Source organism: Rattus norvegicus, chromosome X, assembly GCF_036323735.1.
Source record: "Rattus norvegicus strain BN/NHsdMcwi chromosome X, GRCr8, whole genome shotgun sequence".
NCBI lineage: Eukaryota > Metazoa > Chordata > Mammalia > Rodentia > Muridae > Rattus > Rattus norvegicus.
This window is the reverse complement of record NC_086039.1, coordinates 119448532-119520620: the sequence shown is the minus strand read 5'-3', so window position 1 is coordinate 119520620 and position 72089 is coordinate 119448532. Positions and strand designations below refer to the sequence as shown.

Below are 72089 nucleotides of genomic sequence, written 5' to 3'. Positions count from 1 at the left end.
ATCCAGCTACACCTCTCTTGGGCATATACCCAAAAGATGCCCCAACATATAACAAAGACACATGTTCCACTATGTTCATAGCAGCCTTATTTATAATATCCAGAAGCTGGAAAGAACCCAGATGCCCTTCAACAGAGGAATGGATACAGAAAATTTGGTACATCTACACAATGGATTATTACTCAGCTATCAAAAACAATGCGTTTATGAAATTCGTAGGCAAATGGTTGGAACTGGAAAATATCATCCTGAGTGAGGTAACCCAATCACAGTAAAACACACCTGGTATGCACTCATTGATAAGTGGCTATTAGCCCAAGTGCTTGAATTACCCTAGATGCATAGTACACATGGAACTCAAGACAGATGATCAAAATGTGAATGCCTCACACCTTCTTTAAAAGGGGGAACAAGAATAAACTTGGCAGGGAATAGAGAGGCAAAGATTGAAACAGAGACAGAAGGAACACCCATTCAGAGCCTGCCCCACATGTGGCCCATACGTATAGAGCCACCCAATTAGAGAAGATGGATGAAGTAAATTAGTGCAGGCCGACAGGACCTGGATGTAGATCTCTCCTGAGAGACACAGACAGAATACAGCAAATGCAGAGGCGAATGCCAGAAGCAAAGCAGTGAACTGAGAACAGGACCCCCGTTGAAGGAATCAGAGAAAGAACTGGAAGAGCTTGAAGGTGCTCGAGACCCCATATGTACAACAATGCCAAGCAACCAGAGCTTCCAGGGACTAAGCCACTACCTAAAGACTATACATGGACGGACCCTGGACTCTGACCTCATAGGTAGCAATGAATATCCTAGTAAGATCACCAGTGGTAGGGGAAGCCCTTGGTGCTGCTAAGACTGAACCCCCAGTGAACGTGATGGTTGGTAGGAGGGCAGCAATGGGGGGAGGGTGGGGAGGAGAACACCCTAAAGAAGCGGAGGGGGAGGGATTATGGGGATGTTTGCCCGGAAACCGGGAAAGGGAATAACATTCGAAATGTAAATAAGAAATACTCACGATATTAAAAAAATAAAATAATATAATATATCGAATAAAAAATTTAAAAAGAATTTTAAAAAGATGGAGAAAAAAAAAGAAGCCTACAAAACACCAAATAGATTCGATCAGAAAAGAAACACCCCAGACACATAATAGTCAAAACACCAAATGCACTAAATAAAGAAAGAATATTAAAAGCAGTAAGGGAAAAAGCTCAAGTAACATATAAAGGCAGACCTATCAGAATCACACCAGACTTTTCGACATAGCCTATGAAAGCCAGATGATCCTGGACAGATGTCATACAGACCCTAAGAGAACACAAATGCCAGCGCAGGTTACTGTATCCGGCAAAACTCTCAATTAACATAGATGGAGAAACAAAGAGATTCCATGACAAAACCAAATTTACACAATGTCCTTCTACAAATCCAGCAATACAAAGGATAATAAATGGTAAAGCCCAACACAAGGAGGCCAGCTACACCCTAGAAAGAGCAAGAAACTAATTGTCTTGGCAACAAAACATAGAGAAGAAAAGCATACAAACATAACCTCACATCCAAATATGAATATAACAGGAAGAAATAATCACTATTCCTTAATATCTCTCAACATCAATCGTCTCAACTCCCCAAGAAAAAGACATAGATTAACAATCAAGATATGCAATCAGGACCCTGGATTCTGCTGCCTACAGGAAACACACCTCAGAGACAAAGACAGACACTACCTCGGAGTGAAAGGCTGGAAATCAACTTTCCAAGCAAGGTCGGAAGAAGCAAGCTGAAGTAGCCATTCTAATATCAAATAAAATCAATTTTCAACTAAAAGCCAACAAAAAAGATAAGGAAGGAAACTTCATATTCATCAAGGGAAAAATCCACCAAGATGAACTCTAAAATCCTAAATATCTATGCCCCAATCACAAGGGCACCTACATATGTAAAAGTCACCTTACTAATGCTCAAAACACACATTGCATCTCACACAGTAGTAGTAGGACATTTCAACACCCCACTCTCGTCAATGGACAGATCATGGAAAGAGAAATTAAAGAGAGACGTAGACAGACTAAGAGAAGTCATGAACCAAATTGACTTAACAGATATTTATAGAACATTCTATCCTAAAGCACAATGATATACATTCTTCTCAGCTCTTCATGGTACTTTCTCCAAAATTGACCATCTAATTGGTCAAAAAACGGGCCTCAACAGGTACAGAAAGATAGAAATAATCCCATGCATGCTATCAGACCAACCACGGCCGAAATCTGATCTTCAATAACAATAAGGGAAGAACACCCACATATACATGGAAGTTGAACAATGCTCTGCTCAACGATAACCTGGTTAAGGAATAAAGAAAGAAAGAAATTAAAGACTTCTTAGAATTTAATAAAAATGAAGGTACAACATACCCAAACTTATGGGACACAATGAAAGCTGTGCTAAGTGGAAAACTCATAGCTCTGAGTGCCTGCAGAAAGATACAGGAGAGAGCATATGTCAGCACCTTGACAGCACACCTAAAGTTCTAGAACAAAAAGAAGCAAATACACCCAGTAAGAGTAGAAGACAGGAAATAATCAAACTCAGAGCTGAAATCATCCAAGTAGATACAAAAAGGACCACAGAAAGAATCAACAGAACCAAAAGTTGGTTCTTTGAGAAAATCAACAAGATAGATAAACCCTTAGGCAGACTAACGAGAAGACACAGAGAGTGTGTCCTAATTAACAAAATCAGAAATGAAAAGGGAGACATAACTACAGAATCAGAGGAAATTCAAAAAATCATCAGATCTTACTATAAAAACCTATATTCAACAAAACTTGAAAATCTTCCGGAAATGGACAATTTCCTAGACAGATACCAGGTACCAAAGTTAAATCAGGAACAGATAAACAAGCTAAACCACCCCATAACTCCTAAGGTAATAGAAGCAGCCATTAATGGTCTCCCAACCAAAAAGAGCCCAGGTCCAGATGGGTTTACTGCAGAATTCTATCAGACCTTCATAGAAGACCTCATACCAATACTATCCAAACTATTCCACAAAATTGAAACAGATGGAGCACTACCAAATCCCTTCTATGAAGCCACAATTACTCTTATACCTAAACCAGACAAAGACCCAACAAAGAAAGAGAACTTCAGACCAATTTCCCTTATGAATATCGATGCAAAAATACTCAATAAAATTCTGGCAAACCGAATCCAAGAGCACATCAAAACAATCATCCACCATGATCACGTAGGCTTCATCCCATGCATGCAGGGATGGTTTTATATACGGAAAACCATCAACGTGATTCATTATATAAACAAACTGAAAGAACAAAACCACATGATCATTTCATTAGACGCTGAGAAAGCATTTGACAAAATTCAACACCCCTTCATGATAAAAGTCCTGGAAAAAATAGGAATTCAAGGCCCATACCTAAACATAGTAAAAGCCATATACAGCAAACCAGTTGCTAACATTAAACTAAATGGAGAGAAACTTGAAGCAATCCCACTAAAATCATGGACTAAACAATGCTGCCCACTCTCTCCCTACTTATTCAATATAGTTCTTGAAGTTCTAGCCAGAGCAATCAGACAACAAAAGGAAATCAAGGGGATTCAGATTGGTAAAGAAGAAGTCAAAATATCACCATTTGCAAATGATATGATAGTATATTTATGTGATCCAAAAGTTCCACCAGAGAACTACTAAAGCGGATAAACAACTTCAGCAAAGTGGCTGGGTATAAAATTAACTCAAATAAATCAGTAGCCTTCCTCTACACAAAAGAAATACAAGCCGAGAAAGAAATTAGGGAAACGACACCCTTCATAATAGACCCAAACAATATAAAGTACCTCGGTGAGACTTTAACGAAATGACACCCTTCATAATAGACCCAAAAAATATAAAGTACCTCGGTGTGACTTTAACCAAGCAAGTAAAAGATCTGTACAATAAGAACTTCAAGACTCTGAAGAAAGAAATTGAAGAAGTCCTCAGAAGATGGAAAGATCTCCCATGCTCATGGGTTGGCAGATTTAATATAGTAAAAATGGCCATTTTACCAAAAGCAATCTACAAAATCAGTGCAATCCCCATCAAAATACCAATCCAATTCTTCAAAGAGTTAGACAGAAAAATTTGCAAATTCATCCGGAATAACAAAAAACCCAGGATAGCTAAAACTATTCTCAACAATAAAAGGACTTCAGGGGGAATCACAATCCCAGAACTCAAGCAGTATTACAGAGCAATATTGATAAAAACTGCATGGTATTGGTACAGAGACAGACAGATAGACCAATGGAACAGAATTGAAGACCCAGAAATGAACCCACACACTATGGGCACCTGATTTTTGACAAAGGAGCCAAAACCATTCAATGGAAAAAAGATAGCATTTTCAGCATATGGTGCTCGTTCAACTGGAGGTCAACATGTAGAAGAATGCAAATCGATCCATGTTTATCACCCTGTACAAAGCTTAAGTCCAAGTGGATCAAGGACCTCCACATCAAACCAGATACACTTAAACTAATAGAAGAAAAACTAGGGCAGCACCTCGAACACATGGGCACTGGAAAAAATTTCCTGAACAAAACACCAATGGCTTATGCTCTAAGATCAAGAATCGACAAATGGGATCTGATAATACTGTAAAGTTTCTGTAAAGCAAAGGACACTGTGGTTAGGACAAAACAGCAACCAACAGATTGGGAAAAGATCTTTACCAATCCTACAACAGATAGAGGCCTTATATCCAAAATATACAAAGAACACAAGAAGTTTATACCGCAGGGAGACAAATAACCCTATTAAAAAATGGGGTTCAGAGTTAAACAAAGAATTCACAGCTGAGGAATGCCGAATGGCTGAGAAACACCTAAAGAAATGTTCACCATCTTTAGTCATAAGGGAAATGCAAATCAAAACAACCCTGAGATTTCACCTCACACCACTGAGAGTGGCTAAGATCAAAAACTCAGGTGACAACAAATGCTGGCAAGGATGTGGAGAAAGAGGAACACTCCTCCATTGTTGGTGGGATTGCAGACATGTACAACCATTCTGGAAATCAGTCTGGAGGTTCCTCAGAAAATTGGATATTGAACTACCTGAGGATCCAACTATACCTCTCTTGGGCATATACCCACAAGATGCCCCAACATATAAAAAAGACACATGCTGCACTATGTTCATAGCAGCCTTATTTATAATAGCCTGAAGCTGGAAAGAACCCAGATGCCCTTCAACAGAGGATTGGATACAGAAAATGTGGTACATCTGCACAATTGAATATTACTCAGATATCAAAAACAATGCCTTTATGAAATTCCTAGACAAATGGTTGGAACTGGAAAATATCATCCTGAGTGAGGTAACAAAATCCCAGAAAAACATACCTGGTATGCACTCATTGATTCGTGGCTATTAGCCCAAATGCTTGAATTACCCTAGATGCATAGATCACATGTATCTCAAGATGGATGATCAAAATGTGAATGCTTCACTGCTTCTTTAAAAGGGGGAACAAGAATACACTTGGCCCGGAATAGAGAGGCAAAGATTAAAACAGACACACAAGGAACACCCATTCAGAGCCTGCACCACATGTGGCCCATACATATACAGCCACCCAATTAGAGAAGATGGATGAAGCAAAGAAGTGCAGGCCGACAGGACTTGTATGTAGATCTCTCCTGAGAGACACAGCCAGAATACAGGAAATGCAGAGGCGAATTCCAGCAGCAAACCACTGAACTGAGAATAGGACCCCCGTTGAAGGAATCAGAGAAAGAACTGGAAGAGTTTGAAGGGGCTTGAGACCCCTTATGAACAACAATACCAAGCAACCAGAACTTCCAGGGACTAAGCCACTACCTAAAGACTATACATGGACTGACCCTTGACTCTGACCTCATAAGTAGCATTGAATATCCTAGTGAGATCACCAGTGTTAGGGGAAGCCCTTGGTCCTGCTATGACTGAACCCCCAGTGAATGTGATTGTTGGTGGGAGGGCGGCAATGGGGGGAGGGTGGGGAGGGGAACACCCATAAAGAATAGGAGGGGGAGGAATTAGGGGGATGTGTTCCCCGGAAACCGGGAAAGGGAATAACATTCGAAATGTAAATAAGAAATACTCAAGTTAATAAAAAATAAATAAATAGATAGATAAATAAATAAATAAATAAGAAATGTTCTACAATGCAGTTATATACCATTGCAACATAATTTATAAAAGTTCATTCTATTAATTGGAAAAATATTAAGAACCCAGGAGTAAATTAGTCTAGTAGGGTAAAAGATTAAATATAATTCTTACCAAAGGAAACAGTCAATGCATGTTTAAAGTCAGTTCTATTTTATTTAACATTAAATAAAGTAAATGGAAACTAAAAAAAAAATCAAAGAGAAATTATGACTCTTCTCTTTCCTTTAATGTGGCAATCAATCATAGACTGGTCAATCCGATATTGGAAATAACAGTTTTTATTTGGAAGATTCGTTCTGGACATTTTCAGAGACATTTAAAAGTTCACAATTGTCTTATATGAAGTTACATTTGATGCAGGAGCTAAATTTTTAACAAATGTTAATACAAGTGTTAAAACTCCTAATCTTTTATTTATTGGTCATGTTAAAATTACTTTTGTTCCTTCTACAATATTTAATGTTAGTTATATTGATTTGCACTTTCAATTTTGTTACTGTATTGAAATCTGGCATATACTAACTTTGTTTTATTGTTTGTGAGTATTATAGGACCTTGATGTTCTGAAAAAGGCTTGCAAATATTGGAAGAAGTGAGTCAGGTTTTAACCAGAAGATATAGGATAGTGGATTTGATTATTGCTGGTATAGTGTTATAGCAATAACACTATTGCTTTGATCCAAGAAGTTAAGACAGTTACTTTTGGTATTCATTTATCAAAAATGTTAATGTTTTGAGTATTCAAGAAGATTTATATGTTTGGAACAATGGATTGATGATTGTTGTGTTACCCAAATTGTGCTAATGCTGGAGATAGTGTTTACCATTCTTCACAGGAATGTCATCTACCTGAAGCTTCTGGAGACCATGAAACTCTGCCCTGGTTGTACAGATCTCAGGCATGGTTACCTGTTGGTCATTCTGGAGAGAAAATCAGCTGATCCTGAACCATCATAGGAAAGACCTTGGCATCTTCACTGCAATTGTAGCAGCCATTACCACTGCAGCCACTGCCACTGCAGTGTCTGGGATTGCACTCTCCCAATCTGATGTTAAGGCAAGCACAGTGGATAAACTTTCAGGAAAAGTTGCTGACAAATGGGAATTCTAAATTTAAATCAACAGTCAGTGCTTTTACAGAAAAATCTTGATCTCTTATCTTCACACATGTTTGTGTGAAACCTTACAGTGACCCTTGGTGTTATGGCACTCAGTGCTGCAGTAGTTCTTCACATGCACAGACAGCACTCCCAGTCCTTGACAGCAACTAAACAGGTGTTTCTCTCCTTGGTAGGAGACAATCCCTCTGTCCAAATCTGGCTCAGCTTTTAGAAGTAGTTAGCCAAAGATGGGCAACTCTTTGGGAACAATGGCCATGTAAGACAGAGGCTCTGAAACTGGCAGAGATTTCCAAAGATGGGCAAGGGGCTTGGTTTTCCCAAAGTGTCCTAAAACAGGCGCTATTTAAAAATAAAAATATGGGGACTTGCCAGACCCTCCCAGGGTCCCTCAAGTGGTTGCCCCCTGCTGAGCCTTACTAATTCATCTAGAAACTTTTTGTTCTTAAGAACAAAGGAGCTCTGCCCCCAGACCCTGTGAGAGAGAGACCCAACCGCCTAGTCAGGTGGGCACTCCTGAGGCTGCAGAGCAGAAGAGACCACCAACACTGCTCACCCCTGCCCACATCCCTGGCCCAAGAGGAAACTGTATAAGGCCTCTGGGCTCCCGTGGGGGAGGGCCCAGGAGCGGCAGGACCCCTGCCTGAGACACCACCAGAACCTGAAGGAAACAGACCGGATAAACAGTTCTCTGCACCCAAATCCCGTGGGAGGGAGAGCTAAACCTTCAGAGAGGCAGACAAGCCTGGGAAACCAGAAGAGACTGCTCTCTGCACACACATCTCGGACGCCAGAGGAAAAAGCCAAAGACCATCTGGAACCCTGGTGCACTGAAGCTCCCGGAAACGGCGGCACAAGTCTTCCTGGTTGCTGCCGCTGCAGAGAGCCCGTGAGCAGCACCCCACAAGCGAACTTGAGCCTCGGGACCACAGGTAAGACCAACTTTTCTGCTGCAAGAAAGCTGCCTGGTGAACTCAAGACACAGGCCCACAGGAACAGCTGAAGACCTGTAGAGAGGAAAAACTACACGCCGGAAAGCAGAACACTCTGTCCCCATAACTGACTGAAAGAGAGGAAAACAGGTCTACGGCACTCCTGACACACAGGCTTATAGGACAGTCTAGCCACTGTCAGAAATAGCAGAACAAAGTAACACTAGAGATAATCTGATGGCGAGAGGCAAGCACAGGAACACAAGCAACAGAAACCAAGACTATATGGCACCATCGGAGCCCAATTCTCCCATCAAAACAAACATGGAATATCCAAACACACCAGAAAAGCAAGATCTAGTTTCAAAATCATTTTTGATCATGATGCTGGAGGACTTCAAGAAAGACGTGAAGAACTCCCTTAGAGAACAAGTAGAAGCCTACAGAGAGGAATCGCAAAAATGCCTGAAAGAATTCCAGGAAAACATAAATAAACAAGTAGAAGCCCATAGAGAGGAGACACAAAAATCCCTGAAAGAATTCCAGGAAAACATAAATAAACAAGTAGAAGCCCATAGAGAGGAGACACAAAAATCCCTGAAAGAATTCCAGGAAAACATAAATAAACAAGTAGAAGCCCATAAAAGAGACACAAAAATCCCTGAAAGAATTCCAGGAAAACACAATCAAACAGTTGAAGGAATTAAAAATGGAAATAGAAGCAATCAAGAAAGAACACATGGAAACAACCCTGGATATAGAAAACCAAAAGAAGAGACAAGGAGCTGTAGATACAAGCTTCACCAACAGAATACAAGAGATGGAAGAGAGAATCTCAGGAGCAGAAGATTCCATAGAAATCATTGACTCAACTGTCAAAGATGATGTAAAGCGGAAAAAGCTACTGGTCCAAAACATACAGGAAATCCAGGACTCAATGAGAAGATCAAACCTAAGGATAATAGGTATAGAAGAGAGTGAAGACATCCAGCTCAAAGGACCAGTAAATATCTTCAACAAAATCATAGAAGAAAACTTAACTAACCTAAAAAAAGAGATACCCATAGACATACAAGAAGCCTACAGAACTCCAAATAGATTGGACCAGAAAAGAAACACCTCCCATCACATAATTGTCAAAACACCAAACGCTCAAAATAAAGAAAGAATATTAAAAGCAGTAAGGGAAAAAGGTCAAGTAACATATAAAGGGAGACCTATCAGAATCACACCAGACTTCTTGCCAGAAACTATGAAGGCCAGAAGATACTGGACTGATGTCATACAGACCCTAAGAGAACACAAATGCCAGCCCAGGTACTGTATCCAGCAAAACTCTCAATTAACATTGATGGAGAAACCAAGATATTCCATGACAAAACCAAATTTACACAATATATTTCTACAAATCCAGCACTCCAAAGGATAATAAATGGTAAAGCCCAACATAAGGAGGCAAGCTATACCCTAGAAGAAGCAAGAAACTAATCATCTTGGCAACAAAACAAAGAGAATGAAAGCACACAAACATAACCTCACATCCAAATATGAATATAATGGGAAGCAATAATCACTATTCCTTAATATCTCTCAATATCAATGGCCTCAACTCCACAATAAAAAGACATAGATTAACAAACTGGATACGCAACGAGGACCCTGCATTCTGCTGCCTGCAGGAAACACACCTCAGAGACAAAGACAGACACTACCTCAGAGTGAAAGGCTGGAAAACAACTTTCCAAGCAAATGGTCAGAAGAAGCAAGCTGGAGTAGCCATTCTAATATCAAATGAAATCAATTTTCTATTAAAAGTCATCAAAAAAGATAAGGAAGGACACTTCATATTCATCAAAGGAAAAATCCACCAAGATGAACTCTCAATCCTAAATATCTATGCCCCAAATACAAGGGCACCTACACACGTAAAAGAAACCTTACTAAAGCTCAAAACACACATTGCACCTCACACAATAATAGTGGGAGATTTCAACACCCCACTCTCATCAATGGACAGATCATGGAAACAGAAATTAAACAGAGACGTAGACAGACTAAGAGAAGTCATGAGCCAAATGGACTTAATGAATATTTATAGAACATTCTATCCTAAAGCAAAAGGACATATCTTCTTCTCAGCTCCTCATGGTACTTTCTCCAAAATTGACCATACATTTGGTCAAAAAACGGGCCTCAACAGGTACAGAAAGATAGAAATAATCCCATGCCTGCTATCAGACCACCACGGCCTAAAACGGGTCTTCAATAACAATAAGGGAAGAATGCCCACATATACGTGGAAATTGAACAATGCTCTACTCAGTGATATCCTAGTCAAGGAAGAAATAAAGAAAGAAATTAAAAACTTTTTAGAATTTGATGAAAATGAAGGTAAAACATACCCAAACTTATGGGACACAATGAAAGCTGTGCCAAGAGGAAAACTCATAGCGCTCTGTGCCTGCACAAAGAAACAGGAAAGAGCATATGTCAACATCTTGACAGCACACCTAAAAGCTCTAGAGCAAAAAGAAGCAAATACACCCAGGAGGAGTAGAAGGCAGGAAATAATCAAACTCAGAGCTGAAATCGACCAAGTAGAAACAAAAAAGACCATAGAAAGAATCAACAGAACCAAAAGTTGGTTCTTTGAGAAAATCAACAAGATAGATAAACCCTTAGCCAGACTAACGAGAGGACACAGAGAGTGCGTCCAAACTAACGAAATCAGAAATGAAAAGGGAGACATAACTACAGATTCAGAGGAAATTCAAAAAATCATCAGATCTTACTATAAAAGCCTATATTGAACAAAACTTGAAAATCTACAGGAAATGGAAAATTTCCTAGACAAATACCAAGTACCGAAGTTAAATCAGGAACAGATAAACCAGGTAAACAACCCCATAACTCCTAAGGAAATAGAAGCAGTCATTAAAGGTCTCCCAACCAAAAAGAGCCCAGGTCCAGACGGGTATACTGCAGAATTCTATCAAACCTTTATAGAAGACCTCATACCAATATTATCCAAACTATTCCACAAAATTGAAACAGATGGATCACTCCCGAATTCCTTCTATGAAGCCACAATTACTCTTATACCTAAACCACACAAAGACCCAACAAAGTAAGAGAACTTCAGACCAATTTCCCTTATGAATATCGACGCAAAAATACTCAATAAAATTCTGGCAAACCGAATCCAAGAGCACATCAAAACAATCATCCACCATGATCAAGTAGGCTTCATCCCAGGCATGCAGGGATGGTTTAATATACGGAAAACCATCAATGTGATCCATTATATAAACAAACTGAAAGAACAAAACCACATGATCATTTCATTACATGCTGATAAAGCATTTGACAAAATTCAACACCCCTTCATGATAAAAGTCCTGGAAAGAATAGGAATTCAAGGCCCATACCTAAACATAGTAAAAGCCATATACAGCAAACCAGTTGCTAACATTAAACTAAATGGAGAGAAACTTGAAGCAATCCCACTAAAATCAGGGACTAGACAAGGCTGCCCACTCTCTCCCTACTTATTCAATATAGTTCTTGAAGTTCTAGCCAGAGCAGTCAGACAACAAAAGGAGGTCAAGGGGATACAGATCGGAAAAGAAGAAGTCAAAATATCACTATTTGCAGATGATATGATAGTTTATTTAAGTGATCCCAAAAGTTCCACCAGAGAACTACTAAAGCTGATAAACAACTTCAGCATAGTGGCTGGGTATAAAATTAACTCAAATAAATCAGTAGCCTTCCTCTACACAAAAGAGAAACAAGCCGAGAAAGAAATTAGGGAAACGACACCCTTCATAATAGACCCAAATAATATAAAATACCTTGGTGTGAATTTAACCAAGCGAGTAAAAGATCTGTACAATAAGAACTTCAAGACACTGAAGAAAGAAATTGAAGAAGACCTCAGAAGATGGAAAGATCTCCCATGCTCATGGATTGGCAGGATTAATATAGTAAAAATGGCCATTTTACCAAAAGCGATCTACAGATTCAATGCAATCCCCATCAAAATACCAATCCAATTCTTCAAAGAGTTAGACAGAACAATTTGCAAATTCATCTGGAATAACAAAAAACCCAGGATAGCTAAAACTATCCTCAACAATAAAAGGACTTCAGGGGGAATCACTATCCCTGAACTCAAGCAGTATTACAGAGCAATAGTGACAAAAACTGCATGGTATTGGTACAGAGACAAACAGATAGACCAATGGAATAGAATTGAAGACCCAGAAATGAACCCACACACCTATGGTCACTTGATTTTTGACAAAGGAGCCAAAACCATCCAATGGAAAAAAGATAGCATTTTCAGCAAATGGTGCTGGTTCAACTGGAGGTCAACATGTAGAAGAATGCAGATTGATCCATGCTTATCACCCTGTACAAAGCTTAAGTCCAAGTGGATCAAGGACCTCCACATCAAACCTGATACACTCAAACTAATAGAAGAAAAACTGGGGAAGCATCTGGAACACATGGGCACTGGAAAAAATTTCCTGAACAAAACACCAATGGCTTATGCTCTAAGATCAGGAATCGGCAAATGGGATCTCATAAAACTGCAAAGCTTCTGTTAGGCAAAGGACACTGTGGTTCGGATAAATCGGCAACCAACAGATTGGGAAAAGATCTTTACCAATCCTACAACAGATAGAGGTCTTTTATCCAAAATATACAAAGAACTCAAGAAGTTAGACCGAAGGGAGACAAATAACCCCATTAAAAAATGGGGTTCAGAGCTAAACAAAAAATTCACAGCTGAGGAATACCGAATGGCTGAGAAACACCTAAAGAAATGTTCAACATCTTTAGTCATAAGGGAAATGCAAATCAAAATAACCCTGAGATTTCACCTCACACCAGTGATAATGGCTAAGATCAAAAACTCAGGTTACAGCAGATTCTGGCGAGGATGCAGAGAAAGAGGAACACTCCTCCATTGGTGGCGGGATTGCAGACTGGTACAACCATTCTGGAAATCAGTCTGGAGGTTCCTCAGAAAATTGGACATTGAACTGCCTGAGGATCCAGCTATACCTCTCTTGGGCATATACCCAAAAGATGCCCCAACATATAAAAAAGACACGTGCTCCACTATGTTCATCGCAGCCTTATTTATAATAGCCAGAAGCTGGAAAGAACCCAGATGCCCTTCAACAGAGGAATGGATACAGAAAATGTGGTACATCTACACAACGGAATATTAGTCAGCTATCAAAAACAATGGCTTTATGAAATTCGTAGGCAAATGGTTGGAACTGGAAAATAGTATCCTGAGTGAGCTAACCCAATCACAGAAAGACATGCATGGTATGCACTCACTGATAAGTGGCTATTAGCCCAAATGCTTGAATTACCCTAGATGCCTAGAACAAATGAAACTCAAGATAGATGATCAAAATCTGAATGCTTCACTCCTTCTCTAAAAGGGGTCAAGAATACCCTTGGCAGGGAATAGAGAGGCAAAGATTAAAACAGAGACTGAAGGAATACCCATTCAGAGCCTCCCCCACATGTGGCCCATACATATACAGCCACCCAATTAGACAAGATGGATGAAGCAAAGAAGTGCAGACAGACAGGGGCCGGATATAGATCGCTCCTGAGAGACACAGCCAGAATACAGCAAATACAGAGGCGAATGCCAGCAGCAAACCACTGAACTGAGAACAGGACCCCGGTTGAAGGAATCAGAGAAAGAACTGGAAGAGCCTGAAGGGGCTCGAGACCCCATAGGTACCACAATGCCAAGCAACCAGAGCTTCCAGGGACCAAGCCACTACCTAAAGACTATACATGGACTGACCCTGGACTCTGACATCATAGGTAGCAATGAATATCCTAGTAAGAGCACCAGTGGAAGGGGAAGCCCTGGGTCCTGCTAAGACTGAACCCCCAGTGACCTAGACTGTTGGGGGGAGGGCAGCAATGGGGGGAGGGTTGGGAGGGGAACACCCATAAGGAAGGGGAGGGGGGAGGGGATTGTTTGCCCGGAAACCAAAGAATTATTATTAATTATTAAATAAATTTTTTAAAAAAAGTAAGAAAAAAAAGAAAAAAGTGTTGTACTTATACAATGGAAAATTATTCAGTCATTAAAGACAATGAAATCTTAAAGTTGTAGGCAAGTGGATGGAACTAGAGAAGATTATACTGAGTGAGGAGACCCAGACATATCAAGACAAACATAGTATGTATTCATTTATAAATCGACATTAGGTGTTAAGTAAAGGATAGTCACACCACAATTCTCAGACTGAAGGAGCGTAAGCAAAACAAGGAGGGCATAATGGGGAGAGGGCTTATGGATCTCCTTGGGAAGGGGACATAGAGTAGATTTTATAGGTGGATTTGAGGCAGGTAGGGATAAAAACAGGAGGAATAAGGCAGTAGGTGGGAAATCTGGAGGGATAGAGTACAGAATAGATGACCTGAGTTTATGGGGATTTGGGAGATGAAAGGATGGTCAAAACTCCCTGAAATCAACCTGTGTGATCCTAGGAAAATTGCCTACTAATGGCAGATATGGAACCTTGTTGAGAGCCGCACAGTTTGGAGCAGTTTGAAATACACAAATTAGGACACTGGTGTGAATTTAAAGACTGATGGTCTCCAGATATTCTAACTCTTTAACTATAGAATGTTGATAATAACTTCTAAGAAGTCCTAAAAACTTTCTTGCTCATTCCAAGGGTTAACAGTTGCTGGCTTAGGCTATTAACATTTGTAGACTAACAAGAGGGAGGGGGCAGCAGTTAACTTTCAGCCTGCTAGTTGAGGTAGCAGGAAGAATAAGGGACATGATGTTGAGAAGTGATTTTTATCATTTATTTCTAGGTTGTAAATTTTACTATGAAAGCTCTCTAAGAAAAAGTGGGAAAGCAGAATAATCCCGATGATCCTAAGCAGAAAAAGGGAAGTTTGAGCACATCTCTTTGTCCTCAGCATATATACATCTTTCAGAATACATGATCACATGAGAAAAAGTTTCCACATAAATTCAAATCATAAATCAAATAGGAAGTTTAAAACACAGTATGTTTACATGCATATCCATTGGGAGTAATTATCTGGCTAAACATTCATCATTTGTCACAGCTCTACAGGTTCATGGAGAGCTAAAAACCATAACAAAGTTGTTAGTGAAGTTTTGTATCTATAAACCCAGTCAACATATTACCTTCTGCCCTGGCACCTATAATAAATCATTAGTTCCTTTTATAAGACCTTTGGTTCATAGTTTTCCAACCTCTTGGAATGTATTCTGAGGGGTAGAATATCTAAGATACTAAGAGGATACTAAGAGGCAATCAACTGGTGACACATGGGAGACTGGCAGACTTCTCATTGCAGTTTTGACTATCAGAAAGAACCTAATAGCAGCCATACTATAAAAGAGATTAATAAATGCTGTTTTATGAATTTTAGGAATTCTTATATGATCCTTATTAAGAATTAAGAAGTTACTTACTCATCCATAAGGCATCATTACAAGACAGTGCATCTTTGTTGTTCTGCAGAGATCTGCTCAAAACAATGGGCTAGTACCTAGCGATTGTCATATATGTTTAACAATAACAGGAAAAATATTAATAGCAGGAATTTTTCCTAAACTGATTGTCTCCTGGGCCTTGCAAATCTGTCATGGATTATTTATTAATTCCAAACAGTCTCATCTCAGCAAGATCACCTGCTAGTTATTAGCTTGTCCTATGGTTGCTCCTAACAGTTGTTTAATTTCATTCATTTTGATGGCCCTCAGGGATACTCTCCTGTTTCCCCCTCCTATATTTGATCAAGCTTCCCTTTTCTTCTCCTCCTCCCTTCTCCATCCCAGGTCCCTCCCTCCCTCTACCTCTCTTGATTGCTTTCTTCTCCCTCCTAAGTGGGCTTGAAGCATCCTTACTTAGGCCTTTCTGATTGCTAACCTTCTTAAGTTCTGTGGATTGTATGGTAGGTATTCTGTATTTTTGGCTAATATCCATTTATTAGTGAGCATATATCATGCATGCCGTTTTGGTTCTGAGTTACCTCACTCAGGATGATATTTCTAGTTCCATTAATTTGCCTGCAAAACTTTATAATGTTCACATTATTAATGGCTGAAAGTTGTCCCAGAGAACTCATACAGTCCACCGCTAGTAGAAAGAAAGGCCATCAAGTTGAAGACTAGGGTTGGCATCCCACAGTCAAAAACCCTGATCCAGAATTGTCCCTGTCTAAAAGAACTGCAGGGACAAAAATGGAGATGAAACTGCGGGGAAGTCCAGTGACCAGCCCAAATTTGGACCCATCTCAATGGGGGCTCCAAAACCTGACACTAGTACTGATGCTATAGTGTGCTTACAGAGAGGAGCCTTACATTGCTGTCCTCTGAGAGGCTCAACAAGCATCTGACTGTAACAGAGGCAAATACTTACACCCAATCATTGGGCTGAATCCCAGGACCCCTGTGGTTTAATTAAGGAAAGGCTAGAAGAAAAGGAGGAATAGGGTTCAATTACCCTGAATCCACAAGATCCCTTAGATAATGAGCTGCCAATCAGGCAGCATGCACTAGCTGGCCTGAGGCCCCAGATTTTATATATATGTCAATCACAGGACTGCCTGGTCTGGCATCAGTGAGAGAAGAAGCAGGTAACCCTCAAGGGACTTGAGGCCACATGGAATGTCAAGGTCTGGCAGGAGGATGGGTAGTGGAGATATCCTCTTGGAGATGGAAGAAGAAGGTAGGGATATGAAGAATGGTGGGAGGGTAAAGCAGGAGGGGAGTAATGACTAGACTGTAAAAAATTAAAAGTAATAAAAAGTGTAAGCAGTATTTACCTATAAATCCAGCACAGGATGACAATGGACACCATCATTTGGCAAAGCAGCACAATTTTGCCAATATCATATCCAATAGAAAGCTAATATACAAAATTTGTAAAGTACATAAGAATCAGGACAGATACACAACAGAAAAATTGAGTACAGATATAAAAAGAGAATTCTCCAGAGAAGAAACTCAAATTACAAAGAAGCACTTAAAGAAATAATCAGCAACCTTAGTCATCGGGAAATGAAATTCAGAACTATTTTGAGGCTTCATCTTATACCAGACAGAATTGCCAAGATCAATATAACAAATGAGGGCTCATGCTGCTGAGCATGTGAAGTAAGGGGAGCATTCACCTAGTGAGAGTGAAACTTGTACAGCTGCTATACAAATCAATGTGGCAGTTTCTCAAGAAGCTGGGAATAGCTTTATCTCAAAATCCAAATATAAAATTCTTGGGCATAAACCAAAATGATATTTCAACCTTTCGTATAAACACTTGCTCAATCATGTACTTTACGCCTCATTCATAATAGCCAGAAATTGGAAACCACTTGGATCCCCATAAATGAATTAATTAGTGGCTAAAGGAAATGTGGTACATTTACACTATACAATTTATTAAACCATTAAAAAAGAATTTTAAGTCTAGGTTTGACTTTAATAGGAATACAAATAAGAATTGATTTAGATCTCATGGGAAAAATAAAAACAGTCCCTTCTGTAGATGAATGAATAATTGTATTATAATCCTAAAATCTAGTCATCAACATAGTCGTTATTAGTAACATCCTTTAGTGTATAGGGTCTTAACTTGGCCCAGGGGGTAAACTTGACTTCTGGTGATACAGTTAATATCACTTTTTGCCCTTCAATTTGAGAGTCACTATCTTTTTGGTGACTGTCTCCTCACCCTCTGCTATTGTCTTTGATACCCCTAGGCTAGAGGAGCCAGAGGGGAATTCACAATATTTCATTGGATCTATATAGAGTGACAGATAAATGCCTGTTCCCAAATTTATTCTCAAGATGTAAAAATAGGGCACGTTATTGAATCAGGAGGTTAGAATGTGCATATGTATAAGGCTATTGCTGGAAATCAGTAAGAATCTGATATTTGAAGAATAAGTAAGAACAATATTTGAAGGTTTATAAACTAAGGGACAAATCAACAGTCAGTTCTGTTTGTTTGTCTTAATAAAAGGAAGTATTAACAAGCAAATCTATATCTGCAACATGAATTCCTTCTATACAATTAGATAAACCACAAATAAGGTTAAGTATCCGCCTGTTGAATAGAAAAAGCTTTCACAAATTTTTGTTAAAAAACCTGTTTGTATAAGAAAATTCCATAGCTTACCAGCTGAATCATAAGGACTTCCTATATTTCCTATAGTCATCAAAGAATGAAATTCAAACATCTATAAAATTCTATAATGCTCTTAAAAACTGATTCTTAATTGAAACATTTTAATACAGCAAGAATCAAACCCATATAATTGTTGATATTGGGTACTCCTCTGATTTACTAATTGAGAAAGAAGAGTAAGATAAACAGTATTTTATGTTCTTGTGGTGTAAACAAATTGATGGTAGAGATTTATCTTCTTGTACTATAACACCTGTGGGAGAGAATTTAGTAAGGAAAATAATAAGTTTAAAGGCAATGAAGAATCCACTTGAAACACAAAAGCCTCTTTTATCTAATTCTAATAACTACAGTGCATTTCTTAGCTCTCATGTTAATATGTGACAACTACCCAACACTAGAGTTGAAATATTTATTAGTTAGTGCATCTGAAATATTAAGTGCAGTTCCTGAGAAATTTAGAAATCAATTCTGTTTCCTTGTCATGCCCTAGCTTGCCTACATTGTAAACTTTACATTTTCATAGGCTCTACTAAATCCTTATCAGGAAGGACAGAGAATTAAATATTAGATTGACTAGTAAACTCCTCACTCCATTCTTAGGGATGATTTTCAGACAATGGAAGATACATATCTAAAGGCAGACCCAGTAAGGGAGATGAAGGAGTTAGTGGCACTGTTTTTAAATTTAATTTTGCCTGAAAATCTCCATTTTTACCTTTTTTAAGGTTTGGTTTTCTACTTTATATTCATACAAGGCATTAACCTCTTTCATATGACTAATATCCTCTTTATTTTACTTAAGTATTTTAATAACAGCCTCAATTAATGTCCGAGTGACCCAAAGTTGAACAGGTGTCTCTTTCCCCTTTTTATATACATTTTCACTATTCTTTGGTCACTGTACCATACTTCATGTAAAGTCTCTTCATCTGGAAACCAGGTATTGCAATAACCATGAACAATGTTCAAGCAATCTGATAATTTTAAATTTGATACTTTTGCTTCTCCTTAGAAAAATAATGTACAAGTTCAACATAAGATAAAGTTCTCCCTGGTTTCTGCCCCATTATATTCACTGTTTTAGGGTTTTACTGCTGCTAACACATACAATTGGCAAGGAAAGACTTATAGAAACAACATTTAATGGGGGCTAGCTTAAAGGTTCAGAGGTTCAGTCCATTATCATCACAGCAGGAACATAGCAGCATCCAGGCAGGCATAGTGCAGGAGTAGCTGGGTGTTCTACATCTTCATTTAAAGGCTGCTAGTGGAAGGCTGATTTCCAATTGGCTAAGGTAAAGGTAAAGGTAAAGGTAAAGGTAAAGGTAAAGGTAAAGGTAAAGGTAAAGGTAAAGGTAAAGGTAAAGGTAAAGGTATTAAAGTCCATGCCCAGAGTGACACACCTTCTCCAACAAGGCCTGTCAGAGTGGTCTGTAATCCATTTGGTCATTTTGGCATGCCTGGCTACCCAGGTCAGAAGGGAAATATTAAATTCTTTTAGACGAATAGAACTGAGGATTCTATGAATAGAGGTAGATTTTTTGAGGAAACCTTTGTCAGTATATGTTAATTTAGAATTTGTTTGAGAAAAATAAAAATCTTAGTGAGTTTTCAAGTCAGTGGCTTGGTCTGAAGCCCCCATAATCAGAATTTGTATCAAGCACACTTGAAATGAAAGTGTGTATCTAAAGTTGCCTGGTTCAAAAAAAAAATAGAATGTAGTCATCTTCCTTGACATAGTATGCATGTCAGAAGTTCTTCATTGCATCACATTCGAAACAACAGTTTACCTTAGACTGAAGAAAAATCGAGGAACCATTTATTTGAAAAAAAGTATTTGAGGCTCACTCCATAAGATCAGAAAATTATGTGAGAATACCCACATTAAATTAATGTCTAAGCCTTCTTTGAAAAACTGGAATGATTTGAAGCTCACTTTGATTCGGTGGGAACATCAGGTGCATCCTTAATCAAAGGTAGAAGGGGTGATTACCTTGGATAGAGGAGGTCACTAGTGACAGGAGAAATAATCATAGTGTGAAAAAATCTCATGATACTCTGAACCAAACTAAAAAAATTAAATTGACTACCATATCATATGAGGTCCTACTATTGCCTCACCTTTATCTATTCTTCAGAGTCTAGGGTATCCATATGTTTAGCTGAGTCTGCAAGGAACAAAGTATAAATACAAGGATGGAAGAAAAGCTTGGGTATGTATGGCAAAATGATTGCTTCCTAAGAATTATGTTCACCTGAAGATAACTGAGCAAGATTATTAATATCAAACCATATCAGGTGACTTTACTCTAGGATGAGTCTCCTTGTTTTGATTTCCATGAACTTGAACCAGAAGGAGTAATGTTCCTTGGTCAGAGGTGAAGTAGCCAATGTGCTCTTGCCATGAAAGAGATGTCCTGAGAGCCCATTGAGTCAAAGGGGTGAGTTTTAAGGCCTTAATCATCAGAGAAAAAAAAACTACTAAAATTTTGGAAAGGGGAAAGTTCCTAGACCACGTTGGACAGAAGTGGAATATCTCCATTTTTACTTTCTGTAGAGGAGGATGGTTTAGGTAGGCACTCCGAGTCTCCATGTCTTCAGATAACTCTATAAAATTCGTGGCTCTTAAGTACTATATTGCTGGCTTAACAGAAAATTGAGGTTTCTTTTGATAGGTTGTTTCAACATCCTGGGATCTATTCCCTGCTTAAACTTACAGTGAGCCATGCTGGTGTGGATGTAGAGCACAGGTATCTTTCTTGTGAGCAGCTTAAAGACAGATGGCCTTGGATTCAGACTGAGCCCCCACACCCACTGCATTGCCATGGACTCTAATTCAGAGTTCTCTAAGTTGTTTTTGTTTTGTTGTTAAAATGTATTGATAGTCAGTAATGTTTGATGTCTCTTAGTTGGATCGTAGACCTGAGTCAGCAAGGAACAGAAAGAATTTCCTATGCATTCTTGTTCACAGGGATTCAGAATCAAGCACACTGCAGCAGAGCATGAAAGTTTGATGTGCAGATCTAGGGCACAGGGTGAGTTCTGCAGATTACTTCATCAGAGGAGCATGTCTTAAAATCCTGCTGAAGAAGACTAAAGTGTTTTTATTCAAAAACAGTATGTTATAATGCTTGCCCCCTGGCATACCATTAAAGTCAGGGGCTACTATCATTAGAGGAAATAAGTCTAAGGCCTTCTTCAGAAGCTGTTCCAACAGGATGTCAGCCCCCTTGAAGTCAAGGATTAGTTTAATTCGGACATATTCTGGGCATATATAAGACTTGATAGAGTTATTAACTGGAGGCAGAAATTGTTCTGATTCTAGAAGGATAGGACTGAAGCTCCATTGTGACTGCATAAATTCCATTGCACATTGATTCTGAAAGGGCTATATAGATGTGGCCTTCTTGGGACACTGAAGTGATCTGAAGTACTTTGCTTAAAAGTTTTATCTCACGATACCTTCAGTCATAGAGAATGTGTATGACACCCTTGATCTGAAAGCGTAAGTCTGGAGTCCATTTGGGCAATTAGTGACTATCTCGGGTTTCCTGCTTTTCAAAGGAATGGTGTGCCAATGGCCCCTTGAACACTAGGGAGTGTCTAACACCTTTGCTATCAAGGGGGTACATCTAAAACACCCTTGAGTTACTGGTGAAAGTTATGAGCCACATTGGTTTTAGCACATTGGTTTTAAGGCCAGTGGAGCTACTGGGGAAGATTTGAGGATCCCTGGTTCTGTACGGACAGATTAGATGCCCACTTGGTCCATACAGTAATTTGGAAGACCTGTCATTCTGAAGTGGTATGTTCAAACCCTGTTTGAGAATTAGTGGAACATATTTGGGTTCCTAGTTTAGACAGAGTATGCCTGAAAACCCTTTGAACTCTTTAGAATGACTTGAGCTCCACTTCAGACATTGGGAAAAGTGTAAGTCTTACTGGTTCTGAAGGAATATATCTGAGAAGGCATTATCAGAAACAAAATTTGGAGAACTATTAGATAGAAGGAGAATGATTGCAGCATCCACAAACAGGAACTATTAAGGATACTATTCTTTAGAGGCAGAAAGCCTCATAATGTGTTGGGAAACCTGGGGAGGTCAAAGAGTTTCGTGAGTAGCAGGTGAAGATCAAGGGTCAACTTGTGCAGTAGGGAAGACCTGAATATTTCCTTACACATTCTTAATGGGAACCTAAGACATCTATATCATGCAGGCCAGTCTGTGGTGTAGTTAATTTCCAACATGCTTGGAGGCATTTCTCAGCTAGGCCTCCTGATAAATCAGCTGCCTACTTCTGAACATGAAGGACTCTGGTGTTGTTAAAAACAGTCCCATAGCTCCTCAGATAAAGGGTGAATTTCCTTCATACCCATCCTGAGGTAGTGACTGTCCTAGAATAATTTGTTTATGTGCAGACATTTTTTGCCCTGATTGATGTGATAGAGAATATTCCAGAGTACCTAGTGGAGATAAGGTAGGCTCCAGAGAATTTTAGGAAGATGGAAAATATTTCAGATAAATTGGGGAAGTTGCTGAAGATTCTAAATTATTCCATCAAGATGTGGAAAGTCCAAAATTGTTTGGGGAGGATAGGAAAAGGTCTCTAGCATCTTGGAGGGGAAAATTTAAAAAAAAAAACTTGGTGCCCATGAGAAAGACAGTGAATTTGTTTCAGACCCTGAGGTAGACAGAACAGATTTGAAGAACCTTTGGGAAGATGGCAATGCTTTTAATTTGCTGTTATAAAATTGGGAAGATCTCTGAGTTTCCAAGCAAGGAGATCTGAGCCCTAGATCATCTTTTTTACAGGACAAAATTTCTCTACTCACCATCTGGTGAAAGTTTCACAGTTTCTTGGCAAGATCTTGATGTTTCTAGAACACACTGGGAAGCCTGGGGAGGTCTCAGAGACAATGAAACAGGATGAGACACTCCTAAATCCATTTGGGTAGATGGTGAAGGTTCCAAATCTTGGAGTAATGCATGTGATATTCCTGGCTTGCCCTGTGTACAGGTGAAAACTTCCAAAATGCCCTGTGAAGGCAGGCAGTGTCTGCCAGCTTCTTGGGCAGATAACAAAGGTCCTGAACTCACTTGAAAAGTTAGGGACATTGCCAAAGGCCTAGGGAAGATGATATAGATCCTAATGTTTCCTGTCCAAATAAAAAAATTACCATGGGACTTTTGGACAAATTCATAGATCTGAAGAGTCTAAAGCAGATGGATCTGTTTGGTGGAAACTTTGAGAAGAATTAAACGACTCAGTTGGTCCCTGACGTGACAAAATTCAAAGTTCCTGCCTTTTTGGAGCATGATGGGTCAATCCCAAAAACATTGGGGTAAATGCTGAATGTTCTACTGTGCACTGTATAGAAGTGCATGATATTCCTGTACCTTGCATGTGTAGGCACAGACTAGAAAGCCCTTAGGCATATAAAGAATTTCCTTGAGACCTTTGTATAGATGTGAACCAACATATGGTCCCATTTGTAGATGGGAAGGAACCCACAGTTCCTTGAGCATAATAAGATGCTTTTAATGCCTTGCTTCAAGGAAGAAAGTCTCAGAGGTTCAGGAGCAACTTAAGAAGTTTTGATGTATACACAATTGACTAAGCAACGATGGAAAGTATAAGAGGCCCCTAAGCTGATTGCAAAGGTGTTAGATACTCTTGACCAGATGAGAAAGTTGCTGTACCCCCTTGGCTATAAGATCAGTGTCTACCAGATTCTGGAAGTGATGCTGGCAAATCTATATTCTTGGAAGCAGATTGAGAAGGTTCCACATACTCTCTCACACATGCTAAATGCTCCAAGGTGCTCTAAATACACTTTTATTGTTCCCAAATCCCTGTGGAATATGCTGAAGGACCTGAAACACTTTGGTTCGAGAAAAATTACTTTACACAGGCAAAGTACTCTCTTCAGACCTGGAAAGTTCCTTGGGCTTTCAAGGGGATAACAAAGGTCCTTGAACCCCTGGTATAGATAGGGAATGCTGCTGAACACCTAGTGCAAATGTGGAATGTTCTGGATCTGTTGGTAAAGACAAAAAGGATTCTTGAGATTTATGAATAGGTTGTAAAGATCTAATAGCCATTGGGTAAGATGGTAAACATAGTTAAGCATGTTGGGCAGATAGAGAATATCTTATATCTGCCTGGCAAGAAGTTGGATGATTCAAAGTCTGATGTGGACAGTTTTGGGGACCTTAGGCAGATTGCGAATGTCCCAAAGCCCCTTGGGATGATGTCCAAGATCTTAGAGTTCCTTGTGCAGATAGGGAAATTACCAGAGACATTTGATCAGATGGGAAAGCTTCTGGTAGCACTTGGGAACTTTGTGCTGACCCAGAGGAATTGGTTTTGATAGCATATGTCCTTGTTTTGCAGACATAGAATGCCCTAGTGTGGCTTGTGCAGATAAGAAATGCCACACCAACAATGCCCTTAGCAGATGGGGAAGTCTTATGGTTCCTTGTTCAGATGTGGACACTCTCAGATTTCCTTTTTTCTGATAGGCAAGGTTTCACAGGCCCTTGATCAGATTGAGACCATGACAGAGTCACTTGTTTCAATGCACAAAGACACAGATATTCACCTGGAGGTGTTGATATAAAAGGTCCTATAACCTCTGAAGCAGATTAAAAGGATTTCTATACAAATGGCAAGTGTGCCAATGTACTCTGAATCATTTTGTATTGTCACCAAAACCCTGTGTAATTTGCTGAAGGTTCTAGAATACTTTGGATGGGTTATGAGGAACTTTGCACTTACAAAGTTCCCTTGGCAGCTGTGCAAAGTTCATTGGGACCTTGAGAAGACAGCAAAGGTCCCAGAGTTCCTGTACTACATAGACGATGTCCCTGAGCACTTGATTCAGATGATTAATGTTGTACTTACCAAGGTGAAGATATAAAAGATCTGTAATTATCCTGGATAAATGGGAAAGGTTCAATTTTCCTTGAGAAGGATGATGAACATTGTATAGTATCTTGAGGAGACAGAAAACTCCAGAGTCTCCAGAAAAAAAGTTGTATGTTTCAAAGACTTTTGAACAGATGACAGTTCCTACAGTTTCTTATTTAGATATAGACAGTTTCAGAGACCCATGTGCAGATATGGAAGTTTCCAGAACCCCTTGTGAAGATGACAAAGATCCAAAAGTACATTGCACCTGTAAGGAAATTACCAGAGGCACTTGGACAAATGGAAAATTCCCAGTTCTTGCTGATCAGTTTATAACCCAGAGCCTCTGAGATAGAAGGCAAATGTTCTTCAGTTTACTTAGCAGTTCTGAGATGTCCAAAAGTGGCTTCTGCATACAGGGTAGCTTGTTCAATTGTCCAAGCACCAGAATAGATGGTGAGAGATGGTGAGCATAATAGAGAACCTTGTGCTTTTGCATTCAGTTCCAGAGTTGCTTATGAATACAGGCAAGTTCCCACAGCTTTTTGCAAAGATTGAGAAGGAGATGGATTTGTTGATGTTGGTGAGGAAAGTCCAAGAGGCTTTGGGGTGAAACAATGTTCCTGTAGTCCTTAGCACACATAGAGACATTCCCAAAGCATCTCAGGCAAGACAAATACTTATGTGTTCACTGGAGAGACTTCAATGATTCCAGAATCTTTTAGGAAGATAATTACTGCTTGAGAGACTGTTGAGTATATGGTGACAAGTTCTGCATTCTCTGAGCAGATAAGCAAAGTTTGGTAGATAGCAAATATGCTAGGTCCCTTGAGACTACTAAAGAAGATTCTTCTATATCTGTGATAATATAGTGAAAATCCTGTAGGTCTTGAGGGAAAAGGCTAAGGGTGTGTAGTCCCTTGGGCAGATAACAAAGCATTCTGAGATTCTACCATGGATGGTAAGTGCCCTAGCTTATTTTGGAAAGATTCTGAATACTCTAGAGACCCTGGGGTAGATGTCAAATAACTCAGAGTCCCCTGGACAGACACAGAATATTGTAAAGTACTCTGCTTACATCTCAAATTTGGTAGAGCACCTGAAATAATTTGAGAAGGTTTCTGAGAACATGGTGCTATTGATAAAATTTTTGGTCCCTGGGGAAGATAACAATATTTTTTAATATTTCCTTTGTAGATGAAGAACTTGGAAACTTTCTAGAGGATTATAAATATTTCAGAATATCTTGCATAGATAATGTCTAGAAGCCTTCTGAAAAGAATTGAAATTTTTCATAGGTCCTCGTTCAGATGGCAAGTTTCTAGGCTACTAGTTTCAGATATGGGCAGTCTTATAGCCCTTCTAGGAGATAGAGAATTTTTCTCAATCCCCTATGTAGATTACAATATTCTCGGATTCCTGTGAGCATATTGAGTTGATACTAGAGACCAAATATTACATAGTGAATATCCTACAATGCCTTGTTATGATATAAACTAACAAAGACTATCTTCTGATTTTTATTTTGAGCCTTTCCCTTGGTCAATTGCCAATCCCTTAATGTAGATGGCAAAGCATACAGATTCTGTTTGGTATGTGTATATTGGGTTGTTACCAAAAGGTCTATGACCTATGGAGTAGATGGAGAAGGTGTTTGTACAGGTTCTACAGAGAGTGAATCTTTTACACCTTCCCTGGCAGATAGCAATGACTCTTTAGATGCCTGGCAAGATGAGGAAGATACCAAAGCCGCTGTAGTAAAAGATCAATGTGGAGCAGAAAGGGAAGTTCCTTTGGCTTCTATTATGATGGAGAAAATTCTGTCTTCACACATTTATCAAATGTACAAGCTTTCTGTGTTCTTATTTTGAGGGTTGTATAATTCCTGGAGATAACAAAAGTCATAGAACCCCTTGTGTGTATGGTGAAGGATCCAACATTCCCTCTTTTGGTATGCACAGTTCAACAGATCATTCAGAAGTTTGCAAATGATCTAGTTGTGTAGGGTAAATGGGTCAGTTTGTAAAATACCTGGTATACTTGGTGAGTTTCCTAGAAACTCTGAAGATAGAAAAGGTCTTTGAATACTTCTGTTAGGTTGGTAAGGTCCCTGGGAACCTAAGACAGATATTGAATATTGGTGAGAACCTTGTATCAATAGAGAAAGTTTTGAAAGCTCCTGTAAAGCAGTAAGAGGTTTCAGTGGACTTTCAGGAAATAATACATTTTCTACCCTACTTTTTGTAGCTCTGTACAGTTCCATAACCAATTGCATTAAGAAGCAAATGTTCTACTGATCCTTGAGAAGCTGACAGTGAATCCATAATCACTTGTAGAGATAAGGAATTTTCTAAAGACCTTTGAGCAAAGGCCATAGATTCTTGAGTTCCTCTTGCAGAGGAAGAAGATTCCACAACCATTCCAGCATATTGTGAATGCTATGGTGTGTCATTTCCTAATGAGGAAAGTACTGTATGCCCTGGAGCAAAGGACAAACTCTGGGAGTCCCACAAATACTTGGAGAAAATCCCAGCCCAGTTTGAGAAGGTGTCAAAGTTCTGAGTCTCTCCTTGGCCTGTTGGCAATGTTTCAAATACCCCGGAAAATGTTCTAAATGTTCTGGACCCACTTGGTTAGATAGTGAAAGACCCAGAGTTCCTTTAGCAGATATGGAAAGTGCTACATGGTCTTTGGCAGACAGCATATATTCAACAGCCCATGGAACAAATATATAGGAGTGCAGACCACATGTAGGAGAATTTTCTACATCCTTAGAGTTAGATGTTAGTTTCAAGAGCCTCCTGGGCAGATGTCAATCATTTGTGAGCACCCTGATTAGTTGTGGAATTTTTCAGAGCACCTACACTTGGAAGTCAAAGTTTTAAAGCATTATTTTCACATTGAAAATGTCTTATAGCTGCTCTGTAAAAAAGCAGGATTCCTCAGAGCCATTACAGCTGGTTTCAAAGTTAGTATAGTCCCTTGTGCTAAGGTAGGCAGTTCTAGAGTTCTTTGGGCTGACAGTGAAAGTCCCTCAGCCCCTTGGGCTGATGTTAAATATCTGAGATTTCATTGTGCAGGTAAGATCCCACAGGATCCTGGTCAGACAGCACATGTCTTGGAAACCCTGAGACATTTGTCAAATGTACCAGAGATCACTGAGCATGTAAATATGCCCAATATCCACTTCTACAGATAACAATGGTCCTTGGCACTCCAAAGGAAGTCAGGGAAGGTTCCATAACACGTACACAAGACAATTTCTTAGCGTAGAAGTGGGCAGTTCAAGAATCAGTTGTGTAAATTGGTACTGTCCCAACAGTCCCTTGGGCAGAGGGCAGAGGTGCTATACTTCCTTCTGAGGATGAGGGAATTTTCTTTTGCTATTGCATAGATAGTATGATGTTTATGGCCCCTGATCCATTTTGAAGTAAATCTAGAACTCCATGACATTCAACAAACACAATGACAACTCGGGAATACTGTTAGGAGATAGGAGATATTTGAAGATATCTTGGTCTGATAAAGACATTGGGAAGTCCCTATTTTCAAAGGGAGCATCACTGTCTCCAATGTTTAGTGTCCCTTTTCATACTAGAAGAATGTTGGAATCTTCTTTTCTGTGGGACAATAGAGTTGAGAATATATCTTTGACCCTCTTCTGTAGATGAGGACAATCCTTGTTCCCTCTGACAGATTGGCAAGTTTTCAGATGCCTGGGGAAGATAATGAGGGTGCTATATCACTTTGTGTATAGGCAGGAAAACCAGGGTCCCTTAGGTGGACTCAGGAGTTTCTACCACTTCTTTTGTATGTGTGGAAATATTTGCATATACAGGAGATAATATAGTGTATTTCATACCACTTATCCCAGGAAGCTTCCTTCCACTTATTACCCATCTGAGTAACACTTGCTTATTTAGTAACCATGTACAAGTCTTGCTCCATAGGGATAGCAGGTTATAAGGCAGCAACAACTCACATGATCTCACCATGAACACAATATAATATCTTCCAGATCCAAATTGTCTGCAGATCAACCCAGACCATGTTTAAAACACAAGATGTTTGATAACCTTTCCTCTTTTTCCCTTTTTCTCTTTCATGTATTTGGCATTAAATCTTTGTGTTCTGGATGAAGAGGTCACCTAGTTTCTTGATATTGTGATTATGGACAAATTGATGCCATTTGCATTTCTAGTACTAAAATAAACAGAGGAAAGCAGGGGCTTGGAGACTTTGGTCATGGCAATGTAAGCTGAGAGTCTGGAGCCTGTAGTTATGGTTATTTAAAACATCTTGTTTGTGACTAGTATTTAAAGGTAAGTATTAAGAGGGACTTTTCTTATTTCAAAGGACATTGGTAGGTATTTACAAACCCCAACTATAATTTCTTTCAATATAGTCATTCCAGAGGGATTGTTTTCTTGGACAATAAAGGAGAAAAAAATTAATCTGTTATGTCCTTCCTTTGACATTGATCTGAAGACGTTGCTAAACATATATCAAGTAGAGAGCTTCAGAGCTTGTGTGCTTATTGAAAACATGTGTTTTTAAGGCACCAATGTTGATTCTGAGGGGAATGTGATCACACAGTGTTTGTGAAAAAGGAAGCATGACAGAACTGAGCTGTGTCTCTCACAGCTGAACTTGCTGGTGTACCGTACATACTTTACATCTGACTTCCAAATGATTGTGGCTTGGACGATCTGATAATACACTGCCTGTCTCAAATGATTGTTTCATGCTTAGATTGGACCGATTGATAAGTGGCTAGCAGAATAAAAAAAAACTTACCCAAAATATGATCTATAATCATAATTTTAGAATTTTAAAACAAGTTGGAATCACATTGACTTAATTCTTTCCTTATCTGGACAGATAAGGAAATGACATGAAAATCATTGAATGTAGCTGGTGACGCTGTAGGACCAGACCACAGTTTTCTTGACTTTTCTTCATTGATATTTCTTTATTTTCACAGTTCTGTTTTCTTTGTTCTTGACTATTTATAACTATACAATTCTCATATCTAGAAGGTACTATCTAGCAGCAGGCATCTGGTCCTCTGGCTCTTACAGTGCCTCCCATACATTGTTCACTGGTACTATTGTAGGTATATCAGTGGGTTTCAGTATGCCATAGTCCGTCATCCTCTGAACTTTTAGCAGTTGTAGATTTTGAAAATAGTTTCCCTTTACTGCCAAGAGATGTTTCTTTGATGAGGAGTGAGGTAGACACTTATCTATAGTTATAAACTTATGTATTTAGACTAGTCTACTGGTTTATAAACATGGCAGTAGGTTCTTCTTTAGTGTCCATAAACTCTTAGCTGTAGACAATTTTTTGGTTTTCAGTACCAGCCATAAATCTCTATTTACAGGGTCTGTCTTAAGTCTAAGTAGACAGCTGTTGGCTACTCATCAAAAAAAAAATAGCACTATTGCACCATCATGGATATCTTGCCAGGGAAGTCACTGTAAAATCTAGATTTATAGCTGGATAATCCAGCAAATTGTTTTTTCCTTTGTCATTCTTCATAATAGCTTTCGGTTACATGATTGACAGATCCCGGCAATGTGGCTTCCAGATAAGTTCTAGAATGTAATGATATTTTTATCCTGAGCACATTCTGAAAACTCTTTAGGTTTCAATTAAATCATCTGTAAAGAACAGATGAAAATAGTGCCTGCTTCCTATATATAGTGTGAGGTTCTGCAAGATTTAAATAGTAAATGTAATAGAATACTGTTTCTGGTATTTAATAAATATTTGTCATTGCTGCGATTATACTTCCATAATTTAAAGTAATCCTTTAATTGTAATTCCTAAACTCTTTATACATTTGTCTGCTTTTAAGTCTCTGCCCTCTGTGTTCTCCCTGTACTTGTATTCAAGTCACATAAGGGGCAATGACACAAATTCATGAGTTTTGTGATTTCAGTATTTGTAGTCTTTTCTTTTTATCTTTATTAACTTGAGTATTTCTTATTTACATTTCGATTATTATTCCCCTTCCAGGTTTCTGGGCCAACATCCCCCTAACCCCTTCCCCTCGTCTTCTATATGGGCGTCCCCTCCCCATCCTCCCCCCATTACCACCCTCCCCCCAACAATCACGTTGACTAGGTGTTCAGTCTTGGCAGGACCAAGGGCTTCCCCTTCCACTGGTGCTCTTACTAGGCTATTCATTGCTACCTATGTGGTTGGAGCCCAGGTTCAGTCCATGTATAGTCATTGGGTAGTGGATTAGTCCCTGGAAGATCTGGTTGGTTGGCATTGTTATTCATATGAGGTCTTGAGCCCCTTCAAGCTCTTCTAGACCTTTCCCTGATTCCTTCAACGGGGGTCCTAATCTCAGTTCAGTCTATTGCTGCTGGCATTCACTTATGTATTTGTCGTATTCTGGGTGTGTCTCTCAAGAGAGATCTACATCTGGTTCCTGTCACCCTGCACTTCTTTGCTTCATCCATCTGATCTAATTGGGTGGCTGTATATGTATGGGTGACACGTGGGGCAGGCTCTGATGGGTGTTCCTTCTGCCTCTGTTCTAAACTTTGCCTCCCTATTCCCTTCCAAGGGTTTTCTTGTTCCCGTTTTAAAGAAGGAGTGAAGCATTCACATTTTGGTCATCCTTCTTGAGTTTCATGTGTTCTGTGCATCTAGGGTAATTCAAGCACTTGGGCTAATAGCCACTTATCAGTGAGTGCATACCATGTATGTTGGGCTTTACCATTTATTATCCTTTGTGGCACTGGATTGGTAGAAACATATTGTGTAAATTTGGTTTTGTCATGGAATATCTTGGTTTGTCCATCTATGTTAGTTGAGAATTTTGATGGATACAGTAACCTGGGCTGGCATTTGTGTTCTCTTAGGGTCTGTATGGAATCTGTCCAGGATCTTCTGGCTTTCATAGTCTCTGGTGAGAAGTCTGGTGTGATTCTGATAGGTCTGCCTTTATATGTTACTTGACCTTTTTCCCTTACTGCTTTTAATATTCTTTCTTTATTTTGTGCATTTGGTGTTTTGACTATTATGTGACAGGAGGAGTTTCTTTTCTGGTCCAATCTATTTGGAGTTCTGTAGGATTCTTGTATGTTTATGGGCATCTCTTTCTATATGTTAGGGAAGTTTTCTTCTATGATTTTGTTGAAGATATTTACTGGTCCTTTGAGCTTGGACTCTTCACTCTCTTCTATACCTATTATCCTTAGGTTTGATCTTCTCATTGAGTCCTGGATTTCCTGTATGTTTTGGGCCAGTAGCTTTTTCCATTTTACATTATCTTTGACAGTTGTGTCGATGATTTCTATGGAATCTTCTGCTCCTGAGATTCTCTCTTCTATCTCTTGTATTCTGTTCGTAATGCTTTTATCTACGGCTCCTTGTCTCTTCCTTTGGTTTTCTATATCCTGGGTTGTTTCCTTGTGTCCTTTCTTTATTGCTTCTTTTTCCATTTTTAACTCCTTCACCTGTTTGATTATGTTCTCCTGGAATTCTTTCAGGGATTTTTGTGATTCCTCTCTATAGGCTTCTACTTGTTTATTTATGTTTTCCTGCATTTCTCTAAGGGAGTTCTTCGTGTCTTTCTTGAAGTCCTTCAGCATCATGGTCAACTGTTATTTTAAATCTAGGTCATGCTTTCCTGCTGTGTTTAGATATTCAGTGTTTGCTTTGGTGGGAGTATTGGGCTCCGATGATGCCACGCAGTCTTGCTTTCTGTTGCTTGGTTCCCTGAGCTTGCCTCTCACCATCAGGTTTTCTCTGGTGTTACCTTGTTCTGCTATTTCTGACAGTGGCTAGTGCTATAGGCCTGTGTGTCAGGAGTGCTGTAGACCTGTTTTCCTGTTTTCTTTAAGCCAGTTATGGGAACAGCGTGTTCTACTTTTGGGCGTGTAGTCTTTCCTGTCTACTGGTCTTCAGCTGTTTCTGTGGGCCCGTGTCCTAAGTCTACCAGGCAGGTCTCTTGGAGCAGAAAAGTTCATCTTACCTGTGGTCCCACGGCTCAAGTTGCTTGTTGGGGGCTGCTTTTGAGCTGTCGGTGAGGGCAGCAACTAGGAGGGTCTGTGCCGCCTTTTGCTGGAGCCCCTGTGCACCGGGATCCCAGACAGCGTTAGGTGTTTTCCTCTGGAGTTAGAAATGTGGGCAGAGTGTAGTCTCTTCTGGCTTCCCAGGCGTGTCTGCCCCTGTGAATGTGTAGCTCTCCCTCCCACGGGATTTGGGTGCAGAGAACTGTTGATTGATTCCCTTCAGGTCCCGACGGTGTCTGGACTGCATGGGGTCTGCTGTAAGAGTGCCAGTATCTTCTGGTTCCCAGAGGCCGTATACAGTTTCCTCTTGGGCCAGGGATGTGGGCAGGGATGGGCAGTATTGGTGGTCTCTCCGCTCTGTAGTCTCAGGAGTCCCCACCTGTCCAGGTGGCAAGATCTCTCTCCCAAGGGGTTTGGGTCAGTATTTGTAGTCTTACATAAAGTTTATTTTGCTTCATTTCCTTTCATGATAAAAGCAATGAGAATAGAAAATATGCTATATATGTGCTTTCAGCTTTCATTCATATTTTTGGTATCACAGCTCACCAAACATTGTGAAGCTCATAAGAAATTTGTTTGAGGGTTACATCAACAAGCGTATTAAGTGGAGTTAAAAGTGTGATCATTGATTTTTTTAAAAATTTAGAAATTCATAATAGATTTCCTTTTGTTTTCCTTCTTAAGAGATGGACTTAGGTCACAAGCCAGGATTGGGGGCCCCATGTCTAAAATGCAAAGAAAAATGTGCAGGGTTTGAGCTACACTTTTGGAGGAAAATATGTCGTAATTGCAAATGTGGACAAGAAGATCATGACATACTCCTAAGCAATGATGAGGACCAGAAAGTCGGGAGACTCTTTGAACACACTGAGTACACTAACATAATCACCAAGCTGAAGTCAGAAGGAATGCCTATGTTCAAACACAATGTTATGGCAATGACCAATCCATGTACTGCCGAGAAGAAATTCTTCAACACTGGTAGCTATGAGTGGGCTCCCCCTGTCCAGAGGCAGGAACTGGCCAGGAATTACATGGCTAAGGAGAAACTGTCATTGTCTGGTTCATGGGCAACACAGTACCTGAAGAAGCAGCTATCGAAGCAGCTTCCTGCACATGACCAGGACCCTTCTAAGTGCCATGAGTTGTCTCCCAATGAAGTTAGGGAGATGGAGCAGTTTATAAAGAAATATAAGAATGAGGCTTTGGGAGTGGGTGCCATGAAGCATCTCTCTGAGGTGAATGATCAGGGTGACAAGGTGCAGAACCCTGCCAGAGTCAGAAACACCACATCAGCATTGAGTTCTAAGGAAAAGTCTACAGAGCCTAAGAAGACCCAATATTCTTGTTACTGTTGCAAACAACCCATAAAAGAAGGAGATACAGCCATCTATGCTGAAAGAGCTGGGTACAATAAACTCTGGCACCCATCTTGTTTTATCTGCAGCACCTGTGGGGAACTCCTGGTGCACATGATTTACTTCTGGAAGAACGGGAAGCTGTACTGTGGCAGACATTACTGTGACAGTGAGAAGCCCCGCTGTGCTGGCTGTGATGAACTGATATTTAGCAAGGAATACACCCAAGCAGAAAACCAGAATTGGCATTTGAAACACTTCTCTTGCTTTGATTGTGACAAAATTCTGGCTGGAAAAATTTATGTGATGGTCAATGATAAGCCTGTGTGCAAACCCTGCTACATGAAGAACCATGCTGTGAAGTGTCAAGAATGCCAAAGTGTCATCGACCCGGAATTGCAGAGAGTAACATATAATAATTTTAGTTGGCATGCATCTTCAGAGTGCTTCCTGTGCTCCTGCTGCAGAAAGTGTCTTTTTGGACAGAAGTTCATGCCTGTAAATGGGCTGGTTTTCTGTTCCATGGAATGTAAGAAAATGATGTCTTAAGAGGAGTGTAACAAGCAGCGGAGAGCTAGAGCTGTCCACAGTGGCTTACATTTCATGATAATCTGCAATTTCAAAAAATAAAAGAAATAATTAAAAAGTAAACCAGATTTGTCCGATGTTTTTCTTTTTTCATCTTAAGAATTTTGTGTTTTAATTTTATTTTTTATTTTTTGCTATTTCTTTATTTTCTCCATCTTTACTAACTTGTGTTTTTCTTATTTATATTTCAATTGTTATTCCCTTTCCCGGTTTCCTGGCCAACATCCCCCTAACTCCTCCCCTTCCCCTTCTATATGGGTGTTCCCCTCCCCATCCTCCCCACATTAGCATGCTCCCCCAACAATCACGTTCACTGGGGGTTCAGTCTTGGCAGGACCAAGGGCTTCCCCTTCCACTGGTGCTCTTATTAGGCTATTCATTGCTACCTATGAGGTTGGAGCCCAGGGTCAGTCCCTGTATAGTCATTGGGTAATGGCATAGTCCCTGGAAGCTCTGGTTGGTTGTCCTTGTTGTTCATATGGGGTCTCGAGCCCCTTCAAGCTCTTCCAGACCTTTCTAACATTCCTTGAACGAGGGTCCCGTTCTAGTTCAGTGGTTTAATGATGGCATTTGCCTATGTATTTGCTGTATTCTGGCTGTGTCTCTCAAGAGAGATCTACATCTGGTTCCTGACACCCTGCACTTCTTTGCTTCATCCATCTTATCTAGTTTGGTGTCTGTATATGTAGGGGCCACATGTGGGGCAGGCTCAGAATTGGTGTTCCTTCTGCCTCTGTTATAAACTTTGCCTCCCTATTCCCTTCCAAGGATTTTCTTGTGCCCCTTTTAAAGAAGGAGTGAAACATTCACATTTTGGTCATCCTTCTTGAGTTTCATGTGTTCTGTGCATCTAGAGTAATTTGAGCATTTGGGCTAATATCCACTTATCAGTGAGTGCATACCATGTGTGTTTTTCTTTGATTGGGTTACCTCACTCAGGATGATATTTTCCAGTTCCATTCATTTGCCTATGAATTTCATAAAGTCATTGTTTTTGATAGCTGAGTAGTATTCCATTGTGTAGAGGTACCACATTTTCTGTATCCATTCCTCTGTTGAAGGGCATCTGGGTTCCTTCCAGCACATGTGTCTTTGTTATATGATGGGGCATTTTTTGTGTACATGCCCAAGAGAGGTATAGCTGGGAACTCCGGTAGTTCAATGTCCAATTTGCTGAGGAACATCCAGACTAATTTCCAGAATGGTTGTACCAGTCTGCAATCCCATCAACGATGGAGGAGTGTCCTCTTTCTCCACATCCTCACCAGCATTTGCTGTCACCTGAGTTTTTGATCTTAGCCATTCTGAGTGGTGTGAGGTGGAATCTGAGGGTTGTTTTGATTTGCATTTCCCTTATGTCTAAAGATGTAGAACATTTTTTAGGTGTTTCTCAGCCATTTGGCATTCCTCAGCTGTGAATTCTTTGTTTAGCTCTGAACCCCATTTTTAATAAGGTTATTTGCCCCCTGCAGTCTAACTTCTTTGGATATTTTGGATATAAGCCCTCTATCACTTGTATGATTGGTAAAGATCTTTTCCCAATCTGTTCATTGCCGTTTTGTCCTAACAACAGTGTCCCTTGCCTTACAGAAGCTTTGCAGTTTTATAATATCCCATTTGTTGATTCTTGATCTTAGAGCATAAGCCATTGTTATTTTCTTCAGGAAATTTTCTCCATTGCCCATGTGTTCGAGATTCTTACCCACTTTTTTTTCTATTAGATTGAGTTGTCTGCTTTGATGTGGAGGTCCTTGATCCACTTGGATATAAGAGAGTGATAAGAATGGATCAATCTGCATTCTTCTACATGCTGACGTCCAGTTGAACCAGCACCATTTGCTGAAAATGCTATCTTTTTTCCATTGGATGGTTTTGCTTCCTTTGCCAAAAATCAAGTGACCATAGGTGTGCGGGTTCATTTCTGGGTCTTCAATTCTATTCCACTGGTCTATCTGTCTTTCTCTGTATGAATATCATACAGTCTTTATCACTATTGCTCTGTAATACTGCTTGACTTAAGAGATATTTATTCTTCCGGAAGTTATTTTATTGTTGAGGATAGTTTTAGCTATCCTGGGTTTTTTGTTATTCTAGATGAATTTTCAAATCGTTCTAACTCTATGAAGAATTGGGTTGGAATTTTGATGGGGGTTCCATTAAATATGTAGATCGCTTTTGGTAAAAAATGACCATTTTTACTATATTAATCCTGCCAATCCATGATCATGGGAGATCTTTCCATCTTCTGAGATCTTCTTCAATTTCTTTCCTTAGAGGCTTGAAGTTCTTATCATACAGATTTTTCACTTGCTTGGTTAAAGTCAAACCTAGGTATTTTATATTGTTTGGGACTATTATGAAGGGTGTCGTTTCCCTAATTTCTTTCTCGGCTTCATCCTCTTTTGTGTAGAGGAAGGCTACTGATTTATTTGAGTTAATTTTATACCCAGCCACTTTGCTGAACCTGTTTATCAGGTGTAGTAGTTCTCTGGTTGAACTTTTCAGATCGCTTAAATATATTATCATATTATCTGCAAATTGTGATATTTTGACTTCTTCTTTTCCAAACTGTATCCCCTTGATCTCCTTTTGTTGTCTGGTTGCTCTGGCTAGAACTTCAAGAACTATATTGAATAAGTAGAGAGAGAGTGGGCAGCCTTGTCTAGTCCCTGATTTTAGTGTGATTGCTTCAAGTTTCTCAGCATTTAGTTTAGTGTTGGCTACTGGTTTGCTGTATATGGTTTTTACTCTGTCTAGGTATGGGCCCTGAATTCCTGTTCTTTCCAGGACTTTTATCAGTGTTGAATTTTGTCAAATGCTTTCTCCACATCTGATGAAATGATCATGTGGTTTTTATCTTTCAATTTGTGTATATAGTGGATTATGTTGATGGTTTTCCATATATTAAAACATCCCTGCATCCCTGGAATGAAGCCTACATGATCATGACTGATGATTGTCTTGATATGCTCTTGGATTCGGTTTCAAGAATTTTATTGAGTATCATTGTGTTGATATTCATAAGGGAAATTGTTCTGAAGTTCTCTTTCTTTGTTGGGTCTTTGTGTGGTTTATGTATAAGTGTAATTGGGGCTTCATATAGGGAATTCGGTAGTGCTCCATCTGCTTCAATTTCATGTGATGGTTTGATAGTATTGGTATGAGGTCTTCTATAAAGGTCTGACAGAATTCTGCACTGAACTCATCTGGCCCAGGGATCTTTTTGGTTGGGAGACTTTTAATGACTGCTTCTATTTCTTCAGGAGTTATGGTGTTGTTTAAATGGTTTGTTTGTTCCAGATTTAACTTCGGTACCTGATATCTGTCTACGAAATTGTCCACTTCATCCAGATTTCAAGTTTTGTTGAATATAGGCTTTTGTAGTAGGATCTGATGAATTTTTGAATTTCCTCTGGCTCTGTTGTTATGTCTCCCTTTTCATTTCTGGTTTTGTTAATTTGGACACACTCTCTGTGTCCTCTTGTTAGTCTGGCTAAGGGATAATCTATCCTGTCGATTTTCTCAAAGAACCAACTTTTTGTTCTGTTGATTCTTCGTGTAGTCCTTTTTGTTTCTACTTGGGTTATTTCAGCTCTGAGTTTGATTATTTCCTGCCTTCTACTCCTCCTGGGTGTATTTGCTTCCTTTTGTTCTAGAGCTTTTAGGTGTGCTGTCAAGCTGCTGACATATGCTCTCTCCTGTTTCTTTCTGCAGGCACTCAGAGCTATGAGTTTTCCTCTTAGCACAGCTTTCGTTGTGTCCCATAAGTTTGGGTATGTTGTACCTTCATTTTCATTAAATTCTAAGAAGTCTTTAATTTCTTTCTTTTTTTCTTCCTTGACCAGGTTATCATTGAGTAGAGCATTATTCAACTTCCATGTATATGTGGGCATCCTTTCCTTATTGTTATTGAAGACCAGCTTTAGCCCATGGTGTTCTGATAGGACGCATGGCATTATTTCTATCTTTCTGCATCTGTTGAGGCCTGTTTTATGACCGATTATATGGTTAAGTTGGAGAAAGTATCATGAGGTGGTGAGAAGAAGATATATCCTTTTGTTTTATGATAGAATGTTCTATAAATATCTGTTAAGTCCATTTGGTTCATGACTTCTCTTAGTCTGTCAATGTCTCTGTTTAATTTCTGTTTCCATGATCTGTCCATTGATGAGACTGGGGTGTTGAAATCTCCTACTATTATTGTATGAGGTGTAATGTGTGTTTTGAGCTTTAGTAAGGTTTCTATTATGTATGTAGGTTCCCTTGTATTTGGAGCATATGTATTTAGGATTGAGTTCATCCTGGTGGATTTTTCCTTTGATGAATATGAAGTATCCTTCCTTACCTTTTTTTATGACTTTTGGTCGAAAATTGATGTTATTCGATATTGGAATGGAATGGCTACTCCACCTTGCTTCTTCAGACCATTTGCTTGGACAGTTGTTTTCCAGGCTTTTACTCTGAGGTAGTGTCTGTCTTTGTCTCTGAGGTGTGTTTCCTGTAGGCAGCAAAATGTTGGGTCTTCACTGCGTATCCAGATTGTTAATCTGTGTCTTTTTATTGGAGAATTGAGTCCATTGATGTTGAGAGACATTAAGGAATAGGTATTGTTCATTCCTGTTATATTCGTTTTGGATGTGAGATTATGTTTGTGCTTGTCTTCTCTTTGTTCTGTTGCAAAACGATTAGTTTCTTGCTTTGTCTAGGGTGTAGCTTGCTTCCTTGTGTTGGGCTTTACCATTTATTATCCTTTGTAGTGCTGGATTTGTAGAAAGATATTGTGTAAATTTGGTTTTGTCATGGAATATCTTGGTTTCTCCACCTATGTTAATTGAGAGTTTTGCTGTATACAGTAACCTGGGCGAGCATTTGTGTTCTCTTAGGGTCTGTATGGCATCTGTCCAGGATCTTCTGGGTTTCATAGTCTCTGGTGAGAAGTCTGGTGTAATTCTGATAGGTCTGCCTTTATATTTTACTTGACCTTTCTCCCTTACTGCTTTTAATATTCTTTCTTTGCTTTGTGAATTTGGTGTTTTGACTATTATGTGACAGGAGGAGTCTCTTTTCTAGTCCAATCTATTTGGAGTTCTGTAGGCTTCTTGTATGCCTATGGGTATCTCTTTTTTTAGGTTAGGTAAGTTTTCTTCTATGATTTTGTTGAAGATATTTACTGACATTTTGAGTTGGGAGTCTTCATGCACTTCCATACCTATTATCCTTAGGTTTGATCATCTCATTGTGTTCTGGATTTCCTGTATGTTTTGGGTCAGTACCTTTTTCTGTGTTACATTATCTTTGACAGTTGTGTCAATGATTTCTGTGGACTCTTCTGCTCCTGAGATTCTCTCTTCTATCTCTTGTATTCTGTTGGTGATGCTTGTATCTACGGCTCCTTGTTTCTTCCTTTGGTTTTCTATATCCAGGGTTGTCTCCCTTTGTGCTTTCTTTATTGCTTCTATTTCCATTTTTAATTTCCTTCACCTGTTTGATTGTGTTTTGGGGTAATTCTTTCAGGGATTTTTGTGTTTCCTCTCTATAGGCTTCTGCTTGTTTGTTTGTGTTTTCCTGCTTTTCTCTAAGGGAGTTCTTTATGTCTTTCTTGAAGTCCTCCATCATCATGATCAAATGTGATTTTAAATCTAAATCTTGCTTTTCTGGTGTGTTTGGATATTCAGCCTTTGCTTTGGTGGGAGTATTGGGCTCCAATGATGCCATGCAGTCTTGGTTTCTGTTGCTTGGGTTCCCATGCTTGCCTCTTGCCATCAGGTTTTCTCTGGTGTTACCTTGTTCTGCTATTTCTGACAGTGGCTAGACCATCCTATAGGCCTGTGTGTCAGGAGTGATGTTGCCCTGTTTTCCTGTTTTCTTTCAGCCAGTTATGGGAACAGAGTGTTCTGCTTTTGGGTGTGTAGTCTTTCCTGTCTACCAGTTTTCAGCTGTTCCTGTGGGCTTGTGTCCTGAGTCCAACATGCAGGTCGCTTGGAGCAGAAAAGGTCCCACAGCTGAAGTTGCTTGTGGGGGGCTGCTTTTGAACTCTCCTTGGGGGCTGCAACCAGGAGGGCCTGCTCCACCTTTTCCTGGAGCCCCTGTGCACCGTGGTCCCAGATGGTGTTAGGTGTTTTCTTTTGGAGTCAGAAATGTGGGCAGAGTGTAATCTCTTCTGGCTTCCCAGGTGTGTCTGCGCCTCTGAAGGTCTAACTCTCCCTCCCAGGAGATTTGGGTGCATGGAGCTGTTTGACTGGGTCCCTTCAGATCCAAGCAAGTTCTGGACTGCAGTGCTCCTGCAGTTTTAGTTGACTCTGCTCAAATTTTGAATTATTGTCTTTCCTGTCTTAATCTGTATTTCTTCTGTATTCTTTCTGTTATTGTATACCTATCTCCACTAGATCCCTTGACCAAATTTGCTTAATCTTTCTTGTCCCTGTACCTTCTTCCTAATGTCCAGCACTGACTATTAAAATCCAGAGCTACTATGTTGGATCTCTGTTTACTCAGGATCTATGTGTGTATAGCAGCATAAGCCTCTATGACCCTTTCAAGAAACATTGTTGTTCTTTTATCAATTTCCTGTCTAATATCATATCTAAACCTTGACCAAATTATTGTTGAGACCTGCCAAAAGAGCCTGGTGGTAAATCTAGAGATGACCATTACCTTCAACTGTGTTGAAGTCCCACTCTTTGTGGGTTCCCCATGGGGCCAGGTGCCAGTTTCTTGACCTCTGTCTGTGAAGAGAACCTGCAAGAGTGTTGGGTAAGTGACTGCACTGAGTGCCCTCAGGTGCACGGAAGTGAGGGCTTCTTGCTTCTCAGTGGGCTGAGTGTGGCAGGAGTAGGTTACAACTCAGAGATTGCATCTTTTCAGACAAGGAGTGAACACATATTCTGGCAAGAAGAATAACCATTTACTGAGCAAAATGAGTGGTCATGAGTCTGTTCCAAGCCCTAGTGAGAAATACATTTGACCACTCGGGGTCTCTCCTGTCCAGTCTGTCCAGGCATGGAGCCATGCTTTCTGGGAACTCACCTTCTCACTCAGGAAGAGCCCAGTTACTGCCACAGAAGACTTAGACTTTCTAGGGGCCCTGGATGCCTGTGTGCTCTGACCTTGTTCTTGGCAGAGGGGAAAGAAGAATGTACCTGTGTGAGCCTGGCCACCAGACCTACTGTATGACTGGTCAGGTTCCTTGTTCCTGCAACATGCCACACTGAAAAGGGAGTTTGTGTGGCTCGGTGTGCCCTGTAAAACATGGAGCCAGTTCTGAGACAAAAAAAAAAGATCACCAAGTGGCTGCTGGGAATTGAACTTAGCAGGAGCTATGGAAGAACAGTCAGTGTTCTTAACCACTTAGCCATCTCTCCAGCCAGTGTTAGGGGACAGTGTGCCTACTCCTTGTGCCCTGTGCCCCTGTCAATGCTACTGGTAAGAGTGTTAAGGCTAGAGTTGGCTCCTATTGTTCCTTGTGACCCTTTGGCTGATTCTGTTGACAAGTACATTAGCAGGAGGAAACGAGGGAAGGGTTTTGAAAACTTTATCATCTACTGCTGATACCGAAAAGAGATGGAAGGTCTCATCTCTTGGATGTAGCTGTCCAACATGAAAAGCCCACCACTCCAAGCTTCAATAAGTGGTACTTAGCCCTAGCTTCCTTAGTTAAAAGGAATGAATGAAATGAATTCAAAGATTCAGACTCACAGATTCACAGATTTCTGCTTCAGAACCAGAAAGCAACACAGGGAGGACAGCAACTGACAGTGGAGCTCTCCCTCAAATTCCTCGAACTGATGGGTGGGTACCTCATGTAGAGGGAAGTGTTTCATTAATTGGTTCTTAATTGTGTCAGTAAAAAAAAGGCAGAGGCAAATTGCTGGGCAAAGAAAATGGGTGGTACTTCCAGGCCCCAGGAGGAAGAGAGAGGATGCAGGGAAGGAAAATATTTCGAACCAGGTTTTAGAATGAGGAGGAAGTTGTGGTCATGTAAAGTCTTGGGGCACCTAGAGTTTGTATATGGGGGCAAAGGACGCTGGCTGGAGCAAGCTGATAGGATTAGGGCAGAAATTTCTTTGCCCAGCCATGGAGTTAAATGACTAGTTTCAAAATATAAAGCTGCCTAGTGTTTTCCATATGTGGAGCCAAGGTGGGCAAGAGGAGAAAAAGGGCAGCCAGGAAAATTGTTGGCAACTTAGCAAAGCCAGCCAGGAGGAGCTGGGGAAGTGATCATAGCTCCCAGGAAAAATGGCCAGCTGGCCATTTGCAGAGCTGAGACCCGCAGTGATCGATCACAGAGCTAAACCAGGAGAGGTTGGAACATAGGCCTTGGCACCTGACAAGAAGGTTAACATTATTATAAAATTAAAAGCAACACCTCATCCACCCTGGGAGGGGGGTGCAGAAATATTTTCCTGACCCTCCAGTATGTCTGCTCTGAGCTACTCCCTGTCATTTATGCTAATACCTTGAGGCTTTTTTAAAAAACAAAAGGAGAATAGACACAGAAAATATATAGGGAGACACTAGATACTGGCCCTATCAGACCCTCCAGGTTGGGGGATCCTAGAAGACTGGGGTTTCCTAGCCCATGCATGCACCAAATGTGCCCAGATTGCAAAATCCACAGAGACCATCAGGAACCATATCTCCAAGGCAAGCACATGAGAGTCTTTATTTAAGCTCAAGCTTGGGCCACAAACCTTCATGATGCAACAGGATAGGAGAGCAGCCCTGAGGTTTGGGGAAAGGAGGTTTATAAAGAAAAAAACACAAGCAGGGGATCCCAAGCTTTGGCAATACATGAGAGGGTAAAGGAATGTTGGCCTTTAATCTAATTGGTTAAACATCTGGTTAAACAATAAGGTGGGAACCTATATCAAAAAGGAGCATCTTGACATGGGAACACTCATTTTTCTAGACCACTCTGTTGTTATTAGCTAGCTGCAGCTGTTGTGTCTATTTTGCAACTGCCAGGGAACATTTTGTGATTTTTTTTTCTCAGACTTGAAGGGTAGGGGATATGCTTCTCTAAGGGCAAGTTAACTTAGAATGGAACCTTAAAAACAAAACAGAATTTATCCTTCTACCTCAGTCCCTTCATTAACAAACTACTTTCTTAGGCATTTCAGGCCAGATATGGATCCCAAGCATGGGGCAAGGACATGATCTTTGGGTCAATAACTACACATAGTTCTCATTTCCACTGGACTGAGACACTCCACTCACAGGTATGGCACCATGAAGACATAGACATTATATACATATGAGACAAAAGGAACACAATTCTTAGATTAGAGAGAGGTTAAAAGCCTCAGAGACAAAGCCATGGATACTGGGCTCAATTGCTCTCACTGTGCAACAGCAATATCCTGACTTGGTGTAACCTTACCAGCTATCATCTTGACAGCAGGGTCAATGTTGACCCACAGGTTTTATCAAAGCTGGCCGTGTGGAACTATGCTATAACCAAGCTTTTAGAGACCTTTACATATAGAAGAAGGTGAAAAGCTGACACTGTAGATACAAGTTCCTGCATCTATCAGGGCTTAGGGCAAGGCATGGCTTCAAAATTGCTGAAGGCAGGTCTTCTGTGGACACAGGGGAAAAGCTTGCACAATTGCCTCAGAAATGAAACCATGAATACTGGAACCAGGGGCATAGCTCCATTGTGCTTCATTAGGAAATGACAACATCCTGACTTGGACATTGGCCCAGGACCCTCAGCTATCATCTTGACTCCAGGTTATAAGGTAAGTCCCAAGGCAGACATCTTAATACTATGAGATCAGGTCTTAGAGATCACTGGCCAAGTAAAAGGCATGTATGCAGATTATCATTTAACACCTCCGCTGAGAAATTGTTTCAAACCTTACTGAAGGCAGGTCCCAGGTGGACATGGGAAAAGTTACCTTATTGTCTATACCACTAAGACCTTGAGTTTTCAGTTCAGAGTTCAAATTCTTAGGAGAGAGGATATTTATTGCCAACTTTTTGTTCATCTTGTCCACAGACCACAGTCTCTGCCATCAGGTACCCTGTGCATGGGTGAGAGGGTCAGCTGAAAGCTATCTTTCATAGCTTGCTCATGGCTCAGCTGGAAACATCCCCAATAAATATGTGCTCAAATGACAGGTCATACATGATCCATCTCTTGGGAGAATAAAATGTCATAAGAAAAACACTGCATCTCAGCTTCTTTCTTCCTGTTGGGACCTGGATGCTGACCCATAAAGATCTCGTTGGGATTGCCTAGCACCCAGTATGATCTCCTTATCTGTTGCAATTTAATACTTCTCCCCACCTCATCCCCTCATTGCTACTGAGTATATTTTTATTTTCTTTCTCTAAAGGACCCAACATCCCTCCATGAGTTGTAACTTTCTTTTTCCTCTTCTTTTTTTTCTTTTTTCTTTTTTTCGGAGCTGGGGACCGAACCCAGGGCCTTGCGCTCACTAGGCAAGCGTTCTACCGCTGAGCTAAATCCCCAACCCCCTTTTTTCTCTTCTTATAAACATTTAACTACTACCAACATACATATGACACACCAAGTACACACTTGGATTTCTTATGGCGGTATGTTTGTCGGGGTGAGGAGGAGCTCTCTGCCATTTGTGATATGTCTTAGAGCACATATGTGGGCAACTTACTTGTGGTTCCTTCTAACGCATATTATCCTACCTTCATCAAGGAGCAGAAACAGACCAGGTAGCTATGTGCACAACATTGTCCCTGGATTCATGATTACTTTTTGAACCCTCATCTATAACTAGCTCCTATTTCTAGGAATTGGGTACTGCCTTTGGAATTTTAAGCTCTCTTCGCAGGTTTGGGGATCCACAGAAAATCCACAAAGAGTTTTACATATTTGTCAACCCTTCTTTTCCATTTTCCTACCTTAGCCAATCCTTCTTCCATCTCCTCCTTCTGAGGTATTGGTCACTTTCACTTGTTCTCTCTATCCCATACTCCTATCCCCATTCTGTGTCTCCAGCATACTTGTATTATTAAAGACAAGTTAGCTTGTGAGTGTGTGTGTGTGTGTGTGTGTGTGTCTGTGTGTGTCTCTGTGTGTCTGTGTGTGTGTGTGTGTGTGTGTGTGTGTGTGTAAGTGCATCCCTTCTCCTGATTTGAATAGTGATTTTGTCCTTCTCCATATATTCAAATACTTAGGAGAAAACAAGAAGCTTTGGGTTACTTTTAAGTTTGGCAAAGTGAGACAAAAAGTGTCAGCTTGAGGACATGGTACTGGTCTACAGCTATGATACCATCAGAGTTTGCCTTGGTTTATATGGGGGTGCTACAGACTTCTGTACTTGACAATATGTAAATATGTTAAAGAATGTACAAGATAGACTCCTGTTTTTTGGAGAAAAGATAATTGACACATACACTTTAATATACAGTCTGGGACCAGGAATGCACAGGTTGTGGTTATACAAAGGGTTGACGAAGCATTTGTACTTTCTACTCATTCTACTCTGATTCCCATCTGTGGCCTCAGAAAATGAAGCAATCAACATGGAAAGTATCTGTGTTTTCTGTCATCTATGCAAACTTCCATATCCTATTGCCAGGTATAAGTTCATTGCTGGCTCTAGGGTAAGTCTGGGTAAGAGTTTTCTCTCTTGTTCTAACCACCCACTTCCTTCTCTGTTCTATGCACTCTTCCTGTCAGTAGCTTGGTGTGTGAGTATGAAGAGGGAGTTCAGGCAGCCTTAAACTAGAAGCTTTGTAGTAGAATGGCTGTAAAATATCTTCAAACCAGTGGGAAAACTGACCAATTTGTGGCATAGCCCTCAATTTTCCTAATACTACAACCCTTTAATATAGTTCTTCATGTTGTGGTGACACACAACCATAAATTTATTTTATGGTTATTTTATAACTGTGATTTTACAAGTGTTGTGAATTACTGTCTTAGTCGGGGTTTCTATTCCTGCACAACCATCATGACCAAGAAGCAAGTTGGGGAGGAAAGGGTTTATTCAGCTTACACTTCCACATTGCTGTTTCATCACCAAAGGAAGTCAGGACTGGAACTCAAGCAGGTCAGGAAGCAGGAGCTGATGAAAAGGCCATGGAGGGATGTTTCTTACTGGCTTGCTTCCCCTGACTTGCTCAGCTTGCTTTCTTATAGAATCCAAGACCACCAGCCCAGGGATGGCACCACCCACAATGGGCTGGGTCCTTCCACCTTGACCACTAGTTGAGCAAATGCCTTACAGCTGGGTCTCCTGAAAGCATTTCCACAACTGAGGCACCTTTTCTGTGATAACTCCAGCTTGTGTCAAGTTGACACACAAAACTAGTCAGTACAATTACAATGTAAAATATATGAAATGCAGTGTATCTGATGTCCTCTGTGAAACAGTCATTTAACCCTGAAGAGTTTCAACCATCATGTTGGGAACCATTGTTCTATGGATTATCCTGACAGCCAGTGTAAAGTATAGGGTTTGATTTTTTTTCAAAATCTACGTGATTTAGGGATCTTAAAGACTTCAACCTCCCTTCTAACCAACTGACCAGAGGTAAGGGAGAAAGAAGTGCCAACGAGTAGCTATAGCATCCATGTGGTGGATCCATGTGCTAACTGAAACATAGCAATTGGGGGTCAGTCCTTAGAGCCACTGACAGGGGTTGATCCAGATACCTGTAGGGTCTTCTGCTGAAGGCAGCCAGGGATTGGAGAAGTTATATAGCAGACTTTTCTCTGAGGGAATAAAGCTTAATTTACTGGGGCGGACACTCCCTCTGGCCAGCAGAGGAACTAACTATGAACTCTTTTTAACACTTTGCGACATGGGAGAAAGAGAAGTAAAGAGAGAAAATTCACAGACACATACACACAAACACAAACACACAAACACATACACACACACTGAGTGATTGAAACAAAAGACAGAGTCCAATAACTCATACACACAAATACATATATACATACAGACCTGCATATAAACATACATACAGACAGACATATTCACACACACATACATACATACATACATACATACATTCACACATAGGATAGCTAGAGCAAAGCTCTAGCAAGCAAGCTCCAAGCATTTCAAACATATATACATAAATCAATAGCATGAAAAATACAGAATTTATACAAACATGGTACAAATATGCAGATGCTGATCAACATATGTACTCCACTAGGCTTAAAAGTTAGCATACATCACTTCTCGGCCTTTTGGCTAAGATCAAGTGTAAAAGTTAGCATACAAAGTTATTCATTATGCAATTTCATTCACCCCCTTTCCTTACTTATTTACTTATTTATATGTGTACAAGTACTTTATCTGCACATATGTCTGTACACCACATATATGCCTGGTACCTGCAAAATTCTGAAGAGGGTGTCAGTTCACACTGGGAAGGGTACATACAGTTGTTAGCTATAATGATGAAGTGGAGTCTTCTAGTTCTTTGGAAAGTTAGTTATGTCAAATGAGCCTTTACTGAGGCACACAGGTGAGAGATTGTTTTCCTGAAGCTGACACAGGTGAAAGGACGTTTTGCTGGAGCAGACATGGGGAAGAATATTTTCCTGAAGCTGACACAGGTGAAAGGATGTTTGGATATAGCAAACAGGTGAAGGAATGCTTGATGGAGGAATATAAATATGACCCCCACAGACAGTGAGAGATGAATCTTGGTTTGGTTTGCATTGCTTCACTATTTGCTACCAACCTGCATGTATTGGTTTGCCTCATATAACATTGTTGAGCTCAACTCATGATAACTCTGACATTGAGAGAAACTAGCCCAAGAACTGCTCCTGTGGTTCCTGAGGCAGCTTGCCCCTTCTGTGGCCTTGCCTCAGGTCAGTTGTTGAACCTGTCAGTTTCCTCAGGATTGCACTCCAGCTGCTTGGTGTCTGCTTGCTGAAAGGACTGACTGCACTGCAGGTTCATGCCTGGTGTCTGCCTGCTGACAGGACTGGTCTGCAGCTGCTGAGTCCTATTAGGCAAACATTCCAGTGTTTGCTATGGGACTGAACTGCTGCCCAAGAACATCGGGCTCACCCCCAAAGAACTATTGCTGAGTAGGTCCACTTCCCCTCTAACCTAATACATTTTCTCTTCCACTACCTCTGCTGGGTGGTGATCTGGAGGAGAGGTTGAAGCTTTATTAAAAGTAGTCTGCAAAGATGTATGCATACAGCATGTGGATCTGGAGGTTGAACACAGGTCCTCTGGAAAAGCAGCCAGTTCCTTCAGCTGCTAAGACATCTCTCTAGCCTCCCTTTTCCATATTGTTCAACCTGCTGTATTGACATCCCAGATCCCATGACTTCCACTGGCTAGTTTCTTTCTTCCTTCAATAGTTGTCAGTGGTGTTTGAATGATCTGTCTCCCCTGTTCTCTGGCATTTGGATACTTGGTCCCCTGTTGGTGGCTGTTCGGGTAGTCTTAGAGGTATGGCCTTGCTAAAGAAAGTATGTCACTAGGGGCTTGTTTTGAAAGCTATAAGGCTCACAGCATTTCAAGTTTTCTCTCTAGTCTTCCTGCTCCTTGTTTGAGATGTGACCTCAGAGCTCTGTGCCTGCTGCTTGCTGCCATAGTCACTTCCTCACCATGCTTAACTGTTATCTCTCTAGAGTTATAAGCCAAATAAATCTGTCCCTCTACCAGTTGCCTTGGTAATAGTGTTTTATTTCATTGATGTGACAGTAATTGCTATACACCCCTTTATGTTTTTATATGATATGTATTCCATTATGCTTTTCTATTTTCCCTAAAGATTTATTTTCTCTGTTTATGCTTCATTTTCTCTATTAATGAGCTACCCCCACCCAATGACACACATGCATGCAAATATATAAAAATTAAATCTTAAATCTACATTGGAGAGAAAGCCTATGTTAATTTTCTCTTTCCAAATCTGTGCTACTTCACCTAACATAACAATCTCTCCTTCCATTCTTTTTCTTCCACATGCCATGATTTCAGCTTTATTTGCAGTTGCCTAAAATTCCACAGTGTATATATACTTACTGTATTGCATGTATTCAACTCATAATGGAAAGAAATTGTTCCATTTTTAGCTAATGTGAATATTGCAGCAATAAACGTGTTGCAAGTATGTCAGTAGTAGGACTTGGGGTCTTTTGAGTATTTGTCCAGGAGTGTGACAGCTAGGCCATATAATAAGTTTCTATTTGGCTGATTTCAGCTCGGAATTTGATTATTTCCTGCCATCCACTCCTCTTGGGTGAATTTGTTTATTTTTGTTCTAGGGCTTTCATGAGTGCTTTCAACCCATCAATGTATGCTCTTTCCAGTTTCTTTTTGGAGGCACTCAGAGCTATGAATTTTCCTCTTAGCACTGCTTTCATTGTAACCCAAAAGTTGTGGTATATTGGGCCTTCATTTTTAAATTCTACAGAGGATTTAAATTCTTTATTTCCTCTTTGACCAAGTTATCGTTGTTCAGTTTCCATGTATAAGCAGACTTTCTATTGTTTTTGCTGTTATTGAAGGCCCGCCTTAGTCCATGGTAATCTGATAGGATTCGTGAGATTATTTCAATCTTCTTTTATCTGTTGTGGCCTGTTTTGTGACCAATTATATGGTCAATTTTGGAGAAGGTACCATGAGGTGGTAAGAAGAAGGTTTATTCTTTTGTTTTAGGATTAAATATTCTATAGATATCTGTTAAATCTATTTGGTTCATAACTTCTGTTAGTTTCACTGTGTGTTTTTTTAGTTTCTGTTTCCATGATCTGTCCATTGATGAGAGTGGGGTGTTGAAGTCTCCTACTATTATCCTGTGAGGTACATTATGTGCTTTGAGCTTTAGTGAAGTTTCTTTTATGAGTGTGGGTGCTTTTACATTTAGAACATAGATATTCAGGATTGAGAGTTCATCTTGGTGGATTTTTCCTTTCATGAATATGAATTGTCCTTCCTTATTTTTTTTATAACTTTTGGTTGAAAGTTGAATGTATTTGATATTAGAATGGCTACTCCAGCTTGTTTCTTGGGGCCATTTGCTTGGAAAAAAATTTTTCCAGCCTTTTACTCTGAGGTAGTGTCTGTCTTTGTTACAGAGGCGTGTTTCCTGTATGCAGTTGTTGCGCCCAACCTCGACCAGCAAGGAAGAAACGACCAGAGGAGATCTTCTTCAAGCAGTTTATTCAGGAAACTTGATACAATCTTCTACCCCGGTTAATGCCCTACATCAGCTTAAGTACCCAACGCCAACCAACCCCAACGTGCCATGTGGGTCATGCAGACAGGCTGTCACTATGCAGAACCTAGCAGGCCAGGCAGGCATAGCCAAATAAGGACTTGTTTACTACAAGGAGCGCTCACCATCAGGAGGGTGGAAGGCAGAAACCAGTGCCATCTTTGAGGCGAGGCATGTTGCAGCTCCCTATATGCAGCCAAATGCTGGATCCTGTTTACATATCCAGTCTGTTAGTCTGTGTCTTTTTATTGGGGAATTGCATCCACTGATGTTAAGAGATATTAAGGAATTCAGTTATTGTTGTTTAAAAATATGGAACTCTTCACAAATCTTTTTGTCATCCTTGCCCAGAGGTCATCTAACATTCTCTGTATCATTCCTAATTAATATATGTGCTGCAGGTCTGGATGCCTGCTGGGTCTGGATGTTATCAGCTCTGACTGTTGTCCATGCAGCAGAGGGCCTGAGTCAATCATTGCAGCAAGGTTTTTAAGCAACTAGGGTCACAGTAGCCAATTAGAATGCTATCGATGTAATGGACAACATAGCACTTAAGAGTAAAATGGTTAATAGTTGTCAAAATGAACACCTGGCAGATGGTGGGGCTGTTTTTCATGCCCTGCAACAGCACCTTCCATTGGATTCACTGTGTAGGCACATTGTTATACAGCTAGTATTGAGAAGGCAATATTAGCTTAGAATTTGTGGGACTGGCCAATCCATGACAGGTCTACATTGAGGCCCAATACATGACAGGGAGCCCATGCTCAACACTGCCTAGATGATCAGGATCTGATGGTTCAAAGACCTAGGGCACAACCAACCAGAACATTGGTAAAAAAAAAAAGTCAATGAAATAATTCTTTTTTTTTTTTATTAACTTGAGTATTTCTTATATACATTTCGAGTGTTATTCCCTTTCCCAGTATCCGGGCAAACATCCCCCTCCCCCTCCCCTTCCTTATGGGTGTTCCCCTCCCAAACCTCCCCACATTGCCGCCCTCCCCCCACCAGTCTAGTTCACTGGGGGTTCAGTCTTCGCAGGACCGAGGGCTTCTCCTTCCACTGGTGCTCTTAATAGGATATTCATTGCTAGCTATGAGGTCAGAGTCCAGGGTCAGTCCATGTATAGTCTTTAGGTAGTGGCTTAGTCCCTGGAAGCTCTGGTTGCTTAGCATTGTTGTACATATGGGGTCTCGAGCCCCTTCAAGATCTTCCAGTTCTTTCTCTGATTCCTTCAACGGGGGTCCTATTCTCAGTTCAGTGGTTTGCTGCTGGAATTCGCCTCTGTATTTGCTGTATTCTGGCTGTGTCTCTCAGGAGCGATCTACATCCGGCTCCTGTCGGTCTGCACTTCTTTGCTTCATCCATCTTGTCTAATTGGGTGGCTGTATATGTATGGGCCACATGTGGGGCAGGCTCTGAATGGGTGTTCCTTCAGTCTCTGTTTTAATCTTTGCCTCTCTCTTCCCTGCCAAGGGTATTCTTGTTCCGCTTTTAAAGAAGGAGTGAAGCATTCACATTTTTTTTTTATTTACTTGAGTATTTCTTATATACATTTCGGGTGTTATTCCCTTTCCCGGTTTCCGGGCAAACATCCCCCTCCCCCCTCCCCTTCCTTATGGGTGTTCCCCTCCCAACCCTCCCCCCATTGCCGCCCTCCCCCCATAGACTAGTTCACTGGGGGTTCAGTCTTAGCAGGACCCAGGGCTTCCCCTTCCACTGGTGCTCTTACTAGGATATTCATTGCTACCTATGGGGTCAGAGTCCAGGGTCAGTCCATGTATAGTCTTTAGGTAGTGGCTTAGTCCCTGGAAGCTCTGGTTGCTTGGCATTGTTGTACTTTTGGGGTCTCGAGCCCCTTCAAGCTCTTCCAGTTCTTTCTCTGATTCCTTCAATAGGGGACCTATTCTCAGTTCAGTGGTTTGCTGCTGGCATTCGCCTCTATATTTGCTGTATTCTGGCTGTGTCTCTCAGGAGCGATCTACATCCGGCTCCTGTCGGTCTACACTTCTTTGCTTCATCCATCTTGTCTAATTGGGTGGCTGTATATGTATGGGCCACATGTGGGGCAGGCTCTGAATGGGTGTTCCTTCAGTCTCTGTTTTAATCTTTGCCTCTCCCTTCCCTGCCAAGGGTATTCTTTTTCCTCATTTAAAGAAGGAGTGAAGCATTCACATTTTGATCATCCGTCTTGAGTTTCGTTTGTTCTAGGGATCTAGGGTAATTCAAGCATTTGGGCTAATAGCCACTTATCAATGAGTGCATACCATGTATGTCTTTCTGTGATTGGGTTAGCTCACTCAGGATGATATTTTCCAGTTCCAACCATTTGCCTACGAATTTCATAAACTCGTTGTTTTTGATAGCTGAGTAATATTCCATTGTGTAGATGTACCACATTTTCTGTATCCATTCCTCTGTTGAAGGGCATCTGGGTTCTTTCCATTTTCTGGCTATTATAAATAAGGCTGCGATGAACATAGTGGAGCACGTGTCTCTTTTATATGTTGAGGCATCTTTTGGGTATATGCCCAAGAGAGGTATAGCTGGATCCTCAGGCAGTTCAATGTCCAATTTTCTGAGGAACCTCCAGACTGATTTCCAGAATGGTTTTACCAGTCTGCAATCCCACCAACAATGGAGGAGTGTTCCTCTTTCTCCACATCCTCGCCAGCATCTGCTGTCACCTGAGTTTTTGATCTTAGCCAATCGCACTGGTGTGAGGTGAAATCTCAGGGTTGTTTTGATTTGCATTTCCCTTATGACTAAAGATGTTGAACATTTCTTTAGGTGTTTCTCAGCCATTCGGCATTCCTCAGCTGTGAATTCTTTGTTTAGCTCTGAACCCCATTTTTTAATAGGGTTATTTGTTTCCCTGCGGTCTAACTTCTTGAGTTCTTTGTATATTTTGGAAATAAGGCCTCTATCTGTTGTAGGATTGGTAAAGATCTTTTCCCAATCTGTTGGTTGCCGTTTTGTCCTAACCACAGTGTCCTTTGCCTTACAGAAGCTTTGCAGTTTTATGAGATCCCATTTGTCGATTCTTGATCTTAGAGCATAAGCCATTGGTGTTTTGTTCAGGAAATTTTTTCCAGTGCCCATGTGTTCCAGATGCTTCCCTAGTTTTTCTTCTATTAGTTTGAGTGTGTCTGGTTTGATGTGGAGGTCCTTGATCCACTTGGACTTAAGCTTTGTACAGGGTGATAAGGATGGATCGATCTGCATTCTTCTACATGTTGCCCTCCAGTTGAACCAGCACCATTTGCTGAAAATGCTATCTTTTTTCCATTGGATGGTTTTGGCTCCTTTGTCAAAAATCAAGTGACCATAGGTGTGTGGGTTCATTTCTGGGTCTTCAATTCTATTCCATTGGTCTATCTGTCTGTCTCTGTACCAATACCATGCAGTTTTTATCACTATTGCTCTGTAATACTGCTTGAGTTCAGGGATAGTGATTCCCCCTGAAGTCCTTTTATTGTTGAGGATAGCTTTAGCTATCCTGGGTTTTTTGTTATTCCAGATGAATTTGCAAATTGTTCTGTCTAACTCTTTGAAGAATTGGATTGGTATTTTGATGGGGATTGCATTGAATCTGTAGATTGCTTTTGGTAAAATGGCCATTTTTACCATATTAATCCTGCCAATCCATGAGCATGGGAGATCTTTCCATCTTCTGAGGTCTTCTTCAATTTCTTTCCTCAGTGTCTTGAAGTTCTTATTGTACAGATCTTTTACTTGCTTGGTTAAAGTCACACCGAGGTACTTTATATTATTTGGGTCTATTATGAAGGGTGTCGTTTCCCTAATTTCTTTCTCGGCTTGTTTCTCTTTTGTATAGAGGAAGGCAACTGATTTATTTGAGTTAATTTTATACCCAGCCACTTTGCTGAAGTTGTTTATCAGCTTTAGTAGTTCTCTGGTGGAACTTTTGGGATCACTTAAATATACTATCATGTCATCTGCAAATAGTGATATTTTGACCTCTTCTTTTCCGATCTGTATCCCTTTGATCTCCTTTTGTTGTCTGATTGCTCTGGCTAGAACTTCAAGAACTATATTGAATAAGTAGGGAGAGAGTGGGCAGCCTTGTCTAGTCCCTGATTTTAGTGGGATTGCTTCAAGTTTCTCTCCATTTAGTTTAATGTTAGCAACTGGTTTGCTGTATATGGCTTTTACTATGTTTAGGTATGGGCCTTGAATTCCTATTCTTTCCAGGACTTTTATCATGAAGGGGTGTTGAATTTTGTCAAATGCTTTCTCAGCATCTAATGAAATGATCATGTGGTTCTGTTCTTTCAGTTTGTTTATATAATGGATCACGTTGATGGTTTTCCGTATATTAAAACATCCCTGCATGCCTGGGATGAAGCCTACTTGATCATGGTGGATGATTGTTTTGATGTGCTCTTGAATTCGGTTTGCCAGAATTTTATTGAGTATTTTTGCGTCGATATTCATAAGGGAAATTGGTCTGAAGTTCTCTTTCTTTGTTGTGTCTTTGTGTGGTTTAGGTATAAGAGTAATTGTGGCTTCATAGAAGGAATTCGGTAGGGCTCCATCTGTTTCAATTTTGTGGAATAGTTTGGATAATATTGGTATGAGGTCTTCTATGAAGGTTTGATAGAATTCTGCACTAAACCCGTCTGGACCTGGGCTCTTTTTGGTTGGGAGACCTTTAATGACTGCTTCTATTTCCTTAGGAGTTATGGGGTTGTTTAACTGGTTTATCTGTTCCTGATTTATCTTCGATACCTGGTATCTGTCTAGGAAATTGTCCATTTCCTGAAGATTTTCAAATTTTGTTGAATATAGGTTTTTATAGTAAGATCTGATGATTTTTTGAATTTCCTCCGAATCTGTAGTTATGTCTCCCTTTTCATTTCTGATTTTGTTAATTTGGACACACTCTCTGTGTCCTCTCGTTAGTCTGGCTAAGGGTTTATCTATCTTGTTGATTTTCTCAAAGAACCAACTTTTGGTTCTGTTGATTCTTTCTATGGTCCTTTTTGTTTCTACTTGGTTGATTTCAGCTCTGAGTTTGATTATTTCCTGCCTTCTACTCCTCCTGGGTGTATTTGCTTCTTTTTGTTCTAGAGCTTTTAGGTGTGCTGTCAAGCTGCTGACATATGCTCTTTCCTGTTTCTTTCTGCAGGCACTCAGCGCTATGAGTTTTCCTCTTAGCACAGCTTTCATTGTGTCCCATAAGTTTGAGTATGTTGTATCTTCAATTTCATTAAATTCTAAAAAGTTTTTAATTTCTTTCTTTATTTCTTCCTTGACCAGGTTATCATTGAGTAGAGCATTGTTCAATTTCCACGTATATGTGGGCATTCTTCCCTTATTGTTATTGAAGACCAGTTTTAGGCCGTGGTGGTCCGATAGCACGCATGGGATTATTTCTATCTTTCTGTACCTGTTGAGGCCCGTTTTTTGACCAATTATATGGTCAATTTTGGAGAAAGTACCATGAGGAGCTGAGAAGAAGGTATATCCTTTTGCTTTAGGATAGAATGTTCTATAAATATCCGTTAAGTCCATTTGGCTCATGACTTCTCTTAGTCTGTCTACATCACTGTTTAATTTCTGTTTCCATGATCTGTCCATTGATGAGAGTGGGGTGTTGAAATCTCCCACTATTATTGTGTGAGGTGCAATGTGTGTTTTGAGCTTTAGTAAGGTTTCTTTTACATATGTAGGTGCCCTTGTATTTGGGGCATAGATATTTAGGATTGAGAGTTCATCTTGGTTGATTTTTCCTTTGATGAATATGAAGTGTCCTTCCTTATCTTTTTTGATGACTTTTAGTTGGAAATTGATTTTATTTGATATTAGAATGGCTACTCCAGCTTGCTTCTTCTGACCATTTGCTTGGAAAGTTGTTTTCCAGCCTTTCACTCTGAGATAGTGTCTGTCTTTGTCTCTGAGGTGTGTTTCCTGTAGGCAGCAGAATGCAGGGTCCTCGTTGCGTATCCAGTTTGTTAATCTATGTCTTTTTATTGGGGAGTTGAGGCCATTGATATTGAGAGATATTAAGAAATAGTGATTATTGCTTCCCGTTATATTCATATTTGATGTGAGGTTATGTTTGTGTGCTTTCATTCTCTTTGTTTTGTTGCCAAGACGATTAGTTTCTTGCTTCTTCTAGGGTATAGCTTGCCTCCTTATGTTGGGCTTTACCATTTATTATCCTTTGTAGTGCTGGATTTGTAGAAAGATATTGTGTAAATTTGGTTTTGTCATGGAATATCTTGGTTTCTCCATCGATGTTAATTGAGAGTTTTGCTGGATACAGTAATCTGGGCTGGCATTTGTGTTCTCTTAGGGTCTGTATAACATCAGTCCAGGATCTTCTGGCCTTCATATTTTCTGGCGAGAAGTCTGGTGTGATTCTGATAGGTCTCCCTTTATATGTTACTTGACCTTTTTCCCTTACTGCTTTTAATATTCTTTCTTTATTTTGTGCGTTTGGTGCTTTGACAATTATGTGACGGGAGGTGTTTCTTTTCTGGTCCAATCTATTTGGAGTTCTGTAGGCTTCTTGTATATCTATGGGTATCTCTTTTTTTAGGTTAGGGAAGTTTTCTCTATGATTTTGTTGAAGATATTTACTGGACCTTTGAGCTGGGAGTCTTCACTCTCTTCTATACCTATTATCCATAGGTTTGATCTTCTCATTGAGTCCTGGATTTCCTGTATGTTTTGGACCAGTAGCTTTTTCCGCTTTACATTATCTTTGACAGTTGAATCAATGATTTCTATGGAATCTTCTGCTCCTGAGATTCTCTCTTCCATCTCTTGTATTCTCTTGGTGAAACTTGTATCTACAGCTCCTTGTCTCTTCTTTTGGTTTTCTATATCCAGGGTTGTTTCCATGTGTTCTTTCTTGATTGCTTCTATTTCCATTTTTAATTCCTTCTACTTTTTGATTGTGTTTTCCTGGAATTTTTTCGGGGATTTTTTGCGATTCCTCTCTGTAGGCTTCTACTTGTTCTCTAAGGGAGTTCTTCATGTCTTTCTTGAAGTCCTCCAGCATCATGATCAAATATGATTTTGAAACTAGATCTTGTTTTTCTGGTGTGTTTGGATATTCCATGTTTGTTTTGGTGGGAGAATTGGGCTCCGATATTGCCATGTAGTCTTGGTTTCTGTTGCTTGGGTTCCTGTGCTTGCCTCTCGCCATCAGATTATCTCTAGTGTTACTTTGTTCTGCTATTCCTGACAGTGGCTAGACTGTCCTATAAGCCTGTGTGTCAGGAGTGCTGTAGACCTGTTTTCCTCTCTTTCAGTCAGTTATGGCGACAGAGTGTTCTGCTTTCGGGCGCGTAGTTTTTCCTCTCTACAGGTCTTCAGCTGTTCCTGTGGGCCTGAGTTTTGAGTTCACCAGGCAGCTTTCTTGCAGCAGAAAAGTTGGTCTTACCTGTGGTCCCAAGGCTCAAGTTTGCTTGTGGGGTGCTGCCCACGGGCTCTCTGCAGCGGCAGCAACCAGGAATATATGCGCTGCCCCTTCCGGGAGCTCAGTGCACCAGGGTTCCAGATGGCCTTTGGTGTTTTCCTCTGGCGTCTGAGATGTGTGCACAGAGAGCAGTCTCTTCTGGTTTCCCAGGCTTGTCTGCCTCTCTGAAGGTTTAGCTCTCCCTCCCACGGGATTTGGGTGCAGAGAACTGTTTATCCGGTCTGTTTCCTTCAGGTTCCGGCGGTGTCTCAGGCAGGGGTCCTGCTGCTCCTGGGCCCTCCCCCACGGGAGCCCAGAGGCCTTATACAGTTTCCTCTTGGGCCAGGGATGTGGGCAGGGGTGGGCAGTGTTGGTGGTCTCTTCCGCTCTGCAGCCTCAGGAGTGCCCACCTGACCAGGCGGTGAGGTCTCTTTCCCAAGGGGTCTGGGAGCAGAGAGCTGCTGCGGGCCGGGATCCGCTGGCGTGGGACCTCCAGCAAACACAGGACGTGCCCGGTCCTAGATGAACTCTGCCTCTGTGTGTCCCGATCTCACCAGGCAGCTCTCTTGCAGCAGACAAGTTGGTCTTACCTGTGGTCCCGAGGCTCAAGTTTGCTCGCCGGGTGCTGCCCAAGGGCTCTCTGTGGCGGCAGCAACCAGCGAAATAATTCTTAATGAGATTTGACTATATATATATATATATAAATCACTCCCGTATATTAATCATTAGAGATGCTTCCCATATCAGCTTATGGGAGCAGATACAGAGCTCCACAGCCAAGAATTTGGTGGATCTCAGGGAATTGAGTGGAATATGAGGAGGAAGCATGGTAAGAACCAAAGGGTCAAGGACACCAGGAGAGCACACCCACAGAAACAACTAAGCAAGGCTCATAGGTGTTCAAGATGGAACCACAGATTCCCCACGAGTCTGCAGTAGGCCCTTGGCATACATTCTGCGGTTGTTTAACTTGGGGGTTTGTTGGATGCCAAACAGTGGGGGTGGGGATGTCTCTGACTCTTTTGTTTGTTTATGGGACCATTTTCCTCCTATTTGATTGCTTCATCCAGCTTTGATAGGATGGTTTATGTCTAGTTTTATTGCATCTTATTATGGCATGTTCTGTTGACATCTCTGAGAGGCCTGCTCTTTTTTGAAAGGAAACGGAGTAGTAGTGGATGAGGGGTAGAGAAGTGATGGAATGACTTGGACAAGGGGGTGGGGAAGCTGCAGTTGGCATGCATTATTTAAGAGGAAAATAAAGAAAATAATTCAATGTAGCCACCTATACAAGGTTTAATATGACCACTGACTTTGACTAAATGAAACACTCATTTCTTTTATTTTCAAACTGACATTAGACATGTTGTTTTGAATAATATTTCATGCATTATTTCATACATCCTCAATTTATCCACTTATGCATTGGACAACTCAGACCTATGCTACTATAAATAAGAGCAACTTAAAGCTTCCACTTTTAACCTGAGTGGTTAAGAAAACACCCTTATGGCACAAGACACCTCATACCACATGGATTTATGGTTCCAGAGCCCAGTACTATTTGTTATGTGTCTTCATGCTGGTATTCAGACATAGTGAAAACTCCACCGTTCATGCCAATCCCTATGTAGCTGATGATAAAATTGAGATTACAGAAAAAATGCCTACCAGACTATTAGACGTACTAAATATTGCTGCCATCCTGCAATGGAGTTTCCAAACATATGGCTATTCTAGACTCTGAGAAAGAATGGAACATGAGTGGTGTTGGGGATGTTCCTGATCATAAGGAATTGCCTAATATTTCTCCACTGAATGAATTAATCTGAAAGATTTTCATTTTGTAAGAGGCTTTTTCCTGTTTGCACTACTCTGCCTGACATTACCTTTCTTGTGCCTAGCACAAGAGACTTTCCACTTCTGCTCAAAAGGGCCTCAGTTCTACCCCTCTAAACCAAGACAAAGGGGTCAGATATTCTCCCTGAGTGGAAGTGCTCTTGGAAGATTCCTCATTTCACCAGGGCTGTCCACTCTGTTTAGTGGTTTCACAGTCCAAGAGTACATGCTAGTCCAGAAAATCAGGTATAGCCTTCAGTCCATTTACACAAAATGATGTGGTTTCATTCACACAGAGATCTGTGTAGCAGAACCCAAAACTGAGGAGGTAGTCTAACTTGGCATAGCTACCCAAGCTGTGCACAAACAACACAATTGCTGCCTGGTGTCTCAAAGATTCTATTAATAATATGGAAATCCTAAGCTGTAAAGAATTTCAGACAGTGAGGACAGTGTTCAAATTGCTTCATTAAACAATATATGAGTTTGTTGTGAGGTTATTACTTTCTTGGTGTTTGTGGGTCTAGTTTCCCTCTTTGTGTTGGAGTTTTCCTTCTATTATCCTCTGTAGGGCTGGATTAGTGGAAAGATATTGTTTAAATTTGGTTTTATCATAGAATATCTTGATTTTGCCATCTATGGTGATTGAGAGTTTTTCTAGATATAATAGTCTGAGCTGGCATTTGTGCTCTTTCAGTGTCTGCATGACATCTGACCAAGATCTTCTGGCTTTACATAAGTCTGGTGTAATTCTGATAGCTCTCATTTCATAATGTTATTTGGCCTTTTCCCTTACCACTTTTTTTTTCTTTTTTTTTTTTTTTCGGAGCTGCAGACTGAACCCAGGGCCTTGCGCTTGCAAGGCAAGTGCTCTACCACTGAGCTAAATCCCCAACCACCCCCTTACCACTTTTAATATTCTCTCTTTGTCTTGTGCATTTAATGTCTTGATCATTATGTGATGGGAGGAATTTCTTTTATGGCCAAATTTATTTGGTGTTCTGTGGGCTTCTTATATATTTATGACCATTTCTTTCTTTAGGTTAGGTTTGTTTTCTTCTATAATTTTGTTGAAGATATTCCCTGGCACTTTGCATTGGGAATCTTCTCTCTCTTCTATTCCTATCATTCTTATGTTTGGTCTTTTCATTTTGTCCTTAATTTCCTGGATGTTTTGGGGTAGGAGCTTTTTGTGCTTTGTATTTTCTTTGATTGTTGTGTCAATATCTTCTATGGTATCGTCTACACATGAGATTCTGTCTTCTATCACTTGTATTCTGTTGATAATACTTGCATCTTTGACTCCTGATCTCTTTCCTAGGTTTTCCCTTTTTAGGGTTGTCTTCTTTCTGTTTCTATTTCCAGTTTTAGATCATGGACAGGTTTGTTCAATTCCTTCACCTATTTGATTGTGTTTTCCTGTATTTTAAGGGATTTATGTGTTTTATCTTTAAGGGCTTCTAACTGTTTACTTGTGTTCTCCTGTATTTTTAAGGGAATTATTTATGTCCTCCTTAAGGTCCTCTATCATCTTCATGAGTTCAGATTTTAGGTTAGAGTCTTGCTTTACAGGTGTGTTAAGGTATCTGGGACTTACTGTGGTGGAAGAACTGGGTTCTAAAAATGACAAATGGATCTGTTTTCTGTTGCTTATGTTCTTGTGCTTGCCTCTCACCATCTGATTATCTCAGGTATAAACTGGCCTTACTGTCTCTGACTGGATCTTCTCCCTCCTGTGAGCCTGGTTGTGATGGAGCTCCTGGGAATCAAACTATCTCTGTGTGGGGGAGGTGGTCTGGTGTGCAGGCTCTGCCTCTGCAGGAGTTGTGGGCCAGAAGATAGATGTGTCTCCAGCAGGGCAAGGGAGATAGGGTCTGCCTCTGCTAGGACCCTGGGTGTTGCAATTAGGCCTGGTATTGAGGTTGGGGGGGTTTCTCAGCTGCGAGACTGGTTATGACAGATCTCCTCAGAGTCAAGTTGTCTCTGGATGTGGGAGAAGTTCTGAAGCCCTGACTCTGCCCGGGGCTGAGTTGTGGCATCATGATAAAATCTTATCCCTCTGGAATTATAAGCCAAAAAATCTGTCCTTTTACCAGTTGCCTTGGTAACAGTATTTTATCACAGCAATAATAAGGTAATTACTATATACCCCTTTATATTTTTATATGATATGTATTCCATCATATTTGCCAAACGTTCATGAAGTACTAGATTTACCTCAATATAGCTCAGCCCTCCCCCTAAATGTAACGCCCCCTACCCAAAGGCAAAAGGGAAGTCACTCATCCTCAGAAGGAAGTGTAGCACCTTTGTCCTCCGCCCAAGGGGCTGTGGGACAGTCCCTATCTGCACAACATACTCTAGAACTTTCCACATCTACAAAGGGATCTCTAAGACATTCTATGTCTGGTTCAGGTGACATGGCCCCTTCCCTGTCTTCCCAGGGGATCAAAGGACCATTGCCATCTGTGAAAGTAGATATGTGGACATATGTACATGCTCAGGGATCTCCAGTACATTTGACAAATGTCTTAGGTTTTCCAAGACCTATGTTGTCTGAGCAGAATCCTGTGGGAATTTCCTTACTTCTCAAGGAAGTCTCACATATTTGCCATCTTCTCATGGAGCAGAGGCACATTCTCTGTCAGCCCATGAAACTCCAGAACTGTCCACCTTAGAACAAGGCACTATACAACCTTTGAAACCAGCTGAAATGGCTCTGATGAAGCCTGCTTCTTCCCAAGAGCGTATACGGTTCAATGTGCCCAAGATGCATTAGAACATTTGCTACCTAGTGTTGGGGCTCTTAAACATGCTATTGCTAATCAGGGGACTCAGAGATTTTTGGCATCTGCCCAAGAGGCTCATGAAACTTTGCCATCTAATTCTAAGGCTATAGAAATTTCTCCAGGCACAGGCGTCTGCAGTCCTCTCTATCTGCTCCAAAGGCTCTTGAACATATGCTATCTGTCAAAAAGCCTGAAGAACTTTCCATGTGTGCACCGGAGTCTCAGAGTCTTTCACTATCTACCCAAGAGGCTCCAGCATGTTTAGCACATTCACTAGGGAATTTGAAACCTTGCCAATCTGCCAAGCAGATACTCAGAACTTTGACACTTTCACAGACTTCTGGAATCTTCTCCAAGTATTTCAGGAACACCATGAGCTTTGTCTTTAGCTTGAGGGCATACAGGACTTTCCTCACTAGCAAATGAGACACAAGTGCACTCACAATATGCTGAAGGGATTGTGAAATCTTCCTCTGTAACAGGAACTAAGCATCTATGGCCTTTGCCCAAAAGTCTTTAGAAATTTCCTTATCTGGGCAAGGGATCATTGATTCATTGACATCGTCTCAAGAAACAGTAGGACATGTGCTTTTTATCCCACAGGCTATGGAAAAGCCTAGGTCCACAAAAGGGAGAACAGAAAATATATCATCTCCTGAGAGGCCAGCAAAACCTCTTTCTGATTTATAGGAGCTTTCAAGACTTTCTCTATTGATCCAAGGTCCTCACCAACATTCAAAATCTGACCCAGGGCCTCAAGAACCTTACCAATCAGACAGTGGCATTGAAGAACTTTTGCCATCTCCAGAACTTGCAGTAAAGTCAACAAGTGAAGCAGGTGCCTTGCAACCTGGCCCAGTTACCCTAGAAGCTCTAGATCATTTGCAAACTCCTGAACGATCTTTTGAACCATCTCTTCTAGTACCAGGAGTGTTGGATCCTTCACCATCTAACAAAGGGGATCTACAACCTTTGGTATCTTCTCCAGGGGTTGTGAAATCATCAAAATCAGAAAGCTTGAACATTTGCCAAATGTGGAAGAAGACATAGACATTTCTCCACTTGACACAGGAACTAGAGGAACATATCTTTCTCCTCCATATTCATCTCTTGCTAAGAGGCTTTGGCATCTTCTTCATCTTGCCAAGGATCTCAAGGACCTTTGCTATCCAGCAAAGAAGGTGTAAAAGACTCACTCTCTGCACTGGATGCACAGAAACCTTATCCATCTACTGCACAGGCCTTAGAACCTTTGGTAACTACCCAAGGACCACTGCATATTTACGCACCTTCTAAGCAGAATCTTCATTCTTTGTCATCTATACTAGGGTATTTCCCTTTACAAAGGACTCTTGAAATCCCATCACTGCCACAAGGGACCCTAGAGCCTTTGGTATCTGACCAAGGGAAAGGAGCAAAATTCCAATCAGAAAAAGACAATCTGGGACAGTCTATATCGGGACATGAAACTGTAGGACCATCACCATGTAAGGTAGGGGCTTTAGGATCTACTCGATATGCTCATAGGAAGGCATGAACATTGCCATCTGATCAAGGGGGCTGAGAAACATTCTCTGTCTCCTAGAGAGGCTATGAGATTGCCCAAATCTGAAACTAGGACTCTAGAAAATTCACCATCTGAACACGGATCTGTGAAATTTTCAATTCTTTTCAGAAGGCTTCTACACATTTCCTATCTATACCTGATACTCTGAATGATTCACCATCTGCTACAGAGGCTCTGAGATCTTTTTCATCTAAAAAAAAAATAGTAGTCCCCACAGAGTGTGAAAACTTCATCAATTGCACCATGTGCTCAGAAACCTCCCTCAAACTACATCAGGGACACCAGCAATTGTAAGATGTAAGCAAGGGCTTCTAGACTATTCCATGTCTGTTCAGGGGACTTTGGGTTCTTTGCCAACTACTCCAGGGTTTCTAAAGCATTCAACATCTTTGCAAAAGAAGCTAGGGCACTCGTCCCACATGAATCTCAGGATACCTTGCCAAATGTACAAGGAACTACAGGCTCTTTGTCATCTCCCTCAGGACCTACAGGACATTCCCTATCTAATCAAGGATCTCTGGAATCTTCTTTAGTAGTTTCAAGGGATCTAGCACATTTGCTATCTACCAAACTTTGCATATCTGCTCAGGCAAATTTGAGCTCTTCAACATATACTCAACAGGCTCCCCAGCAGTCATCATCTTCCCAAAAGATTCTGGGAACATCTGAGTCTGCCCAGTGTACACATAAGCATTTGTCTTCTGTCTTGGGTTCTTCTGGAATGTCTTCATGAGTGCCAAGGACTACAGGAATATTACAGCATACCCCAAAGCCTCTTGGACATTCCCCACCAAAACAAACAAGTACAGCCCCTCCTACAACCTTGCAAAAAGCTGTGTCAACTTCCCAATATTCACAAGCAACCTTTGAGCTGAATGCATCAGGACAAATTTCTGTATTATCCCCACCATCTACTCAGGTGCCTAGACAAGCTTACCGTTATGCAGAAGCCACTTTGGGACAGCCCATAATGGCACAGGAAATTGAAGAAATTTTTACTTTCTAACTCAGGGACTCTAAGTTATAAAGAAAGTGACAAGCAGGAACTAGGAAGTTTTCCATCTGCCCAAGGGGCTCAGGGAATTTCCTTACCTAAAGAAGGAACTTTAGGACCTTTATTGTATGCACAAGGGGGTCTGGGAACTCCCCTGTCTGCCCAAGGATTTCTGAAACAGTCCACATACAAACAAGAAAGTATAGGAATTGTGTCATCTGTTCTAAAGTCTTTAAAACATCCAACTCCTACCCAAAGGGCTCTCAAATTTTCTCCATCTGCTCAACATACTCTACAGTGTTCATCAAGTTCCCCCACAGACACTGGACCTTTCCCAAAAATAAGGGAACTTTTTGTCTTCACTGGGTTATGACCAACACTACCCATCTACAGCAGGTGTTCAGGTACATTCACTATCTAGTCCAGCAGCTGTAGGACCTTTGCTAACTTCTCAAGGGCACAAGGAAAACTTCACAGCTGCAAAGGTAACTTTGCCTGTGTGAAGTTCTTTGTCATCCATCCAAAGAACGCTAGAACACTCAGAATATCCTACAGGGATATTTGGACAACATAAAGACACAGAGAGTATCTTGGGCCATGTGCAACAAGTGAGGAATGTTGTGGCATCTACTCAATCTGCTTCATCAACACAAGGAACTTCGCTACCACCACTTCCAGAACCTGGTAGACATTCATCATCTATGCAAGGAGGTACAGAAACTTTCCCATCTGTGCAGGGTTATCTAGCACCTTTGCAATCAGCTCAGTGACCTCTGAAATTTTCCATCTCAGCCCAGGAAATGATGCAAACATCAGGATCTGCTGACAGGGCTCTACTGCATTCAGTACCTTCCCCAGCATCTTCAGAAACTTATGACTATTCTCCATCTATCCAAGGGACTTGAAACATTTCCCCATATGGTGGTGTGCATCTGGACCTTTCTGCATCACTACATGTGACTCCATCATTTTCTCAAACTGAGCAAGGAACTGTAGGACCTAGGTGCTGGGGTCCAGCCTTGACACAGGGTTGGAGTTCTCAACTGGAAGCAGGGAAATCTGGAAGACACATAATAAATATACACAGACTACTCTTTGGGTACAAACTGACAGGCAATTTCAAGGCTTAACATCTCTCTCTCTCTCTCTCTCTCTCTCTCTCTCTCTCTCTCTCTCTCTCTCTCTGCTTGAGGCTGCACACACTCTGCATTCTCTTGAGCACTCTGCTTTTTTTTTATTACGGTTTTCTTTTCTCAAACTCCAACACTCATGCACACCTCTGTTCATTATTCTTTAATTCCCACACACACTTTTCATACACACCTCACATTCTCTCTTCACTCACTCTTTACATTATCTTCTCATTCTCTCTCTCATGCTCTCTCACTCGCTCTCACATTTGTTCTCAGACTTGCTCTCTCGTTTGCTCCCTCATGCACTCTCTCATTCACTATTCACATGTTCTCTCTCATTTACTCTTCACATGTTCTCTCTCATTTACTCTTCACATGCTCTCTTCACTCACTCTTCAAATGCTTTTCTCATGATCTCCAACCTTTCTCTTGCCCCAGTCTTTTATTGATAATTCAAAAGTAGGTAGAAGGGGCTGGAGAGGTGTCTCAGTGGTTAAGAGCACTGACTGCTCTTCCAGAGGTCCTGAGTTCAAATTCCAGCAACCACATGGTGGCTCACAACCATCTGTAATGGGATCTGATGCCCTCTTCTGGTGTGTCTGAAGACAACTACAGTGTACTCATCTATAATAAATACATCTTTTTAAAAAAAGAAATTGGTACACAAAGTCTTTAAAAAAAGTAGGTAGAAAAAAGACATTGTATAATCATTGCCTTATCAAATTTAAAAGAATAACCACATCCCACAAAGAACTAAGAATTACAATTGTTCCCCAAAGTTTCAAGCTTCCCCTATTACCAGGCCTGTGGCCAAAATAATAATAATTGTAAACTTATCATTATTTAAACTTTAACTTTTAACTTATTGTACTTCAGAGCTCAAAGCTCCAAGGTCAGCTACTTGCATTTTCCTGTGAAGCTCTAATGATAACTGACATGGGTGAAGCTGCAAGGCAGTGGCCAGAAAGAGTCAAGCTAACCCTTAACTCAGTAGTTCCACTAGCTTTCTGTTCCTTGCACACAATGACTCCCATAAGAGTCCCAGTATTTTGACTTAGTTTACTAGTATATAATTTTTTTCTCCATCTTTATTAAATTTGGTATTTCTTATTTACATTTCAATGACTTAGTCCCTGGAAGCTCTGGTTGGTTGGCATTGTTGTTCATATGGGATCTCAAGCCCCTTCAAGCTCGTTCAGTCCTTTCTCTGAATCCTTCAACGGGGGTCCCGTTCTCAGTTCCCTGGTTTGCTGCTGGCATTCGACTATGTATTTGCCATATTCTGGCTGTGTCTCTCAGGAGAGATCTACATCCGGTTCCTGTCAGTCTTTTTACTTGGGGAAATGAAGATCAAAGGAATTTTATGACTTGTCTCAATTATGAAGAATAGTGCTAGGACTAGTTCTTAGACATCCACATTTCCATCTTTCCATTCTCATAACATTCATTACCTTCATTACAGAATGCCCTTCAGCAAGTTCTCTTAGTACTCCAGGGAAGTTGCAATAGTCTCCTCCCCAGAGAGAGTAAGAACAACAGTTAGTGACTGTAACACAAAATCTAGTATATAATTTTATATATTCTATACTTCCTTATCCAGGAACTGCTCTCAAATATTATATAAAACTTAATTCCTAACCTTAATAACTTTTTTCCTTTCTTAGGGTCCCAGTGTTGGCTCTAATTCATTTTCTAATAATTTCTTTAAAGTTTCTTTGTAAGTCAAGCATTAATCTGGAACTACTGTTGTGTAATTATTACATTGTTTCCAAGATGAGAACACACAGTATGCACCTGGGCCATCAGGGCTGTGCCATGCTATGCCCCTATGCCTCATTTTCCAATTGTTTAAGAATCATAACATCAAGGAACATATAGTTTCACTGAATTCACCAGAGCAGAAGGAGAAAGAAGTAGGAAAGTCAGCTATAATAGAATAATTATGCACACCAAGGCCAACTGAAAGGCAGTCACGCACAAATGGAATCTATATACCTGTTGTCGAGGGCTAAGGTTAGGAGAAATGGGAACAACCAGTTTTTACAAAGAGCTGCTGCAGGATACTAAGATGACTCCATCCCAGTCTACTGCAGGCAGCCTCTTATTTCATATGGCGGGTCCCCTGGAGGGATATGTCTCCTACTTCTCAGGGTCCCAGATGCCACCCTACTTTACAAGGAGCTGCTACAGGCTTCTGAGATGTCTCCATCTCAGCCTACTGCTGGCAGTTCTTGTTATCTTATGTTGTCCCCAGCACCTTGCCTATCAGAAGATGGGACTCTGAAAGGGACTAAATCTAAAGAAGTGACTCTATGGTCTTCCCCATCTGCTCAGGGCACTGGGTGGCATTCCATATCTGCACAGCCATAGTAGGACATTCCATGTCTGCCAAGCACAGTGTGGGAACTTTGCCACCAACTCCCAGACTTTGGGGGTCTACCCAAAATACTCAAGTGATCCCAGAGTCTTTGTCATCAGATCAGAGGCCTCTGTGAATTTCTTTGTCTGCCCAAGGAACTATAGGCTCTTCTTTATCTTCCCAAGAGGCTTTTGGACATTCCCTTTCTGATCCAGTGTCTCTAAAACTGTCCACATATAAAGAAGGAACTGTACAACCTGTGTCATCTGCTCAAAAAACTTTGCAACTTCCAACTTCTCACCAGACAGCTATCAGATTTTCTCCATCTTCCCAACATACTGCACCAAGATCTCCATCTTCCCCAAGGGCCACTGCTCCTTTCTTACCTGGTCAGAATTTTCAAGAATCCTTCTGTACTTCACCATCAGATGAAGTACATTTCCCACCTGTACTAGGCACTCAGGAGCATCTTGTCCCTGCTTTCAGAGTTCTAGGTCCTTTGCTATCTTCTCAAAAGCCCAAGGAACTTTCCAGGGCAGAAGAGGCAACTTTGCCTATGCAAAGTTCCATTTTCTCCAACTAAAAAATCTAGAACCATTGGCATATTCCACAGGGATACTGGGACAATACAAAGAATCACAGAGTACTATAAGCCATTTGCAACAAGTGTGGGAGGATGTAGCATCTTCTCAACCTGCTTCAGCAACTCTTGCAACTTTGCTCCCATCACCTCCAGAACCTGGTAGACATTCAAGATCTACACAAGGAAGTGCAGAAACTTTCCCATCTTGTCAAGGGTATCTAGCCACTTTGCAATCTGCCCAGGGGCCTCTGAAACTTTACATCTCTCTCCAGGCAATAATGAGTACATCAATTTGTTCTGAAGGTTCTCATGGTTCTCTGTGTTTTTCCTTCTCAGAACAAGGGTCTCAGGCATCTTCTGATTCTGTTCATAGAGCGTTGAGTACCTCTCTGTCTACACAGGGGACCTTGTGTCTGTCCACATCTACATAAGGTCTACACAATGTTCTACATCTGCCCAAAGGCTTTCACATCTTCCTCCACATACACAAAGTTTGAAATCTGACCAAGGATCTCTGAGAAATTCTGCAACTGCACAAGACTTTGCAGAGTCATTGCCATCTGCCCTGGGATCTCTAGAACATTGTGATGTATTCTTTGTCTGCACCAGGTTCACAAAAACTTGAACAGCTACCCAGGACATGTAGTATCTGATGACTAGCCTCTGAAATTTTCAATACCTGACCAACTTAATTCCTTACTTTCTTCCCTAATACTTTTGGAGACTTCCGTTTCCATAGAAGTAACTTTTGATCACTCTAAACCTACAGAAGGTACTCTAAGACCTTCTACTTCAGGCCAGTGACTCTTTGAATTCTGCTCAGTGTCCAACAAACAGACCCATCTACTTCAGACTCTTCAGGATCTATGCATTCTTCCAAAGGTTCCATGGCAATTTATTTTTCTGGCCAAGTAACACTAATATCTGTATCATCTTCTCTTGGGCATTTGGCAATGTCCCTAATTGTTCAAGAGAACCCAGGACTTTTATTATTCTCTTCAAGAAACTGGAGGCCCCTGCCTGTCTTTACAGGGGAATCTAGAATGTTGCACCTGTACACATGGCAAGCCAGGAATACCCAATGCTTCACCAGGAGATTTCAACATTTCAGCACCTACCACAGTGAGTCTGGGATCATCTACATCTGTCCACCTCGATTTGGGAATGTCACAACCTATCATATTGTCTCTGAGACCTTCCCTGTCTACCCACAGTGTTCTAGGAACATCATTTGCCCAGGGGGGTATGAATCTTTCCTCAGATACCTTGGGGAGTACAGAAAATTTGGTATATGCCCAAGATGATCTAGGACTCAGGTCTCCTTACCTGGGAACCCAGAGCCTTCCCCAATTTTCTTAGAGGAAATTACAGGTATTCCCAACTTCTCAAGGGCCTCCAGAAATTTCCTATTTATCACAAGAGTGCCCTGGACACTGTTTGGATAAAGAAGCTTTAGGATAGTCACCATCTGATGCAGAAGATGTTGGACTTTTTGAATCTGCTCAGGGAATACAAGAAACATTGCCATATATACAAAACACTGCAGAAACACCACCTGTTACCCAAGAGATTAACAAAACTTTTTCACCTGCACAAGATTGTCTCCAATTTTGACCTCCTTCACCACTTAGTCTATAATCTTTGCCATCTGTTCCAGGGTCTTTAGGGTTAATGAAACATAATGTAGGTGTTCTGGGCCCTTTAGTATTTAAACAATGGATTCTGGGAACACCAACATCTCCCCAGGAAACTTTAGAAGTTTTAAAACCAGCCCAAGAGAACCTATGCCATCTA

At 40.7% G+C, this 72089-nt stretch overlaps 1 protein-coding gene and 1 non-coding gene across 2 annotated transcripts; one reads left to right on the top strand and one right to left on the bottom strand.

Annotated features, from left to right (window-relative positions):
- The first annotated feature begins 21899 nt into the window (after positions 1–21899).
- Tesl (testis derived transcript-like) lies at positions 21900–35468 on the top strand. Its single transcript, NM_001113750.1, has 2 exons — positions 21900–22019; positions 34144–35468. The coding sequence occupies exon 2, from the start codon at positions 34146–34148 to the stop codon at positions 35364–35366; it is 1221 nt and encodes a 406-aa protein (NP_001107222.1). The 5' UTR covers positions 21900–22019; positions 34144–34145; the 3' UTR covers positions 35367–35468.
- A 16434-nt stretch (positions 35469–51902) lies between these two features.
- On the bottom strand, positions 51903–52004 carry LOC120099418 (U6 spliceosomal RNA). Its single transcript, XR_005498604.1, has one exon. It is a non-coding gene; the product is annotated as a U6 spliceosomal RNA (small nuclear RNA).
- Between the last annotated feature and the right edge of the window lie 20085 nt (positions 52005–72089).

Excerpts from the sequence above, each read along its gene's own strand:
- Tesl (NM_001113750.1), top strand. The coding sequence starts at position 34,146 with ATGGACTTAGGTCACAAGCCAGGATTGGGGGCCCCATGTCTAAAATGC.